The 72,089-nt window shown below is 43.2% G+C and overlaps 1 protein-coding gene across 1 annotated transcript; it reads right to left on the bottom strand.

The window, feature by feature from the left end:
- Window positions 1-6,935: 6,935 nt before the first annotated feature.
- LOC147426532 (uncharacterized) lies at window positions 6,936-48,520 on the bottom strand. The gene is made up of 2 exons (XM_086498361.1): window positions 47,564-48,520; window positions 6,936-7,625 (listed from the first exon to the last, which is right to left on the bottom strand). The coding sequence occupies exons 1-2, from the start codon at window positions 48,374-48,376 to the stop codon at window positions 7,260-7,262; spliced, it is 1,179 nt and encodes a 392-aa protein (XP_086354487.1). The 5' UTR covers window positions 48,377-48,520; the 3' UTR covers window positions 6,936-7,259.
- Between the last annotated feature and the right edge of the window lie 23,569 nt (window positions 48,521-72,089).

Consider the following 72,089-nt stretch of genomic DNA (forward strand, 5'->3'; position numbering starts at 1 on the left):
CCCAGTCATGGATAGTGGATTCTAGTGCTTCATTCCATGTGACTCCATCTTTGGAGTGTTTTGCTACATATATTGCAAGCAATTAAGGCAAGGTGTACCTTGGTGATAATTTTGCTTGCAATATTGAGAGAATGGGTACTATGTGTTTGGCTCTTAACAATGGTCAAGAGCTTGTGTTAAATGATCTCAGGTTAGTACCAGGCATTAAGAAAAGTTTTCTATCTGTTGGCCAGTTAGATGCACATGGTTATACTACCATTTTTTATGGGGGTTCATGGAAGTTGCTTAAGGGCTCTATGCTTGTTGTGCAAAAGGGTCTAAAAGAGGTACTTTGTACTATCTTCAATGCAAAGCTTTGCCTATAAAGTTTCTTGTTGTTGCTAAAGTTGCTTCACACACAGAATTGTGGCATAAGAGACTTGGCCATATGAGCCAAAAGGGTATTAATGTGCTTTCCTCTTTGAAGAGGGTTGATGTAAAAGGCAAAAACTTGGATTTTTGTAACAATTGTCTTTATGGAAAGCAAAATAAATCTTCTTGTTACTCTAGTGTCTCTCGCAAAGCTAATCCTCTTGATCTTATTCACTCCGATGTATGCACCATGCCCGTTAAGTCTTTTGGTAGTGCATTGTATTTTGTTACATTCGTTGCTGACTGTACTAGGAAAGGATGGGTGCATTTGTTGAAAAGTAAGAGTGAGACTTTTAATGCTTTTAAGAAATTTTCATGCTTCTGTCACTACGCAAAAGAGTATTAAGCTTAAATGTCTCAGATCTGATAATGGAGGAGAGTATGTATCTGTTGAATTTCAGCGTTTTTGTGATGAAAATGGGATTAAAAGGGAGTTGACAGCCCCTTATAATCCGTCTATTAATGGTGTGGCTGAGAGGTATAATCGTACTTCATGCGAGAGAGTGCGGTGCATGTTGTCCACCACTAATCTTTCCCAAGAGTTTTGGGGGGAGGCATTGAAAACTACAGTTCATATTTGCAATCTCTCTCCTAATAGTACACTGAAAAATGACATTCCAAAGGAGGTTTGGTCTGGCAAACCTGCCTCTTATGATCATTTGAAAGTATTTGGCTGCAAAGCTTTTGTTCATGTACGCAATGACTTAAGAACAAAGCTTGATATGAAGTCCATTAAAGGAGTCTTCCTAGGTTATGGGGAAGAAGATGAAATGGGCTATAGAGTGTGGTTACCACAGTTTAGAAAGGTAATGCGCAGCCGAGATGTAGTGTTCAATGAGGCAAAATTGCTTAAGAATGCTACAAAATCTGATGCTGACAAGAAAACAGTCAAACTTTAGCCTTCTGTGCCACTCATTGCTGTTGAGAAAGAGCCTCATGATGCATTACCGCAAGCTGAAATTGATAATCAACCGGTTAACCTTGAGCCGGAAGAGGTAGGACATGATTTTGATGCTCCTAATGAGGATGGACAACCACCTGAATTGGTTGAAAATCATTTTCAGCAGCATGACAGAGCTGAAAATGAGTTGCCTTATGATGTAGAACCGTTGGCCTGAGAATGTAGATCATTGGATACACAGGTCAACTCGTTTGAGAAGGCAACCGCCGCGCAGAGATTTAACCCCTCTTTGGATCATGTAATGTTGATAGATGAGGGTGAACCTCTTACATATAAAGAGGCCAAATCATGTGAGTCAAGCAGCAAGTGGGAGCTTGCAATGCAAGAGGAATGAAATCCTTGTATGCAAATGATACTTGGGATCTTATGCCATTGCCTAAAGGCAGAAAGGCTCTTCCTAACAAATGGGTGTACAAGATTAAAATTGTGGATAAAAAACCCAAGTACAAGGCAAGATTGGTTGCAAAAGGACATGCATAGAAAGAAGGAATTGATTTTCAAAAGATCTTTTCTCCTGTTGTAAAGCTTACAACTTTACGTGTCCTTTTTGCTCTCGTTGCGGTGCTTGATTTGGAATTGAATCAAATGGATGTAAAGACAACGTCTTTGCATGGTGACATTGAAGAGGACATATACGTGAAACAACCTAAAGGTTTTGTAGTTCCTACACGCGAGGAACTTGTATGCAAACTGAAAAGGGCTCTGTATGGTTTGAGAAAATCATCACGGTAGTGGTATAAGAAGTTTGACACTTTTATGCTGTCTCAAGACTTTAAACGCAGTCATGCATATCATTATTTGTATACGAAAAGGGATGAAGATGGTAGTCCCATCATACTTGTTCTCTATGTTGATGACATGTTGCTTGCCGGGAAACATAAGACTAGTCTTGATGCTCTGAAACGTAAGCTAAATTCAGCATTTTCTATGAAGGATTTGGGTGATGCAGGGCATATTTTGGGCATTCGTATTAAAAGAGATAGAAAGCTGAAATTGTTGTTTTTATCTCAAGAAAGGTACATTGCAAAAGTACTTGACAGGTTTAATATGGCTGATGTTAAGCCTCTTGGAGTACCTTTACCTCCATACACTAAGCTTAGCAAAGAAGATTGCCCAAAGGATGAGGTGGCATTGAAAGCAATGAAGGAATCCCATATGCATTAGCTTGTGGTTATCTTATGTATGCTATGGTTGCCACTCTTCCCAACATTGCTTATGATGTGGGAGTGGTTAGTCGATACATGTCGAATCCTGGCAAAGCGCATTGGGAAGCTGTCAAATGCATTTTGAGATATTTGAAAGGTACACAATCAAAGTGTATTTGTTATGGAAAAAGTGACTTAAAGTTGCGGGGATATTGTGATGCAGACATGGCAGGTGACATGGATACCAGGAAATCTACCCGTGGATATGTATTTGCCATTGCTGGTGGTGCAGTATCTTGGTGTTCTAGGTTACAAAAAATTGTGGCATTGAGTACCACTGAGGCTGAATATATTTCAGCCACAGAGGCTTCAAAGGAGGCCATTTGGTTGGGCAAAATTGCAAAAGAACTTGGCATACCTGCTCATACACCTATGTTAGGTTGTGATAGCCAGAGTGCTTTCTATTTAGCAAAAAATGCCATGTTTCATGCGCGTACCTGACACATAGATGTGCGGTACCACTTTATACGACAGGTATTGGAGGATGGTCTAGTCACCTTAACTAAGATCCATACACAGGATAATCCTACAGATGTTCTCACCAAGAGTCTTGCTAAGGCTCAACATGAGCATTGCATAAATCTGGTGGGAGTTGGTTAACTTAAAGGCGTCATTTATGCCTTTAAGTGGGAGGTTGTTGGGTTAAAGGCCTAAATATCCCCTTTTTGTACATTTTTATATTTTGTCTTAGTTCACATTGAACCTGGGCACATTTTTTTGAAGTCACTTATAATAAAAGTGGGAAAACCCAAAACTCACTTATTGAGTTCTCCCCAAAAACGTGAGCTCTCTCTCTCTTCCTACTTCAATCCCTAGTGCTTCCTCTTTGCTGCACTCCGCCTCTCGCTTCTTGCCCCAATCCTGCACTACATCACAACACGCACCTACCAGTACCTTTTGCTTCGCACTTTCAATGAATTCTCCACTACCTCTCTTAACCCAATCGATATTGGAAATCTACTTACAACAACATTTCAAGAACTTGGTTACAATCCTGGTAACAAAAAACTACCGGTACTCTTTCCCACTTACAAAGCACACAAACATAAATTCAGATGGATCTCAGATGCCTCAAATGGAATTTACATAGAAATTATAGACTCCACGACTAAATGTCTTAATTTAATCCTCACGGAACTAGAATATCATTGTGCAACTAAACAAAAAACAACTCACGAGTTTCTCAGGATCAACTACAATTCATTTTGGATAATTAAGAACAGTATCAAACTAATCTTAATCCTCTCAAAACAAACTAATCTTAATCCTCTCAAAACAAATTACGCAAGTCTATACAATAGACATTACATAATGCTACAAAAATATTCCCATTTTTGGACCTATTGGTCTACTCTCTATTTTGGAAGAGTTGATTTTCAAAAATAGAGCAAAAAAACATTATTTTGTTATTTCACTCATTAAAGGACCAACTTGGGTGAAAAAAAAAAACACACACACACATAGCCCTTTTTCGCTTTAACCAAATGGAATTAAAACTACACCTCCATTGGCTTTTTAACAATTGCATTATCCAACTGGGAGCGCAATGTTTTAAACAACAAAAAGGAATTCCTACGGGATTCTCTTTTTCACCAGTTGTGTCTAATTTTTACCTGGCTTACTTTGAATACAAATGGTATATCGGACAATTATGTAACTCAAACACACACACAAAAAACTCACACAATTCATGCATATTGCAAGATATATGGATGATCTTGTTAGCTTAAACAACATGTTTCTCAAAAGAACAACTTAGGGACATTTATCCCCTTGACGTGTTGAAAATTGAAGATATTGCTGACACAATTATTTCACTCAATGGAGAACCATTTACTACTCGTACACCTTATCTTGCATTAAAAATTACGTTATTAGAACCATATAAAGTGGACCTTAAAATAGGATATAGCTGGAAACGAGATAAATTTCAATTTACTATTATTGACCTTATTAAAAAAAAAAGTACTCGCCCTTATAAAAATATGATTCATACTTGCTTAGGAATTCTCTACCTCATAATGTACTCATCTAGTAACTCCTTTGTAGCATTCAAAAAAATCTCTAACTGATCAACAAATTTATGCACAATGGGTTTCTAAAACCTAAAATAATGAATACCATTATTCAATCTCTTTATAAAAATGAGTGGCGTGGAACTTAAGCCAACACAAATACCATCATCACTTTGATGAGACAGTAGACCCCACTCTATGGGTCTACTGCCTCATAGAGTGAGTGTGCCTGGGTTTGGGTGGGAACACACACACACACACACACACACACACACACACACACACATTGGTCATTGCCAAAAATATTGTTTTTAACTCCAATTTCCATACATCAATACAGACTTTATGCCTAGGAGTTAAAAAAACACAAACTTACCTACTTGATAACAGTTTTTACTACTCGAAATTCCTAACACACCTTGGATTGCTCCTTTTGTAAAAAAACCCGAGTCCAGTATAGCTTAATCGGCTAAATCTATAAATTCCCGCCCTACCTCCACTACACAAAGGATCACAGCGTGCCCCAAGGAACCCTACTCTCAGACCCCACAGTGCACGGTGCATGAAGTGTGAGACTAGCGTGCCCTAGGGAATCCTACTCTCAAACCCCACGGTGCACGGTGCATGATGTGTGAGACTAGCATGTCTAGGTGGGGGACTTCCCATTTGCTGGCTCTTTGGAATGGATCGCCACCCTTAATTCTACTCTCTCACATGCATATTACTCCGAGCTCGACCCCCCACCCCCTCCCCCCAAAAAAAAAAAAAACACCCAAAACAAGAGGTCAACCCCTAGCAAGCCATAGTTGTTACACCCTACCCAATATGTCATCCTCGGGAGTTCCTTTGTCTGTTGGGGTGTGGAGGATGATGATGTCCAAAGGCGGTGGTGAGATAGTCTCCCTTAGTTCCTTTGCTAGGGAAATGTGCCCCAACATGTCCCTAGGCTACCGAGATCATATCTCGGAGCCATGGAAAATGTAACTCCACTATCCACCTCTATGTCACAATGCAATGCCCTCACTTTTGAGTTCATGAGATAGACCCATAGGGATTAGTAGATCTCAAGCTCTTCATTGCATAGCGCTTACATGTATAGCCATTGTCACGTCTATGCCATCATTGAGAGGCAAAGAGCAGCTCTAACAAGGTTCTTTATAGAGGAGGAGATTGATGTCACAAAGTAGCACCCATGAGAAGCAACAATAGAAGCAAAAGAAAAGTTTTAACAGAACAATCCTACGATACCTCAAAGATTTATCAGACAAGTTTATGTGATATTACCTACAATGACAACTTACTGCATATATTGCACTCTGCAACTAGTGACCTAGACGTTCTCAAGTAGTCCCATAGGTTTTTCAACTCTTCCGTCTGATAGTTGGAGGACCACCATCTTTGTGTGTGTGTGTGTGTGTGTGTGTGTGTGTGTGTGTGTGTGTGTGTGTGTGTGTGTGTGTGTGAGAGAGAGAGAGAGAGAGAGAGAGAGAGAGAGAGAGAGAGAGAGAGAGTTAGAGTTAGAGTTAGAGTTAGAGTTTCCTCTGTTCCGGACTTCACTCGGGCAATCCTTACATTTTGCCCTTGATATTGGGGACATATCATTGGATATTCTACAGCTCTACTATGTGCGCTTTTAATGCCTTTCCCTTTTAGAGCACCTCTGTGTTCTTTGTATTTGACCTTTCCGATGGGTTTTCCTCACGTTGAGGTTTCCCGTCTGTAAATTAATCCAAGATTTGCACCAACAAAAATGTGTGTGTGTGTGACTGAGAGAGAGAGAAGAAGAAGATCGTTTTAGGAAACTATCCCAAGAGATCTTGAAGAACTATCAGAGGAAGATTGTTTTAACGTTGTAGGAAACTATCCCAAGAGACCTTAAAGAACTATCAAACAAGGAGAGTTGAACTCAAGACCTGTTATTCAAGAGGGAAATGGCATAACCAATCTAGCACACTTTGGTGATAGAAAAAGGGACATTACAGAATCATAAACTATTAGATGTGAACTAAGCAACTAACTAGAACTATGTAGGATATGAATAGAGGGGTTAAAGTAGTGACTAAGGGCTAATACAACAAAATGTGGGGGTGTGTGTGGGGATATAATGGGTAAGAGCTTATACAAAGGCTGGTACAAGATGAGCAAGGTGTACAATCCTCAAAAGAGCTAAATCATAGGAGATCCATCATCGATCGTTGGCAGATCTCATCAATTTCCTCCGAGAGAGAGAGAGAGAGAGAGAGAGAGAGAGAGAGAGAGAGAGAGGTTTTGAACAAGAAACAAGAAACTCAAAACTTCATGTGGCATGAACCAACCAATCAAAATTACCTACTGCTGCAACCTGAAGAACAAACAAATCCGCAAAACCTTCGAGTAATCAACATGTAAACCATGTGATGTGCCAAGGTCAAGAAGCTTTGCAGAGTAGCTTATTAAACAAAACAATTCTCCCAAAAAAAATTCCATTCAAAAATGGCAAAAATGTAAAATTGAAAATTTCCTTCGTTTATATAAATTGTCTACATTGAACACTTTGAAAGGTGGGAAATTCTTCCTTTTCTAGATTTCCTCACCATTGAGCCTTGGAAATATACTACAACTCTGCACTGTAAAAAAATGCCATCCAACAACTACCATTGACTAACCCTACTCCATGCATCCTCTCCCCTATGTAATGAGATTCCCCACCTCTTGCTGTAGATGAGATTGCGTCCCGTTCCCATTGCAAACACCATTGCATTGTACAAGTTTAGAAAGCACTGCCGGATAGCGTCGTTGACAAAGCGTCATCAAACGCTTTACAGACTGCAAAACCTTGTGTGTGATCTCATTTGCAGATGCTTGAGCACCAGCATTGGCAGAAATCCTTTCTCTTACCGCACGCTCATGACTGTCGAGGATAGTGATACCAATGGGACAAGGTGCATAGTAGATGGCAAGCTTGATAAACTGATCCATAGCTGCCACATAGTCCCTTTGTAAGCAGTTTGTCACAATACACACCAAAGCTTGCCTCATGTCAAGTGGCAACATCTGCAACAGTTCAAAATCAACCTGGTGTTAGCCTCTTGTATAACCTCAAATCCGGCATAGCAATTTTAGCAAAAATACTCTGAATAGGAAACAAACATAATAGCACAAGAAGAATCCTCTTGGAAATAAGAATAAAAGGATAGCAAGAACACTCAGTGTTTTCAAATGCAACTGGACAAAAGTATCAAGAATTCAACCAGTCAAAACAACCAAGAGGGTAACTCTCTCTCTCTTGCAGGGTCATGGATCCCTTTGTTGTTGTATGCAGATGATATTGTATTGATAGCAGAATCACCATATGGAATGCAGAGGCAGCTAGATGCATTACATAAATTCGCGGAGGATAGTGGACTGTCGGTAAACTTGGGTAAAACCAAAGTTATGGTGTTTAACACCAGTGGGTTAGGAGATCGGCACCTACATTTGCATATGGCCAGGATACAGTAGAGTACACAGATGCATACACATACCTTGGTGTGGTATTTGCAGGACCGAAGTTTACTCTTAAGAAAGCAGCAGATGCTAGATTATCCAGAGCCTCTGCGGCCTTGGGAGGGTCGGAGAGGATGTGTTCACAAGTGCAGTTTCAAGAACCACGAACAAACCTTTGGCTCTTTGATACTATGGTGGCTTCGGCTATGCTTTATGGGGTCCAAATTTGGGGACCATCTATGGATCAGGATAATTGGAAGTCAATGGAGAGACCTTTGGTATCTATGATTTCCCGAATGATTAGAGCCAAGGCCTCCGTACCACACGCGATTACCCGAGCGGCACTAGCGGCCCCTCTGATAGAAATTGAAGCACTTAACAGATCAATGTCCTTTATACATGGTTTGTGGGATACAAATAATTGCCGATATACTAGACTGGCCCTCGAATCCTCTCGACAATTAGCAATGAAAGGGGATACATCATACTGGTATGTGCAACTGTCCTCGTGGTTTCAGAGACACGGGTTCAGTATGGAAAGATTACCCCCCTTCCAATACTCTCTTGAGGCTCCATCACTGGCAATTACACGAACGGAGATTAATAAAATCATCCAATAGGATCTTATACAGTTGGATACTAAGAGGACATGGGTAGACCCTACACAAGAATTGGGCACGAAGATGGCCGACTACAAAGAAAACTTCCTACAACTATCTGAAGATGGATTTGTGATTCGCCCAAGTTACATGGATACCCACCTGTCTCATGGTTTGAGATGTGCTATTGGTCAGATTCATACATCCTCACACCAGTTGGAAATTGAATTTGGCAGATTTAGGGGAATCCCACCTGAGAGCAAAATTTGCAAGTTATGCGGAATGGAGCCGGAGACAGAATTACACTATATATGCCACTGCACAGTATACTATGAGATACGTGGGCGTTTTCATTGCCTCTTTAAAGAAGGCTTTGGACCTCTAGATAGAATCATGCAATACCAAGATCAAAGATGCTTAGGCTTGTACCTACTGGAACTACATCGGCACAGGGATAATCTAATGAGAAGACAAAGAGCACTACAGCCTCAGAGGCAGATCACAGATTTCTTCGGATAGAGAGAAGTAGGAGTGGAAGGAGAAGCAAGAGGCCAGCAGCCAGCACAAAGGAGTACCCACATTCATACCAAAGGCACCCTAATTGACAGAGCAATTGAGCTTAGGAAATCGAGACGACCACGACCAAGATGCAGAAGCACACTTCACCGGAGGAGACTACAACAAAGGATTAGAAGCATTCTAGCCAGACACCCAGAATGCTCCTAAGAAGTTTATTTAATACTTTGTATTTAGTTTTTCACATTTATTTTCACACTTTCACACTTAGTACTTTAGTACTAAGGTACCCAGACATTGTAACAGATTCACCACTTTGTATCAGTCTGGTCTCATAAGTTATTCTGGCCTTTTGAAGACGTTAATATAACATTTCATTTCATCTCTCTCTCTCTCTCTCTCTCTCTCTCTCTCTCTCTCTCTCTCTCAACTCTTCTCGTCGGATAGATCTTTAAGGTCTCTTGGGATAGTTTCCTATGATGCTAAAACTCTCTTCTTTTCGGGTGTGTGCGTGGGTGTGGGTGTGGGTGAGCTAATAAAAAGGGGAAAATGGTATAACCTTTCTATCACCTATGTGTGGTAGATTGGTTATGCCATTTCCCTCTTGAATAACAGGTCTTGAGTTCAACTCTCCTCGTCGATAGAGCTTTAAGGTCTCTTGGGATAGTTTCCTGCGCTGTTAAATCTCTCTCTCTCTCTCTCTCTCTCTCTCTCTCTCTCTCTCTCTCTCTCTACTGTCAGAGAGCTCACCCTTTGTATCAGCTTTCACCCCACCCCTACCCACTATTTTCTTTTCAGTTCTTTGTACTTTTTGTACCCAGACCTGGTATTAGATTCACCACATTTAACCTTTTGATCTCATAGGTCATTTTGGCCTTTTGAAGACGTTAATATTACATTTCATTTCATCATATCTCTCTCTCTCTCTCTCTCTCTCTCTCTCTCTCTCTCTCTCTGAGCACTGCATCTCCCCTGCACGTGGCTGAGCACTGCTGAGCGCGCCACTACCTGCTGCTTTCACCTGCGCGTGGCTGAGCTGCTGCTGCGCGCCACTACCTGCCTAAGGATTGCTGCCCGCCCCACAGAAGAACACACTCCCTCCCCCACCTCCCAGCAGGTGCAGGTCCCCCCCCCCCCCCCCCCCAAAACCCACCCCCCGCAAGTGCAAAAAACCACAACTAATCAGATTCTCTGATTTTCTGAATTCCTGCAAGGTGCAAGGAAGACTCAGAGAAAATTATTTTTCAGTTTTATTCAGTCTTCAGAATTGCTTCATAATTTCATATTTTCTGAGTTTTTGCAGAAAACAAAAAAAGACTCAGAGTTACATCAGAAAATTTTTCAAAAATTGCAGGATTCAAATCAGTTTTTCAGAGTTTCAAAAATTATTCAGAAAATCGCATACTGCATAATGTATGCAAGATGTATGGACATGTATGCCTTATGTGAGTTTGATTTGATGGAGGTCATGAGCACTTCGCCAGTGTGCAAGCCCCATACGAAGGCAACCTTTGTGCTTACAAACAAGCGGATAACACAAATGAAAAGGGAGATGAAAGAATGGAAAGCAGAAATGGAAGGATGGTGGAAAGAGAAGGCCAACCTTCTTCAAATGTTTCTCAACAAAGGCGCGCAATGGAAGAAGGAGAAAGAGGACTTGCACGCAGAGCTACAAGGACTTAAGGCGGATTCACAAGCACATAAAGAAGAGGTCTCAGCCCTCAAGCAAGAGCTTGCTGATAGAGCAAGCAGTGGAATAGAGGAAGGGGAATTCCAGCCCTCAGTGATAGAGGAAATCGAGGTCATCAGGGAGCAGGTACGGATGATCAAAGAGGAGGAGAAACAGAATGTGGTAAAGACGTCTTCGTGGTTGGATGTGATCACGAAGACACAAAAGAAGGCGGATGAGGCCGAGAAATGGATAGAAGTCGCTAAGAAAGGGAAAGGGAAAGAAACCACATCTGTCCCCACTCCTACAATCATCAACATGACTCTAGAAGAAGAGCAGCGAAGGAAAACTAGAGCTTTGCATATACGAGTAACCGGTCTAAAAGACCGAGATGATGTGGCAAGGGAAGTCGAAGAACTTCTCCGTATGATGGGGAGTGAGGCTACTCATACAAAGGCATGGAGGGTGGGGAAGAAGACGCAAGGAAGTGGGGAGACTTCCAAGGAGAGAGCTTTAATCATGTGTTTCCCATCCATGGAGGCAAAGGACTTCTTGAAGAGGCGTCCTACACTTAAGAAAACGGGCATATTCCTTGGAGATGACCTCACTCTCACACAACTTGCGCATATGAGAGAGGTAATGCCGGAGATTCAAGCGGCAAGTGAGAAGGGAAAGACGGTCTTCTACAGAGATGGTCGGGTGGTGATTGTCGGGTGGTGATTGTAGAGTGGCGCTCCACATGACTGTGCGAGACCTATGGGACCACACTCAAAGTTGCCACTTGGAATTGTAATGGATCTATGCGCCTTGATGTGGGTGCTTTTGAGGATAGTTTTATGGGAAGAGACATCGTCTTCTACTCTTAGATACATCAGACCCCTGGGCAGTCTATGCCTCACATTAGTGGATATAGATGGGAGACAGCCTGTAGACAGGAGACACGATCAGAGCACAGAGGGCGAGGCTCAGGAGGAGTGGCAGTGTTATTCAGGGAGGAGTTGCAACCATTGATACATATAGCTCGCAGGGATGAGCAAGCTAGGTACATGTGGGTGAGATTGAGAGCAGAGAGATGCAGATATCTTTACATTGCTATTTGCTACTTTCCCCCGAGCACGTCAGTTTATGCACCACCCAGACGACGGTCCCCCTTCTCTATTTTGGATGATGACATTTGAGAGCTCTCTAGAGATGGTGACATCATCATTCTAGGGGACTTCAATGCTAGGACTGCAGATCATCAGACAGTATTTTATGATACTTCAGAGGAGATGCTAAGAGACCTGGATGTTGCAGAGACGGGCCTATCCAGACTATCACAGGATGGGGAACACACTGAGTATGGACGACACTTGATAGACATGGGGACTACACATGGATTGGCCATTTTGAATGGCCTACAGAGATTTCCCGCTGCGGGGGGTTTTACATGCTTTTCACACAGACATGGAGCCAGCACAGTGGATTATATCATGGCACAGCCGAGCCTCATGTCTCATATCTAGAATCTCACGGTTGGACCCAAACCTGTGGGTGTGGCGGTAGATCATGCTCTTGTGTCGTTTACCATCTCTTTTCAGTTTAGTGTAGCACACAGGCCACGGGCAGCAGCCCCTACTCGCTACACCTTCACGCGGGAGACGGACTCTATATACATAGATGGGATCTACAGACGCCTATGCACAAAGGAGCCAAGGCGACCTCTGGAGGAGCTTACTACTATATTGACACAAACACTATATGATGAAGCAGCAGAGGCATACCCACATACCCAGCTTGAGCAGAGACGCCGTTCGGGGAGCATGCCCCAGAACAGCTGGTATGATGAGGAATGCCGGGACACCAGAGCCAAACTTCAGAGGAGGTACTTTTGGGGGACATCACTCACAGACAGTCACAGATTGACTTCCGACGCCTAGTGCGGCGGAAGAAGAGGGCATTTTTGGCTCGCCTAGAGCAGGATCTATACCAGCTATTCTTGAGTCAGGACTCGCGTGAGGCATGGCGGCTCTTTCATGAGCAGTCCCCCCCCCCCCCCTGCCATTACTTCTACACAGGCCTGGGGCCAATACGCATCATCTCTGTACACAGTTCCTGAGCAGCCCTCCCTTCCCGACCCCCCCGATCCATACCCACACACATGTGCTTTTTTCACCGTTGAGATGGTGAGGAAGGCCATTGACAGGATGAGGACTGGGAAAGCATATGATCATGATGGCTTAGTGGGTGAGCATTTCACGCATGCCTGAGATCTACTAGCACAGCTTCTAGCAGTTATGTTTAACCGTACCATGTGTGAGGGCTTGCCTGATACTTGGAGCCTATCTACTATTGTACCTATCTTCAAGTCGGGAGACCCTATGGAGCCTGGGTGTTAGGTGCAGCGGAATGATTGTTTGCGGTTTGCTCAAGATGAGTGCTCCGAATTGTGCTCAAGGTTCCTTTTAGTTCTTATGGAAGGGAGAGCCTTCCGTTCTTAATGGAAAGTGCTATGATCACGAACAAAGTGAATGGACACTGTGCGTGCAAGTGTATGAGACTGAGAGAGAAGAGAGATACGACACCAAAGACGTAAAACCCTCCTCCGAAGGCCCCACTCTCGTCGGCGCGAGTGGTCTACTTTTTGATTGCACAAAGTGGTACAATGCGTATGCAATGGACTGATGCAACTTGGACTATGCCGATGACGACGACGGTGATGACGACGACGACTTGATTGCTGAAATATGTGGTCTTCTATCTACTGAATTTCGGGACTGTTTCGGTGGCTGAAATTGACTGTTTAGGCTGCGTTTTAAGGGCTGAAAATGGGGGATCTTCTGCAACCAATGGGGGCTGACTCTGCTACTGATCAAGCATGCTGAAAACGCTGCATATTCTGCTGCGTTTGGCTGAAAATAAAAAACGCTGGACTGTGGGCTGAGCGTTAGTAAAAACGCTAGGGCAATTGGTACTTCTGCTGCAAACTGGATGGATCTGCAACCGCTAGAAGACTTGGGGGATGAGGACGATCAAGCAAGGGCTGAAAACGCCATGGAATCTGGTACTGACGAGGAAATGCACAAACGCTACCAAGCTGATGGTGATGGCGATGATGCAAGGGGGGAAACGCTGGGGATCTGAAGTTGCCGGCGGTGACTGCAAGAGAAAACGCTAGGCTGATATGTGTATCCAAAAACGCTAGGGGGTGCTGATGGTATGGCGAGGTTGGGAGCTCCAAAAACGCCAAGTGCTGGGGGTACTGCTGAGAAGGTGCCTGTTGAGCATGTGCTCCTGCTGCCTCTTCTACCAAATAGTGCTAGCTCTAGTTTGCTTATATACAAACTTAGCAAAATTGCCCCTACCTACTTTTGTTGGAAAGTAACTTAAAAATCATAAGTGAAAATAACCAAAAATAGCGAAAATAGGCTAAATGCACTGGAGAATTCCCCTGACTGAATCTGATGGATTCTGAAGGGAATACTGATGATCATGTTATGTGCAACCAGAGGATATGCATCTACACTAAGTGACTGGGCATGCACGGTCTACGAATAGACTCACAAAAGTGCCAGATCACTTCTAATCTAGACTTGACTGGACTAACTGAACCCTTGTCGTGTTGTAGCTTGTCCACGGACACATAGGGTTGGATGGGTCACGTGACACTGGGAATTATCACACTATCATGATTAAACACCCATTGGCACGATTGTACGCATCTATTCTTGAGCAACAGTTGAGTAGATGGGCAGAGAAGGAGGGGATACGCGCAGCTGCGCAAGCAGGGTTCAGGAGGGGTTTTTCTACTGTTGACCATATCTTGACACTCAGAGCCATCATTGAGGAGGGCAGATCACATGGGAGACGGATCTATTGTAGCTTTGTGGATTTCCGCAAAGCATTTGACACAGTACCCAGAGCTAGATTGATGCGCACATTACAGCAGATGGGAGTACCCACAGAGCTCATTTAGGGGGTCATGGCATTATACACGTCAGTAGTGGGGCATGTACGCACCTCAGAGGGTCTATCCACACCGGTTCACTCCACTATTGGGGTGAAGCAAGGTTGCCCGCTCTCTCCTACTCTACTGGGTATGTATGTGGATGAGGTTTCTGACTACATTGAGAGAAATGGTGATAGAGGTGCACAACTAGCGGGAACATGGATTCCACTATTGTTATATGCTGATGATATTGTGTTGATCTCCAACTCTCCGGAGGGGATGCAACGTCACTTGGATTCTTTGCATAGGTTTGCCCAAGAAAGTGGTTTGTCCGTCAACCTTGTAAAACCAAGGTCATAGTATTTAATACCACCCCACAGTGGATCAGGAGGTCAGCGCCCGCATTCACATACGGCCAGGAGACAATGGAGTATACAGATGTTTACACTTATCTTGAAGTGGTTTTTAGTGGGCCAGCATTTTCACTGAGGAGGGCAACAGAGACTAGATTGTTACCATATACATGTGGTAGTGATGTGTGTGAACGCACTAGGACCGCCGGGGCATTTTTTCCCTCTTTAGGAGTTTTTTTCCCCCGAGCATTGTATATACGCCCATCACTCTAGGGCTATCTATCTTTCCATTGCACACTAATACACTCTCTATTGTGTGCCTTGAGCTTCCTTCGTCTTCTCCAAGCTGTGTGCGTTTCTCTGCAACCCTAATTTCAACAATTGGTATCAGAGCAGGTTATGTCCTCCCAGGCTTAGTAGCTAGCTGCTCTAGCATACGCCTGCTCACTTTCTCCGATTTTAGTGAGCTTTGGCGAACGTGCGACTTTGGCGAGCGTTCGCACGTCGACAAATATTTCGGATAAGCTCTTGGTCTGCTCAGATTTTTGATTCGGGCTCATTTCGGCCTCCGTTTCCACTACAGGCAGCACGTGTTATTCTCGCTCCATTTCTCCTATTTTCGGGTAGTTTTCACATCATGTGCAGCATTTACCATGGCTGACAACAACAACACAAATGTGTTCAAGATGTTTGCTGCCGAGGACAGGTTGGATGGGGACAATTACCCTATGTGGGCTTATATGATGCAACACGTTCTTGTGTCAAAGGGCGTCTAGAATATTGTGCAGGGCATTGATGTACGTCCTTGTTCTGAGGATGCAAGCGATGTTGAGGATGTTGCAGGTCTTGCTGCAAGGATTGCTGCTATTAGAGTTGTTTTGCCTACGGCGGAACAATCTCGTTGGGATGTAAAGGATGTGCAGGCTCATGCATTGATTGCGTTGTTTGTGAAGCGCACCATTGTTTCTCACATCCGTTCAGCGAAATCTGCAAAACAGGCTTGGGATATTTTGGCTGGTCTTTATGCAAGCCGCAATGAGGCTAAAATTGCTTTGCTACGTAAAGAGCTGGAGTCGAAGATTATGCATGAGGAAGATGATATGGACACTTTGCTTGCTAGTGTCAAGGATATCAATGAGCAACTTATTTCTGCAGGCAGTTTCCTTGTGCAGACTGTTCTTGATGCCTTACTAGATTTCTACCAGACTTTTGCTAGTACTTGGAGACTTATGACCCAAGGAAATCCAAAAGTTTTCAAGTTTGATGCATTATGCACATTGCTGTTGCAAGAGTCACTTTCCAGAAAAAACAGGACTACGTGCAGTTGAACAGGCTTTTATTGCTTCTCAAAGAAAGGGTGGTAACAGCAATGCAGCCACTTCTTATGGTTCTGTTGCGAGTGGCAAAACTTCTGTTCATAATGCTTCTGTTGGCAGCACTTCGTCTGGCAATTCTGGTGATAAGGGCAAAAAGAAGATGCGTTGCCATTATTGTAAAGCTAACGATCACTTGATCAAGCAGTGTCCTAAGTTGAAGGCCAAAGAGACTAAGAAGAAAGAGGGTGGTTCCACTGCAAATGCTGGTTCCACTACAAATGCAGCCACTGTTGAGTCTTCTATGAAAGGAGACTGTGATGCTGATGTCGATGCAGAATGGGCTTTTAGCGCAGAGTGCACTTACAATCTTGCTGTCCATGATGCATGCTTGTCAGTTGCTGCAGATTCACATGTGTGGTATTTCGACAGTGACGCTACAAAGCACATTACCTCACATCGTGAATTGTTTACTTCTCTCGAGTCTATCCCTCATGGGAATTCGGTCACTTGTGCCAACAATGCCTCTTATCCGGTTTAGGGAGTTGGAAAGATTGTGCTGACTGCTGCAAATGGCAGTTCTTTCACACTTGTTGATGCACTTTATGTACCTGGGATCAAGAAGAATCTCTTGTCTGTATCCGCACTTGCTAGACTTGGACTTGTAGTCAAATTTGTGGATGACAGATGTACAGTTCATGATCTCAGTTTTGGTGATGAAATTGTTGCATCTGGCCTTTTGTGCCGGGCTATATAAGCTCACTTTGTATGACAAGTGTGGACAAAATTTTGCAAATGCTGTTGCAGATTCAAGAGCTATTTCAGATGCAAAACTTTGGCATGCACGTTTTGGTCATCTAAATTTTGCCAGTTTGTTGCGTTTGCAGAAATCTGATATGGTTGCTTCTTTGCCGCCTCTTGAAGCACCTGTCAAACATGTTTGTGAAGGCTGTATTTTGGGTAAGATGCAGCTTTCTAAGTTTCCAAAGGATGGTTCAATTCGGGCCACATGCAGGTTGCAGCTTGTCCATAGTGATGTTTGTGGGCCTATGCAAACTCCGTCCTTGGGCAATTACCTGTACTTCGTGACTTTCATTGATGATTACTCCAGGCATGCATGGGTATTTCCGCTTAAAGCGAAGTCCGAAGTTTTTATGTGCTTCAAACAATTTATGGCTATGGTTGAAAATGTCTCAAAATGTACTATGGGCACCCTCCGTTCCGATCGAGGGGGAGAGTATATGTCTCATGAATTTAATGCATTTCTGGCTAGTCGTGGGATAAAACACCAATGTACAGCGCCTTATACACCTCAGCAAAATGGTGTTGCTGAAAGAAAAAACAGGTCACTTACGGAAATGGCACGATGTATGGTCAAAAGTCAAGCTTTGCCGCATTCTTTTTGGCTTGAGGCCATCATGTGTGCCACTTATGTACTAAACAGGTGTCCTACGAAAGCTTTGCAGTCTATTACTTCATATGAAGCATGGCATGATAGAAAGCCTTCTATTGAGCACATGCGTGTTTTTGGTTGTTTGGCATATGCTTTGGTGCCACAAGTGCAGCGCAGAAAATTGGATGATAAGGCTGTCAAATGTATTTTTGTTGGTTATAGTGTTGAAAGCAAAGGTTACAGGTTGTATCATCCACAAACAAAACGTATTCTGGTTTCACGGGATGTAGTGTTTGTGGAAGATTCTGTTCAGCCCTTGCTGTCATGTACTAGAGACAGTAATGTAAGTTCACAGGACATTTATAACACTTTGTTGCCTCTTTTCAATGGTGGAAGTTCGAATGTAAGTTCCAATGAGGCAAATGTACAGCCTATGGGGGTTTCTGAAAATGTTACAGATCAGCCTATTACTGATGCAGATATACATGATGTACTTGATGAGGAAAGGGCTGAAAATGAGCAGGCTAGAGGTATGCCAAAATGGCTGGTGCACACTTTGCGTGACAGTAAATTGGATGCACCTTTGTCTAGTCGTACTCGTTTAGGCTCTTGCCATGCATCTTATGCATCAGATTGTTATGCTTTGGCTGTGTCTAGCTTACATGATGTTGAGGAGCCTCTGTCTTTTGATGAAGCACAGAATTCAGAAAATTGGATGGCTGTCATGCAATCAGAATATGATGCACTTATAGAAAATGACACATGGACTTTATGTAATTTGCCTCTTGGCAAAAAGGCCATTGGTACGAAGTGGGTTTACAAGTTGAAACGCATGCCGGATGGTGAGATCGATCGCCATAAGGCTCGACTTGTTGCAAAGGGTTATGCACAACAAAAAGGCATAGATTATGAAGAGACTTTTGCTCCCACTTGTCGTATGACTACTGTGCGTTTTCTATGTGCATTGGCAACTCATTTTGGTTGGGATGTACTTTAATCAGACATTGTTACTACTTTCTTGAATGGTGACATATTTGAGGAAGTTTATGTAACGCAGCCTCGCGGTTTTGTCATAAAAGGACAAGAGGACAAAGGTGTGCAGATGTAAGAAGGCTTTGTATGGGTTGAAGCAATCTCCTCGTGCTTGGTATGAGAAAGCTGACACTCATTTGGTTAAACGAGGCTTTCGTAACAGTCCAACAGAAAGCACATTGTATGTAAAGCGTGAGGGTGATGTACTTCTCATTGTGGTTCTTTATGTCGATGATTTGCTGATCACTAGACCAAATGAGAGACATATTGCTGAATTTAAGGCTGATTTGAATGCTACTTTCAAGATGAAAGATTTGGGGCTGTTGCATCATTACTTGGATATACAGTTTAAGCAGTGTGATGGTGGTATTGCCTTGTGTCAGAAAAGTTACATAAAGACATTGCTAAGTAAGTTTGGACTTGAGGATTGCAAACCTATTGCCACTCCCATGGAAACACATTTGAAGTTGAGTCTACATGATGATGGCGATCCTGCTGATGTCACTCTTTACCAAACTCCTGTTGGCTGCCTCATTTATGTATGTAACACCGGATATTCAGTTTGCAGTCTCATAGGTCAGCAGATTTATGCATAGCCCAGGGTCTAAGCATTGGCAGGCTGTCGAGAGGATTTTCCGCTACCCTAGTGACACTTCACATCTTAGCTTGTTTTATCCCAAGGGGAGATCATTGCCGCGAGACTTACATGCTTTTTCGGACTCAGATTGGGCTGGTTGTTTTGACACGAGAGTGTCCACAAGTGGTTTTTGTTTCATGCTTGGCAGTTCATGTATATCATGGTTGAGCAAGAAGTAACCTATTGTGGCCACTTCGAGTTGTGAGGCTGAGTACAGGGCAGTCTTCACAGTTACGGTTGAGTGTGTATGGCTCAGACGCCTTATGGCTGATTTGGGTGTTGGACAGGACACTGCCAACACTATCTACACTGACAGCCAGAGCGCATTGGCAGTTGCGAGGAACCCAGTTTTCATGCTCACATAAAGTACATTGAGGTGCATTACCACTATGTCAGGGAGAGGCTCTCAGCAGGAGAGATCAGCTTGGCTTATGTGCCAACACAAGACAACCTTGCAGATCTTTTCACAAAGGCATTGTCTCGTGAGAAGCTTGAAGCTTTCCGCAAAGCTTTGGGCTTACTCCCCTTTGTGGACTGATCATGTCCTCAGGGCATGGCACTTCCCTCTACTCATGTGCCAGCTCTCATTCACCGCATCACTCCAAGGGGGATTTGTTACCATATACATGTGGTAGTGATGTGTGTGAACACACTAGGACCGCCGGGGCATTTTTCCCTCTTTAGGAGGTTTTTTCCCCCGAGCATTGTATATACGCCCATCACTCTAGGGCTATCTATCTTTCCATTGCACACTAAGTAATACACTCTCTATTGTGTGCCTTGAGCTTCCTTCGTCTTCTCCAAGCTGTGCGCGTTTCTCTGCAACCCTAATTCCAACATAGATTGCCAGGCAGCATTGGGTAGATTGGAAAGGATGTGTTCACAGATTCAGTTTCAAGAGCCTCGGACGAAGCTTTGGCTCTTTAACACTTTGGTGGCTTCTACATTGCTTTATGGAGCTGAGATTTGGGGACCTTCATTGGATCATCACGGGAGGACAGGCCGCACTGATGGATGGGGGGACATGGAGAAGCCTCTGGTCTCTATGATCTCGCGGCTCATTAGAGCCAAGGCTTCAGTACACGTGCCATTGTCCGAGCAGAGCTAGCTGCCCCCCCACTAGTGGTTGAGGCGCTCACCAGATCTGTCTCCTTCATACACCGCATGTGGAAACTTCCCAGAGACAGATATGCCCGGCGCCCGCCCTGCATTTGAGTCCTCTCGACAGTTAGCCATGCAGGGAGATACAGCATGCTGGTATGGGGAGATGACATCATGGTTTCAGGCACATGGGTTCAGCATAGACAGATGGACCTAGATGTGATTACTAAAAACGTTGCCAATTAATCATGGTCTGAGATTTGGAATGAATTTGAAAGTGATTTGTCATGTGATGTCCTGTGATGTCCGGTGATGTGACTGTCAATCGGTACATGTGCTAGATGTGTTGTGCCTAGTGCGTCGGTACTGACAATCAATGTCTGCTAAGACAGTTTATGGCCTTTGTTTGTTTTGCAGGCGTAATCAAGGGCGATTACAATTCTTTCAAGAGGGGGGTATGTCACAAACTGGTGACGTGGCAGGCTTCCAATCACACACACACAGTGACCGCGGCAGAAATGCCAGGTGGGACCCCCGCGTAATGCGCTGGCAAGCTGACATGGCCAACTGTACGGAATTCCGAAAATTGCGGCACAGAATACGCTGATGTGCTGACGTGGCATTTCATACAGATTTTCATAAATTGTGCACGCTGATTTTTATGGCAGCTTTTGGGCGAATTGCATTTGAGATTAAAGCTTTTGAATTTAGAGATTTTGGGGCTCTGCTTTTGGGCTTCACTTCTCAGAGCATCTGAACACTGAGTCTGAGAGTGAGCACTTACCTGCTCTCCTGTACTTTGAACACAGATTAATATAAAAAGAAAAACTCAAAGGGGCGCCAGTCTTTGGGGCCAATACCTCTGGGCACAGAACTACGCCGGGCTGTGTCAATTTTGTGAACTGTTTTGAAGTGAATCTCTGTTGTGTCGCGGTAGAATCTTGACTTGGGGTGTCCAAGTTTGTTACAGAGCCAGATATACCAGTAGCTCCCCCCCCCCCGGGGAGCAAGTCAGACAAGTTCCTAAAGTGGTTATTGGAGACCTTGCGAGATGTAGCAAATTCAGATTTTCCACCCGACTGACATGAAGCTGGTACTACGCGACGATCTCAGCGACTTAGATGGGACTTTATTATAGGTGAACTATGCTTTGATGTCGACAATGATCAAGGACAGATATCCTTGAGGAGGCGCTTTCAGCCTTTCACAACCGAAGTGGAAGTTGGCCACGCAGAGAGAAGTTGATTCCATCAAGAAGAACAACACTTGGGAGTTGGTTCCACGGCCTGCCACGCGAAAGGTGATTGGTGTCAAATGGGTCTACAAGACCAAGTAAAAATCTAATGGTTCTTTGAACAAGCACAAGGCAAGGCTCGTTGCCAAGTGCTTTTTTCAGAGATAGGGTGTGGACTATGACGAGACCTTTGCACCGATTGCAAGGATGGCGACCATCCGAACAGTTTTGCCCTTGTTGCCTTTACCTGGTGGCTTGTTTTTCATATGGATGTAGTTTTGGCCCTCAATGGTGACTTAGAGAAGGAGGTGTATGTGGAGCCCAGAAGATAGACTCTTTCTTCCTACGACACTCCTTTCAACGATCTTTTGTAGACCTAGATTTATACACTTTCCGTGAGGATTGGTGACAATTGTTCTCCTCTATGTGGACGATCTTGTGATTACAAGTAGCCATGTTGAGCACATCCGCAATACTGTAGACCTAGATTTATACACTTACCGTGAAGGAGGATTGGTGACAACTGTTCTCCTCTATGTGGACAATCTTGTGATTACAGGTAGCCATGTTGAGCACATCGGTGACTCTAACAACTCACACTCTTCCATCCACTTTGCATCCATAGGTGGTTTTGCTCCTCTTTATTCTTTGAATAGACTATCATGTCATCAAAGAATGTGCCGACAAACTTTTGATGTGGAAAAAAAATCCGATCCATCATCCTATTGAAGGTAGCTAGAGCATTTGTAAGACCGAACGACATCACTAAGAACTCATACAAACCAAATGTCATCCTAAACGTAGTCTTGTGCACATCCTCTGGCCTGATACGTATCTGATGGTACCCACTCTTAAGGTCTATCCTGCTACAAATTGCAGCACCCTCTAGTCGGTCAAGAATATCATCAATCCGTGGACTAGGAAACCTGCTCTTGATGGTACTCTAATTTAATGCACGGTATTCAATACACATGCGCCAAGAGCCATCCTTCTTCTTCACTAGAAGTACTGGAAGGAAAAGGGTGAAGAACTAGGTTGCATCAGCCCTTTTTCTAAAATCTCGTCTACTTGGCCCATAATCTCTTTCTGTTGAGCTGCACTAACCCTGTAGGAAGCCCTATTTGGTGGGCTACAACCTCGCACCAAATCTATCGCATGATCCTCAAGAGATGGTAATGAGTCAGAAAAACAGTCATTAAAGTCTCGCAAAAATGCTGACCTTTCTTTATCTAACGCAGATAAATTTGGCTGACAATTATCTGAAACGTCCAAAAGTCAAGTGCGCGGAAAGATGATCCTTAATTATAGTGGAGATAGCCCAAGCAGATACAATAGGAACAGACTCCCCTTTAAGCTTTACATCCAAGATGTGAGTTTTGCCCCTATGCTAAAGGGTGATCTTCTTGTTGAAGACATCCAACACTCCATGTATACGGAACATCCATGGGATTCTCAACGGCGCACCCTTCCAGTGGCATGATGTTAAATTCTTCTGTGTCCACATATGATTGAATATGCAGACGCAGCTTTCCAATGATAGGCGTTGAGTGGCCGGGACATGCCAACCCTGCCTCTGTCGTGTACCCCATCTCTTCAGCTTTGATGCCCAACTTGATGGCCAATTCTGGTGAGATTAAGTTTACTTTAGCACCTGGATCAAAGAAGATAAGCTCTGATTTTACCCCACGCTCTGCATAACTCACTAGCATCTAAACTTGGCCTATCACCCACCGTATCTAGTCTAGCACTAGACCTACCGTGGGTTTGGGCTTCTTGCTTTTCCTGTCCTCTTTGTCATCCGAATCAAGTGGTCTTCTTCTTTGTGGACAATCTGTAGCAAAGTGACCAGGCTGCTTGCATATGAAACATTTGTTCTCATCCATTAAACCCTTCTTTTCCTCGAACAACTTGCGCACAAAAGGCTTCCTTTTCTTTTTCTTGGCCTATCCTTCAGACGTCTCGACTGAGTCCTTGCCTTTGTTTGCCTTTTCTGACCCCCAGGACGCTTTAGGATTCACTTTCACAACGGGCTTCTTTGCTGAATTTTTCTTTTGCTGACCCCCTTTTACGTTGCCTTGAAACCCACTATCCTCTCCCTTCAACAAGGCAAGACCAGTGTTGGCAACTTCCATAAGCTGAGTGAGGGTAGCCACTTTGTTCTTTGTACACTAATCTCGAAGCCCTTTAGGCAACCCACAACAATACTGCTCTGTCAGTGGCACAAACATGTAGGAGGTTACTGCGAGCAATGCTTTATAGAACCTGCAATTGTACTCCTGTAGGCTCTTGCAAGTAGCCGCAGTGAGTTGGTGCCAATCTGTCATGACATCGGCTTCAAATTCATTTGACAGCCATGCAGATGCAAACATTTGCATGAAGTATACCCATGTGGCGGGTGTCTCTCCTTGCATCAACAGTGTCGTTCACCATGTAAGCGCATTGCCTGTCAAGAAAGTGGCAGCTTTCCTAACCTTGGAGGCCTCTAGAAAATTCCCCCCCTGCATAAGCTATATCAAACTGCTGCATAAGCTATATCAAACTGCTGGAGGAAAGTAAGAGCCTTTGCCTTATCCTCAAAGCCGCTAAAAGTTTCAAACTTGACAGCTACACCACCTTCTTTGTAGGCTCTTGGTTTTTCCAGTGCTCCCAAACCCCATCCACGCCCTTTGGCCATTGACATTCTGCGTCACTCGTGCCATATCGTCTAGTTGCCCAGTCATATACCCTTGACCTTGTGGAGCATTCAAATCAACAAAAGGTACAGACAGGGGTGGCCGTGAACCCTCGCCATGCTCGAACGCTGGAGGAGGAACAGCCTGTCTGTCTTATGAAGAGGAACCCTCTTCCCTGGCATCGTTCGTACTGTCAGCCATAGTGTAATTCCGAGTTCCTATGCTCTCTGTATTCGCCACAAACCAACCAAGGCTCACTCTTTAAGGAAAAAGTGATTCTGTCTCGGTGATGAAACCATGAAACCGGCCCGTAGGGCGGTAGACTTTAGCTTTCACCTGAATCTTTACTCTTTTTAACTTTATGACACAAAGGAACTTCACGAATAAGCATGTGACTAGAATTCAACACTTCAAAACAAAACATGGCTTGGTAGCTAGAGCGCTCCCAAGCAGACACAGCGACACCCTGTAGGCCCCAAAGACTGGCGCCCCTTTCAGTGTTTCTTTAGTCTTATTGCAAATAGACGATCCGAACACTTTCACCTAAATCTCACCAAGCTGTCCATGGCTGTAATTGCAGGTTTTTGACCCAATTTCACCAGCATATCGACGCAAAAACCCCTGTAGGTCAAAAGTACACGTCAAGGACACTTTCCCTTGCAATTTGGAAGCCTTCCAGTGAGCTGCAGGTCAATTTCAGCGTGCTGTAAATCCCTGTTTTGTCACTGTCAGGTGCCCAAAGCCTTGTTTAAGCGTCCCGAGGCTTTCCCGAGGCTCTCCTGACGATGTGATGCAATTTAGGTGCAAAACCCTAAACCTGCAAAAAAACACAATAGGCTATAAGTTTCTGTTTTGGATTGTTTTGGGCAGAGCGAGCACGTCTACGCGTGTCTCAGGTGCTCCCACACGCAATGCACCAGTTCCCCTTTGAAGCGGACAAGTTTTCACGCGAGAAAACTCTCCGTTTCTTCAATCCTTCACGATGGAACTGTGCATACCTGTGGGGGATTAGCAATTAGCTAATCCGGTTCCTGTACAGATGGCTCTTGCCTTGGCAAACGCGCATAAAACCCCATATTTGTACATGGTCATCTGAGAAGCCCAACTAGTGGGACATTATTATATGTGCAAAGGGGGGGGAGAGATGCACGAGAGCAAACCATCGCGATACATGAGACAAGGTAGAAGGCAAGTGTAACAAACTTGGACACTCCAAGTCTAGATTCTGTCGCAACACAACGAAGATCCCTTAAAACAATTCACAAATTGAGAGAGAGGGAGTCGACACGCGTAGTTCCGTGCTAAGAGAGATTGGCCCCAACGATTGGCACCCCTTTCTGTATTTCGTCATCAGTTTGTGACATACCCCTCTCTTGAAAGAATTGTAATCACCCTCGATTATGCCTGCAAAACAAACAAAGGCCATAAACTGTCTCAGTAGACACTGACTCTAAGTACTGACGCACTAGACCCGACACATCTAGCACTTGTACAAAGACGACAGTCACATCATAGGACATCACACAACATCACAGGACATCACATAACAAATCACAGAAAAATTCATTCCAAATCTTAGACTATGACTACCAACAACGTATTTAGTCACCGCATCTAGATCCATCCCGGACCTCAGTGATGCCGGAATAACTAATCCTTATTGCGATCATGTCTATAGAGATTTATGAGACCGAAATGCTGCAATCTTCGTCTTTCAATTCCTGCACTTAAACAAGTCAAATGAGAGAGTACAAATCAATCATACTCAATTTCGGGAATTCCGTTTCATAAAGTCATACAACAAAATACTGTCAACCCATCAATATCCCTGAAACCCAAAGAGGACATCAGTAACCTTATTCAATCGAGGTAATCTGTTGACAAAGGAGCGGAGTGACTCCCCTCTTGTGCAAACCCGCTGTACCAAATTCAACCTTGCTGAGTTTGGGGTTGTATCGGAGTAGACTATGCTAAACCGAATGCTTCAAGGTAAGGTTGCAGAAGAGGTCGATTTATTCTTTTCGGAATCCATAGGTGTCACGAGAAAAAGGCTCGTATTCTCGGGTAGAAGAGAAATTGGTCGTGCTCTGATACCACTGTAACAAACTTGGACACCCTAAGTCTAGATTCTGTCGCGACACAACGGAGATCCCTTAAAACAATTCACAAATTTAGCGAGAGAGTCGACAAGGCCCGGCGTAGTTCCGTGCCAAGAGAGATTGGCCCCAAAGACTGGCGTCCCTCTCGGTATTTCTTTTATATTAATCTGTGAGCAAAGTACAACTTCCTGTAGGTGCTCTCTCTTAGACTCTACGTCCAGATGCTCTGAGAAATGAGCCCCCTTGGGTCACTTATAGAGATTACAAAGGATGCTAAAAGCAGAGCCCCAAAAGTCTGAAATTTAAAAGCAATTCAATCCCAAAAGCAATTGATCTTCCAAAAGCTGAAAAAGCACCAGCGCCAATTGCGAAGATCCGTACAGCCAGGCCACATCAGCAGCCAACGTAAAACGCAGAAGTCATTACAAAGCAAGTATTACAAGAGGTGGTTCAACACAGATCATCCGGCTTTTGGACACGAACAACACATCCAAAAAGCACGATAAAAAGCATAAGAAAGGAACTGACTTCCCGGGTTATTTGAGTCGTCAATCTTCTTTTTCATCGGCGAGAAAGCAGAAGAAGCGTGTACGATTTGAAGGACTACCCAGTTCTTCTTCTTCTTCTTCTGACAGTTCTTCTAGCTCTTCTGACTCGAGCGAAGAAGACAAAAAAGGCAAAAAGAAAAGTTGTGGAAAGGGCAAGAAAAAGGCGAAGAAGCCTAAATTTCGCCCATTTTTTGACAGTTCTACAAAGGACTCATCCTCAGAAAGTTCGGACTCCGACGATCACATGTTTTATGCAAAGAAGAAACATTTTTATAAAGCCAACCAATATGACTTCCTCGAAGATAAAAGCAAGAAAGTAAGAGAATTCAAAGAAGGTGGACAGTCTCTTTTTCTGGATTTCGAGATGCTCCAAGGGCTTCGGCCTTCATACAGCAATTTGACATAGCTTTCTATGGAGGGCATTACTCAGAGCACTCCAAGATTCGGAGGGCTATATCTTTCTTCAAGGGAAATGCTTGAAAATGGTGGTCCACGCTTCTACTGAGAAAGGTAGCTCCGGTTAATATGGTTGAAATTCAAAAGGCTTTTTATTTCTTCTTGGCTGACTCGAGAGTACGAACGAGATATACGAACTGCTTGGAATCATCTTCGGATGACCAAGGGAGATTCTCTGGACGCTTATTGCGAGAGATTTTGGAGCTCTTTTCTACCAACCTCTTCATTTAAGAAGGTCTCGTTTAAAGAACAGATTGAGTGGTTTTGCCGTGGACTTCCTACAAAGATCCGAGACTACTGGTTAGAACAAAAATCAAACTCTATTCAAAAATTGATGGGTCATGCAAAACGGGGTTTTGCCATACATTCGGGCAATTTGACTTACCCTACTGATGAGATCTTGACTCAAAGAACCCAAAAGACTTCTAATAATGAAAGTAGAAAGAGAAAGAGTTCGCAAGAAAAGAAAGACAAGGATTCACAACCCCGGTTCACTCTTTGAGAGAGGGCCAACTACATCAAAGAGGGAAAGTGTTTCGGATGCGGGGAACATGGGCACCTCTCCGTGAAGTGCCCTAAAAAGGCACAGCAAGAACAGAATGAAGACAGGCCAGAGAGTTTGAGAGCAGCTGAGGAACATGGCAGAAACGGCAAGATAAAAGCAGGACTGGTTCCAGATTGCATGGGTACTGACCCAAGCACGATTGATGAAAGTACAAAACTTTGCCGAGCTTGGGGCAAAGTGAAAGATCAAGAATCCCTGATTTTCTTTGATGGAGGAGCCAAGGCCAACTTCATTTCACCTGAATTGGCAGCGCGGCTCGAGATTGCACCCGACCGGATGGGACCACAAGAAGAGGCAGTTCTAGCGGCACTCTGACGGGACGTAGCCATTACACCTATCATTGGCAAACTTCGGTTACATTGTCAGGGGTATTTGAGGCACGAGGACTTCTACATAATGCCCTTGGAAGGTTGTGATGTCCTCCTTGGAGTTCCTTGGTACCATAAGAACAACGCCGTGGTCGATTATCAGGCGAAGAAAGCGACATTGACAAATGAAAAGACAGACTTCTAATAATGAAAGTAGAAAGAGAGAGTTCCCAAGAAAAGAAAGACAAGGATTTACGACCCCGGCTCACTCTTTGAGAGAGGGCCAACTACATCAAATAGGGGAAGTGTTTCGGATGCGGGGAACATGGGCACGTCTCCGCGAAGTGCCCTAAAAAGGCACAACAAGAACAGAATGAAGACAGGCCAGAGAGTTCGAGAGCAGCTGAGAAACGTGGCAAAAAAGGCAAGATGAAAGAAGGATTGGTTCCAAATTGCATGGGTACTAACCCAAGCACGATTGATGAAAGTACAGAACTTTGTCGAGCTTGGGGCAAAGTGAAAGATCAAGAAGCCCTGATTTTCTTTGATGGAGGAGCCAAGGCCAACTTCATTTCACCTGAATTGGCGGCGCGGCTCGAGATTACACAACGTTCCACCCTTCCTAAGCACAAAAGATAAGATTTTTGAAGCCGACCAATACACGAGGGACTTGGACACTGCTTTTGCCAAGGTCCGGGAGACTTTAGCGATATCTAAGGAAAGACACAATTTGGCAACAAATCAACACCGTCGCGATTTGAAATTAAAGGAAGACGATTGGGTGCTCTTACGTTTGAGAAGGCACGCCTGAGAAAGAAAAAGGGAAAGGAGCAGCTTTTTCCAAAGCTTATCATGAGATACTATGGACCTTTGCAAAAAAAAGAAAAGATAAATGATGTCTCCTATAGAGTGAAGTTGCCCGATACTTGGAGAATTTTCACAATGCTTTTCATGTGAATCCCTTGAAGCCTTTTAAAGGCGTTGTGCCCGATGATGGAGAGCCAGATGAGCAACCCGAAGAGGAGGAAAGTGAGGAGATACTCGTTCCGGAACAGATACTAGCACATAAAGATAGAAAGATTAAAGGAAAATTGATTGGGCGGTTCTTGGTTAAATTCAAGAGCTATCCTGCATTGGATGCAAAGTGGATGGAGGAGGAGGACCTAGCAGATACTCCTCAGATTGTGGAACTTTACCTTGAAGCATTCGGTTTAGCATAGTCTACTCCGATGGAACCCCAATTTCAGCATGGGTGAATCTAGTACAGTGGGCATGCACAAGACAGGAGTCACTCCGCTCCTTTGTCAACAGATTACCCCGATTTTTGATATAGAGTCACTGATGTCCCTTTGGGTTTCAGTGATACTGTTGGGCTGACAGTATTCTGCTGTATGACTTTATGAACAGGAATTCCCAAAAATGCATATGATATTGATTGATTTGTACTTGACTTGTTTGAGTGCAGGAAGTGATAGACAAAATAATTGCAGCATTTCGGTCTCATAAATCTCTATAGACATGATTGCAATATGGATTAGTTAATCGGGCATCTGTGAGGTCCCGACTGGATCTAGATGCGATTGCTAAATACGTTGCCGATTAATCATGGTCTGAAATTTGGAATGATTTTGAATGTGATTTGTCATGTGATGTCCTGTGATGTGAAGTGATGTCCTATGATGTCTGGTGATGTGACTGTCGATTGGTACATGTCCTAGATGTGTTGTGCCTAGTGCGTCGATACTAACAGTCAATGTCTGCTAAGACAGTTTATGGCCTCTGTCTATTTTGCAGGCGTAATCGAGGAGGGCGATTACAATGCTTTCAAGAGGGGGGTATGTCACAAGTGGGTGACGTGGCTAACCCCGGACACACCCGAAAAGGGCTGACACGTGGACAGTATGGCACCCCCACAATATACGCTGACAAGCTGACGTAGCCTACCGTACAGAATTCCGGATTTTGCGGCACTACGTAAATCTGTACGTAGTGCCAATACGTACAGATTTTGCTGAATTTACGCTAGTTGATTATAGCAGCTTTTTGGGCCCAGTTGCTTTTGAATATTAAAAGCTTTTGAGTTACTCCTTTTGGGGCTCTGCTCTAGGGCATCCCTTGTACTTATAAATTAGTGGGCAGACACTTCTCAGAGCATCTGGACGTGGAGTCTGAGAGTGAGCACCTACCCATTCTTGTACTTTGAACACAGATTAATACAAAAAGAAATACCGAAAGGGGCGCCGGTCTTTGGGGCCAATACCTCTTGGCACGGAACTACGCCGGGCCGTGTCGACCTAATCGTGAATTGTGAACTTTTTTGAAGTGAATCTCTACTGTTTCGCGGTAGAATCTTGACTTGGGGTGTCCAAGTTTGTTACATGCCCTTCCCGAGTGCGGTTGAAACTCTCGGTCATCGGCCATTTCACACTCGCCACACAATGTCCGGCCATTTGTGACTACAAAAAGAGGGTCCCAAAAATCAAATAAAAATCAAGAGAAAGACACCGACAACTAAGGTTAGTGGTTGCCACAGCCTCGTGACAGTCCGACTCTCACCAAGACTTTGCATCCAGATGCCCTCTAAAGAGTGTCCCTAGGGCACTAATAAACTTACAAGGGATGCCAAAAGCAAAGCTCCAAAAGCATCTAATCAAAGCATTGAAGTCCAAAAGAAATTACTCTCAAAAGCTAGCACCAAGGCTTGCCAAAATCTACCAGCGCAATTTGCAAAAATCCAAATAGGCTGCCACGTGGCCTGTCAGCGCAAAAAGCAAAAATCCCGTACAGTTGTTGCCACGTCATCAGTCGTCACAAATTGCTAGGGGATCCGTAGAGTGGCTGCCACATCATTAGTGCTATGCAATCCTTTTTTTAAGGCCCTTGGGATATTTTTGGCCACTCGAAGAGGGAACATGTAAGTTGGTAAACCATTTTCATTCCTCTTCTAGGTTTTAGGCCCCTCGGCCAGTTCCTGCAAAACTCAATCAAGTTAGTCCCAAACCCGAAGGTCACTCAGATGTCCTAGTATCATGCAGATGATCACAGATGTAGACACCACATAGCGAGAACTGTTTACAACGGAGGATTTTTACTTCGACCAAGAGATTGGCATGGGACCACGTTTCTAGGGAGAGTAAATCTATGTCTGACCAAACGAGCCCATGGATCAAAGGTGTCACGTGACACATCCAACCCTATGTGTCCGTGGACAAGCTACAGCATGACCAGGGTTCAGTTCAGTTCAGTCAAGTCAAATTTGATCTGGCACTTTTGTGAGTCTGTTCACAGACCGTGCATGTACAGACACTTAGAATAGATACATATCCTCTGGTTGCACATAGGATGATCATCAGATTTCCATCATAACCCATCAAGAGCATTTTTACAGTGCATAGACCTATTTTCCCTATTTTTGACATTTTTATTTTTAAGCGACTTTTGTTGGGAACTAGGTAGGACAATTTTGCTAATAAAATATATAATGAAACCAGAGCTAGCACTTTCTAGCAGAAGAGGCAGCAGGAGCATTGCTCAACAGGCAACTTCTCAAGCAAGACCAACCAAAGACCTGGCGTTTTCTCTCATGAGCCGATCCAGCGTTTTCAGCACTTAAATCTAGCGTTTTTCAGCCCATGACCTTGGCGATCTTCAACAAGCCTCATATGGCGCTTTTGCACCCTCTACACCAACGTTTCGACTCAGTCAGGCCAGCGTTTTCATCCCTGCTATTGCAGCAAACTCAGCCTATGATCAGCGTTTTTGTAGCAGCATGAATCAGCGTTTTGTAGCAGCATGCACCAGCGATTTTGCAGCAGCAATTTCAGCATGAGCCAGCGTTTTTCTCAGCAGTAAAGTCAGCGTTTTCTTCAGCAGTAAACCAGCGATTAAAGGAGCAGCAGATCCAGCGTTTGTAGACGGCAAGGACAGTGTGTTTGCAATAGCAAATCAGCCCCATCATCGTCGACAGTAGCAGATTCACCAAGCATTCCAAAGCCTTCAGTTTTCAGCCCTAGTCTCGTCATCGTCAGCACCACCGTCGGCCTCGACATAGCATCACTTAGATTTGCATCACCATCTTGTACCAGATCGTGCAATCAATAGTAGACCACTCTCGCCATCGAGAGTGGGGCCCTTGGGGGAGGGTTTGACAACTTCCAGGTGTCGTATTCTCTTCTCTCTTTATCTCTCAATCTCAGCACCTTCACGCACAATGTCTATTCCCTTCGTTTGTGATCACTTGCACTCTCTCATTAAAGAACGGAAGGCTCTCCCTTCCCTAAGTAGAAAGGAACCTTGAGCACAGTTCGGAGCACTCATCTTGAGCAAAGTTCAACATTCATTTCCCTACACCTTACATTGGTATCAGAGCTTTGGTAGTGTTCTGTATCACTCAAGGAAAGAACCACAAGAACCACAAGAACTTTTTTTTTTGCTTGTTGCCATCGCACGTAACCCAAGTCCTCTTGGGCATGTCAATTCCTAATCGTGTTTTTGAAGAGTGACTGGAAACCCAAGAAAGAAGGGCTTGTCCGGCCTCCCCTTGTGCCTTTTTTCACTCATTGAGAGCGGACCGTGCACTTAGCGGCCGGCCAAGCAACATGAGGTGGGAAAAAGCAACCTTGGTGTGAGCGCAAGGCCGCCAACGGGTGCGCCCACGGGAAAGAGTAGAACTCGGGTGAAGAGAAGATGCTTCTCTAACACAGATTGCAAGCTAAAGAAGAACCTCAAGACCCTCAAGAACCGCAAGACCCTCAAGACTCAAGAACCACAAGAACCCAAGTTCCTCATGAACTTAAGAACCCAAGACCACAAGAACCCACTAGAACCCACGAATTCAGTGGATTGTCATCACTCGAAGCGGAATGGATACTTCGCTTGGAGGTGGTGAGCATGGGAGTAGCCAAGAAGAGCTTTCCTCACCAGGAGGTTTTTCCGACCCTTCCCCATCTACGCCAAGGATTGTACTAACTCCTATGGAGGAGTTGGAGCAGATGTTTATGGATAGCAAGTTAGAACGCGAAGCAAGGAAGTTAGAACACGAACCAAGAAAAGCAGATATAGAGCGTAAATACGAAGACAGAATGGCAGCCATAGCGCGTGAGCGCGAAGAAAGAGAAGCAAAATTTGATCGCGAGAACAAAGCAAGAATGCAAGAGATGTTGCGACTCTTTTCTCAAGTTCAGACACAGATGCAAGAGATTCGGGAAAAGGAGACTCTCTCTGTATCATGGATGCTTGAGAGTCAGTCCGCTGCATGCATCATCACCTGTGTCATCGCCTACATCATCACTAGAAGGCTCTAGAAGAATCTAGAAGGATCTAGAAGATTCTAGAAGGTTCTAAAAATATACAGGAGATTCTAGAAGTTTCTAGAAGCTTGGAGAAGATTCCGGAAGAATCTAGAAGTTTTTGGAAAGCTCTAGAAAGTTGAAGAAGGATCTAGAAGGTTCTAGAAGAACTAGAAGGATCAAGAAGCTTGGAGAAGATTCCGGAAAAATCTAGAAGTTTTTGGAAAGCTCTAGAAGATTCTAACCTCCTCAAGAAGAACCTAGAAAGTTCTAACCTCCTCAAGCACTAGTATAAATAGGGGTCTTGGGCCACAAGCCCTCAGTCTTGCCAACACCAGTTGTGAGGCTCCTATGAGGAAATCCCTCTTCTAGTTCTTATGTTCAAGTCTTGTCCTTGCAATCAAGCCTTGTCTTGTACTCAAGTCATGTAATCCAAGTCTTGTATCTAGATCTCTTAATAAAGTATTAAGTCTTATAATCAATATTAAGCTTATCATCAAGTCCAAGTTCTTGTACATTGTGAACGCCTCCTCTTGCTCTCTTCTAGCTCTATACGCGCTCATAACACTCTGTCTCTTCTTCTCCAAAGCATGACACACAAGATTTGCATGATGATAAGCATGATGAATTGAATGATAATGATACGCATGATGATTTGAATGACAATGATAAGCACGATGATTTGCATGATGATCACGATGTGATTTCTCACAAGCATGATGATTTGTATGATCAAGACGTGATTGTTCACAAGGATGATGGTTTAGTTGATGCTTTTTCTAGCGAAGCTAACCTCGTTGCAGATTCGATCAATCACGAAGAATCAATCTTGGCTTTCGAGTCGAGGTCCACAACAGCCCCCCAGGCAGGTTTGATCAAACACGACGAACCGATCTTGGCGCTCGAGCCTAGGTCCAAAGAACCCTTATAGGAAGTATTATGTGTACAAATGATTAGTCAGCACGCATTGTTCGAGTGTTTTATTCGTGATCGTTTCCTGTATTTTAGTCAGCATCTTTATGTAATCCCTTTTCCTAAGCATGACATATTGTACATTGAGCACGATTCACTCATGGATAAGCACAAATGTATGCGGATTTCTCATGAAACGATGAAATGTTTGCATTCTAGGAAGTCACATTCAATTTCTCTTCGTTGGCAGAACACAGTCGTAGAAAGAGCACAAGAAGAATTGAGCATCAAGCATCGGCATGTCCATTGTGATTTGCCACAATTGATTGATTTAGATCAAAAAGACGAGTTTGGATTCCATGTTTTGCATGTGTTTGATGAACGGTTTGGCACTCCGTCTCTTGTTTCATCTACATTGCATGCACAATCTTTTAGAAAGATTATATTTTTTCCATTCACTTTACATGGAATGGGTATATTCATGTTTTTGTGTTGGAAGCGGTTTCAGGAATTTTCAGCCATGGAGATTCTTGAAGAAGGAAGCAGCATGACTCTCGACGAAGTTGAAGCATTGAAGGAGCCACCGCAGACTTTGTCGCTTTCGGCGCGGCCCAAAGAAGCAAGCGTTGTAGACCTTTATGAAGTTCAAGTATCGCATGACCCACGCATCAGAGTGGGCCGATGAAGAGTCCTTTCGAGGATCCCGGATGTTGGGCGATCTCCCTCGACGCCATACAGTTCGGTACCAGTACCTCACTTTCAAAAGGAGGGGATGTCACGTGACACATCCAACCCTATGTCTCCGTGGAAAAACTACAGCATCACCAAGGTTCAATTCAGTCAAGTCAGTCTAGAATAGGAATTGATCTGGCACTTTTGTGTGTGTTCGCAGACCGTGCATGTCCAGTCACATAGAATAGATACATATCCTCTGGTTGCACACAGCATGATCATCAGATTTCCATCAGAACCCATCAGGAGCATTTTTACAATGCATAAACCTATTTTCCCTATTTTTGACATTTTTCACTTACTATTTTTAAGTGACTTTTGTTGGGAACTAGGTAGGGCAATTTTGCTAATGAAATATATAAGGAAACCAAAGCTAGCACTTTCTGGCAGAAGAGGCAGCAGGAGCATTGCTCAACAAGCAACTTCTCAAGCAAGACCAACCAAAGGCCTGGCGTTTTCTCTCATGAGCAGATCCAGCGTTTTCAGCACTTAGATCTAGCATTTTTCAGCCGATGACCTTGGCGATCTTTAACAAGCCTCATACTGCGCTTTTGCACCCTCTGCACCAGCATTTTGACGCAGCCAGGCCAACGTTTTCAGCCCTGCTATCGCAGCAAATTCAGCCTATGATCAGCATTTTTGTAGCAGCATGAATCATCGTTTTGTAGCAGCATGAACCAGCGATTTTGCAACATCAATTTCAGCATGAGCCAACGTTTTTCTCAGCAGTAAAGTCAGCGTTTTCAGCAGTAAACCAGAGATTAAAGGAGAAACAGATCCAACGTTTGTAGACGGCAAGGATAGCGTTTTTGCAATAGCAGATCAGCCCCATCATCGTCGACAGTTGCAGATTCACCAAGCATTCCAAAGCATTCAGTTTTCAGCCCTAGTCTCGTCATCGTCGGCCTCAACATACCATCACTTAGATTTACATCAGCATCTTGTACCAGATCGTGCAATCAATAGTAGACCACTCTCGCCATCGAGAGTGGGGCACTTGGAGGAGGGTTTGACAACTTCCCGGTGTCGTATTCTCTTCTCTCTCTATCTGTCACGTGACACATCCCAACCCTATGTCTCCGTGGACAAGCTACATCACAGCAGGGTTCAGTCAGTCCGATCAAGTTAGATTAGCAGTGATCTGGCACTTTTGTGAGTCTATTCGTAGACCGTGCATGCCCAATCACTTAGCATAGATGCATATCCTCCGGTTGCACACAACATGATCATCGGAATTCCCATCAGAATCCATTAGCATCAGTTAGGGGAATTTTCCAGTGCATTTAGCCTATTTTCCTATTTATTGGTTTTTCACTTATTATTTTTAAGTGACTTTCCAACAAAAGTAGGTAGGGCAATTTTGCTAAGTTAATATATAAGCAAACCCAAGTTAGCACTTTCTGGAGAAGAGGCAGCACGAGCACCTTGCTCAACAGACAACTTCTCAGCAAGACCAATCCCCGTGACTACTCTGGCGTTTTCTCCACAGAAGACCTAGAGTTTTTGCATCAGATCAGCCTTGGCGATTTGTGCACAGCAGATCAGCCCCGGCGTCATCACGACACAGCAGATCAGCCTAGCGTTTTTGCATTTGCAGAACCCCGGCGACAGAAGGACCAATTTCAGCCCCTGGCGTTTTTGGATTTCAGCAGCAAATTAAGACCGGCATTATTCACCTAAAGTGTAGCAGATTCAGCCCGTAAAGACCATCAGTTTTCAGCCCTAAGAAACCTCATTTTTCAGCCAAGAAAACGCAGCCAAGACAGTCATTTTCAGCCACCGAAACAGTCCCGAAATTCAGCAATTAGAAGATCTCGGATTTCAGCCGTCATCGTCGTCGTCGTCGTCGTCGTCGTCGTCGTCATCACCGTCGTCATCGGCATATACCAAGTTGCATAGTCCGTTGCATACGCATTGTACACCTTTGTGCAATCAAAGAATAGACCACTCTCGCCGACGAGAGTGGGACCTTCGGAGGAGGGTTTTACAATCTCTTGGGTGTCATATCTCTTCTCTCTCCTTCTCTCAGTCTCATTCACTTGCACGCACAATCCACTCACTTTGTTCGTGACCACAGTACTCTACAAGACGGAAAGCTCTCTCTTTCCCTAAAGAACTAAAAGGAACCTTGAGCAATAAAGATCACTAATCTTGAGAAAATACAACATTCATTCCGCTGCACCTAACATTGGTATCAGAGCTTTGGAAGTGTTCTGCAATACTCAAGGAAAGAACCACAAGAATTTTTTTTGCTTGTTGCAATTGCACGAACCCAAGTTTACTTGGGCGTGGCGATTCCTAATCGTGTTTTGTTGAAGAGTGACAAGAATCCCAAGAAAGAAGGGCTTGTCCAACCTCCCCTTGTGTCCCTTTTCACTACTTTCTGCATTTCTTGCTTCTCGTCCTAACGTCTGTTTCAGAAAAAATTGCTACAAAGCCTCCATAGGAGTTAGTGCAATCTTTGTCGTAGATGGGAAAGGGGGAGGGTCGGAAAAACCTCCTGGTGGGGAAAATTCTTCTTCGCCTCTTTCATGCGCATCACCTCCGAGCGAAGTATCCATTCCGCTTCAAGTGATGACCATTCTGCAATCGTGGGTTCTTGTGGGTGCTTGGGGTCTTGGGTTCTTAAGTCCACGAGGGACTTGGGTTCTTGGGGGTCTTGGGTTCTGAAGTTCACGAGGAACTTGGGTTCTTGGGGGTCTTGAGGTTGGGAAAAAGCAACCTTGGTGTGAGCGCAAGGCCGCCAAGGGGTGCGCCCGCAGAAAAGGGTAGAACTCGGGTGAAGAGAAGATCCTTCTCCAACGCGATTTGCAAGCGAAAGAAAACCTCGAGTACAAAGAAAGGAAAGCCGCCTTGTTGCAACTCTTTTCTCAAGTGCCGGCACCGATGCACGAAATTCGGGAAAAGGAGACTCTCTCCGTTTCTTCTTCTCCAAAGCATGACACACAGGATTTGCATGATTGTGTGAAGCATGATGATGATGATTTGATTGATAATGATTTGCATGATGATGAGAAGCATGATGAATTGAATGATTATGAGAAGCATGATGAATTGAATGACAATGATTTGCATGATGATTTGAATGACAAGCATGATGATTTGGATGACAAAGATAAGCATGATGATTTGAAGCACAATGATAAGCAGGATAATTTGGATGCCAATGATTTGGATGACAATGACAAGCATGATGATTTGCAGGATCAAGATGTGATTTCTCACAAGCATGATGAATTGCATGAAGATGATGTGATTGTTCACAAGGATGATGTGTTAGTTGATGCTTTTCCTAGCGAAGCTAACCTCGTTGTAGATTCGATCAATCACGAAGATCCGATCTTGGCTTTCGAGTCGAGGTCCAAAGAACCCCCCCACGACGATTCGACCATTCAAGAAGAAGCGATCTTGGCTCTCGAGCCTTGGTCCAAAGAACCCTCACAGGAAGTATTATGTGTTCGCATGATTGATACGCACGCATTGTTCGAGTGTTTCATTCATGAAGGTTTCCTGTATTTTAGTCAGCATCGTTATGTGATCCCTTTTCCTAGGCATGACATATTGTATGTTGAGCACGTTTCTCTCATGAATGAGCACGGATATATGCGGACTGTTCATGAAAAGTTGAAAAGTTTGTATGTCAGGAAGTCACATTCCATGTCTCTTCCGTGGCATGACACAGTTTCCGAACGAGCACATGATAGTGTGAGCACCAAGCATGGGCATTTCCATTGTGATTTGCCACAGTTGATTGATTTTGATCAAAAAGAAAAGATTCGAGCGCATTGTTTGCATGTGTTTGATGAACGGGTTGTCACTCCGTCTCTATGTTCATCTACATTGCATACACAGTCTTTAGAGAAGACAATATTTTTTTCCTTCACTTTACATGGAATGGGTATGTTCATGGTTTTGTGTTGGAGATGGTTTCAGGAATTTCAGCCATGGAGATTCTTGAAGACGAAAGAAGCAGGACTCTAGACGAAGTTGAAGCAAGAAAGGAGATTCAGAAGACTTTGTGTCGCTTTCGGCGCGGCCCAAAGAAGCAAGCGTTGCAGACCTTTATGAAGCTCAAGTACCGCTCGACCCACACAGCAGAGTGGGCCGGCGAAGAGTCCCTTCCGGGATTCCGGATGTTGTTGGCGATCTCCCTCGACGCCATACAATTCGGTATCAGTACCTCACTTTGAAAAGGAGGGGATGTCATGTGACACATCCCAACCCTATGTGTCCGTGGACAAGCTACACCACAGCAGGGTTCAATCAGTCCGATCAAGTTAGATTAGCAGTGATCTAGCACTTTTGTGATTCTATTCGTAGACTGTGCATGCCCAGTCACTTAGCATAGATGCATATCCTCCGGTTGCACACAGCATGATCATCGGAATTCGCATCAGAATCCATTAGCATCAGTTAGGGGAATTTTCCAGTGCATTTAGCCTATTTTCCTATTTATTGGTTTTTCACTTATTATTTTTAAGTGACTTTCCAACATAAGTAGGTAGGGCAATTTTGCTAAGTTAATATATAAGCAAACCCAAGTTAGCACTTTCTGGAGAAGAGGCAGCACGAGCACCTTGCTCAACAGACAACTTCTCAGCAAGACCAATCCCCGTGACTACTCTGGCGTTTTCTCCACAGAAGACCTAGAGTTTTTGCATCAGATCAGCCTTGGCGATTTGTGCACAGCAGATCAGCCCCGGCGTCATCACGACACAGCAGATCAGCCTAGCGTTTTTGCATTTGCAGAACCCCGGTGACAGAAGGACCAATTTCAGCCCCTGGCGTTTTTGGATTTTAGCAGCAAATTAAGACCGGCATTATTCACCTAAAGTGTAGCAGATTCAGCCCGTAAAGACCATCAGTTTTCAGCCCTAAGAAACCTCATTTTTCAGCCAAGAAAACGCAGCCAAAACAGTCATTTTCAGCCACCGAAACAGTCCCGAAATTCAGCGATTAGAAGATCTCAGATTTCAGCCGTCGTCGTCGTCGTCGTCGTCATTGGCATAGACCAAGTTGCATAGTCCGTTGCATACACATTGTACACCTTTGTGCAATCAAAGAATAGACCACTCTCGCCGACGAGAGTGGGGCCTTCGGAGAAGGGTTTTACAACCTCTCGGGTGTCGTATCTCTTCTCTCTCCTTCTCTCAGTCTCATTCACTTGCACGCACAATCCACTCACTTTGTTCGTAACCACAGCACTCTACAAGACGGAAAGCTCTCTCTTTCCCTAAAGAACTAAAAGGAACCTTGAGCAATAAAGATCACTAATCTTGAGAAAATACAACATTCATTCCGCTGCACCTAACACTATCTCTCAGTCTCAGCACCTTCACGCACAGTGTCTATTCGCTTTGTTTGTGATCACTTGCACTCTCTCATTAAAGAACGGAAGGCTCTCCCTTCACTAAGTAGAAAGGAACCTCGAGCACAGTTCGGAGCACTTATCTTGAGCAAAGTTCAACATTCATTCTGTTGCACCTTACATTGGTATCAGAACTTTGGCAATGTTCTGTATCACTCAAGGAAAGAACCACAAGAACTTTTTTTTGCTTGATGCGGTCGCACGTAACCCAAGTCCTCCTGGGCGTGTCGATTCCTAATCGTGTTTTTGAAGAGTGACAAGAAACCCAAGAAAGAAGGGCTTGTCGAGCCTTCCCTTGTGCCTCTTTTCACTCATTGAGAGCGGACCGTGCACTTAGCGTCCAGCCAATCGACGTGAGGTGGGAAAAAGCAACCTTGGTGTGAGCGCAAGGCCGCCAACAAGTGCGCCCGCGGGAAAGAGCAGAACTCGGGTGAAGAGAAGATCCTTCTCTAACACAGATTGCAAGCTAAAGAAGAACCTCAAGACCCTCAAGAACCGCAAGACCCTCAAGACTCAAGACCCTCAAGAACCACAAGAACCCAAGTTCCTCGTGAACTTAAGAACCCAAGACCACAAGAACTTACAAGAACCCACGAGTTCAGTGGAAGGTCATCACTCAAAGCAGAATGGATACTTTGCTTGGAGGTGGTGAGCATGGGAGTGGCCAAGAAGAGTTTTCCTCACCAAGAGGTTTTTCCGACCCTTCCCCATCTACGCCAAGGATTACACTAACTCCTATGGAGGAGTTGGAGCAGATGTTTATGGACAACAAGTTAGAACGCGAAGCAAGGAAGTTAGAACACGAAGCAAGAAAACCAGAAATAGAGCGTAAATACGAAGACAGAATGGCAGCCATAGCGCGTGAGCGTGCAGAAAGAGAAGCAAAATTTGATTGCGAGAACAAAGAAAGACAAGCAAAATTTGATCGCGAGAACAAAGCAAGAATGCAAGAGATGTTGCGACTCTATTCTCAAGTTCAGACACAGATGCAAGAGATTCAGGAAATGGAGACTCTCTCAGTCTCTTCTTCTCCAAAGCATGACACACAAGATTTGCATGATGATAAGCATAATGAATTGAATGATAATGATACGCATGATGATTTGAATGACAATGACAAGCATGATGATTTGCTTGATGATCACGATGTGATTTCTAGCGAAGCTAACCTCGTTGCAGATTCGATCAATCACGAAGAATCAATCTTGGCTTTCGAATCGAGGTCCACAACACCCCCCCCCCCCCCCCCCCCCCGACAGATTTGATCAAACACGACGAACCGATTTTGGCTGTCGAGCCTAGGTCCAAAGAACCCTTACAGGAAGTATTATGTGTACGAATGATTAGTCAGCACGCATTGTTCGAGTGTTTTATTCATGATCATTTCTTGTATTTTAGTCAGCATCTTTATGTGATCCCTTTTCCTAGGCATGACATATTGTACGTTGAGCACGATTCACTCATGGATAAACACGGATGTATGCGGATTTCTCATGAAATGATGAAATGTTTGCATTCTAGGAAGTCACATTCAATGTCTCTTCCTTGGTACAACACAGTAGTAGATAGAGCACCAGAAGAATTGAGCATCAAGCATCAACATGTCCATTGTGATTTGCCACAATTGATTGATTTAGATCAGAAAGACGAGTTTGGATTCCATATAATGCATGTGTTTGATGAACGGTTTGGCACTCCGTCTCTTGTTTCATCTACATTGCATGCACAGTCTTTTACGAAGATTAGATTTTTTCCATTCACTTACATGGAATGGATATATTCATGTTTTTGTGTTGGAAGTGGTTTCAGGAATTTTCAACCATGGAGATTCTTGAAGAAGGAAGAAGCATGACTCGCAACGAAGTTGAAGCATTGAAGGATCCACCACAAACTTTGTGTCGCTTTCGGCGGAGCCCAAAGAAGCAAGCGTTGCAGACCTTTATGAAGTTCAAGTATCGCATGACCCACGCATCAACGTGGGCTGACGAAGAGTCCTTTCGAGGATTTTGAATGTTGTTGGCGATCTCCCTCGAGTCTCGACACCATACGGTTCGGTACCAGTACGGTGTACCTCCCTTTGAAAAGGAGGGGATGTCACGTGACACATCCGACCCTATGTGTCTGTGGAAAAGCATGACCACAGGGTTCAGTTCAGTTAAGTCAGTCTAGAATACGAAGTGATCTAGCATTGTTGTGAGTCTGTTCGCAGACCGTGCATGTCCACACACTTAGAATAGATGCATATCCTCTTGTTGCACACAACATGATCATCAGATTTCCATCAAAACCCATCAAGAGCATTTTTACAGTGCATAGACCTATTTTCCCTATTTTTGACATTTTTCACTTACTATTTTTAAGTGACTTTTGTTGGAAACTAGATAGGGCAATTTTGCTAATGAAATATATAATGAAACCAGAGCTAGCACTTTCTGGTAGAAGAGGCAGCAGGAGCATTGCTCAACAGGCAACTTCTCAAGCAAGACCAACCAAAGACCTGGCGTTTTCTCTCATGAGCAGATCCAGCGTTTTCAGCACTTAGATCTAGTGTTTTTCAGCCCATGACCTTGGCGATCTTCAACAAGCCTCATACGATGCTTTTGCACCCTCTGCACCAGCGTTTTGACTCAGCCAGGCCAACATTTTCAGCCCTGCTATCACAGCAAATTCAGCCTATGATTAGTGTTTTTGTAGCAGCATGAATCAGCGTTTTGTAGCATCATGAACCAGCGATTTTGCAGCAGCAATTTCAGCACGAGCCAGAGTTTTTCTCAGCAGTAAAGTCTGCGTTTTCTTCAGCAGTAAACCAACGATTAAAGGAGCAGCAGATCCAACGTTTGTAGATGGCAAGGACACCGTGTTTGCAAAAGTAGATCAGCCCCATCATCGTCGACAGTTGCAGATTCACCAAGCATTCCAAAGCATTAAGTTTTCAGCCCTAGTCTCGTCATCGTCGGCCTCGACATAGCATCACTTAGATTTGCATCAGCATCTTGTACCAAATTGTGCAATCAATAGTAGACCACTCTCACCATCGAGAGTGGGGCCCTTGGAGGAGGGTTTGACAACTTCCCGGTGTCGTATTCTCTTCTCTCTCTATCTCTCACTCTTAGCACCTTCACACAGTGTCTATTCCCTTTGTTTGTGATCACTTGCACTCTCTCATTAAAGAACGGAAGGCTCTCCCTTCGCTAAGTAGAAAGGAACCTTGAGCACAGTTCGGAGCACTCATCTTGAACAAAGTTCAACATTCATTCCGCTGCACCTTACATTGGTATCAGAGCTTTGGCAATGTTCTGTATCACTCAAGGAAAGAACCACAAGAACCACAAGAACTTTTTTTTTTGCTTGATGCGGTCGCACGTAACCCAAGTCCTCTTGGGCATGTCAATTCCTAATCGTGTTTTTGAAGAGTGACTTGAAACCCAAGAAAGAAGGGCTTGTCCAACCTCCCCTTGTGCCTCTTTTCACTCATTGAGAGCGGACCGTGCACTTAGCGGCCTGCCAATCGACGTGAGGTGGGAAAAAGCAACCTTGGTGTGAGCGCAAGGCCGCCAACGGGTGCACCCGCGGGAAAGAGTAGAACTCGGGTGAAGAGAAGATGCTTCTCTAACACAGATTGCAAGCTAAAGAAGAACCTCAAGACCCTCAAGAACCGCAAGACCCTCAAGAACCACAAGAACCCAAGTTCCTCGTGAGCTTAAGAACCCAAGACCACAAGAACCCACTAGAACCCACGACTTCAGTGGATGGTCATCACTCGAAGCGGAATGGATACTTCGCTTGGAGGTGGTGAGCATGGGAGTGGCCAAGAAGAGTTTTCCTCACCAGGAGGTTTTTCTGACCCTTCCCCATCTACGCCAAGGACTAACTCCAATGGAGGAGTTGGAGCAGATGTTTATGGACAACAAATTAGAACGCGAAGCAAGGAAGTTAGAACACGAAGCAAGAAAAGCAGAAATAGAGCGTAAATACGAAGACAGAATGGCAGCCATAGCGCGTGAGCGCGAATAAAGAGAAGCAAAATTTGATCGCAAGAACAAAGCAAGAATGGAAGAGATGTTGCGACTCTTTTCTCAAGTTCGGACACAGATGCAAGAGATTCGGAAGAAGGAGACTCGTAGTCTCTTCTTCTCCAAAGCATGACACACTGGATTTGCATGATGATAAGCATGATGAATTGAATGATAATGATACGCATGATGATTTGAATGACAATGACAAGCATGATGATCACGATGTGATTTCTCACAAGCATAATGATTTGTATGATCAAGACGTGATTGTTCACAAGGATGATGGTTTAGTTGATGCTTTTTCTAGCGAAGCTAACCTCGATGCAGATTCGATCAATCACAAAGAATCGATCTTGGCTTTCGAGTCGAGGTCCACAAACCCCCCCCCCCGACAGGTTTGATCAAACACGACGAACCGATCTTGGCTCTCGAGCTTAGGTCCAAAGAACCCTTACAAGAAGTATTATGTGTACGAATGATTAGTCAACACGCATTGTTCGAGTGTTTTATTCATGATCGTTTCCTGTATTTTAGTCAGCGTCTTTACGTGATCCCTTTTCCTAGGCATGACATATTGTACGTTGAGCACAATTGACTCATGGATAAGCACGGAAGTATGCGGATTTCTCATGAAACGATGAAATGTTTGTATTCTAGGAAATCAATTTCAATGTCTCTTCCTTGGCACAACACAGTCGTAGAAAGAGCACAAGAAGAATTGAGCATCAAGCATCGGCATGCCCATTGTGATTTGCCACAATTGATTGATTTAGATCAGAAAGACGAGTTTGAATTCCATGTTTTGCATGTATTTGATGAACGGTTTGGCACTCCGTCTCTTGTTTCATCTACATTGCATGCACAGTCTTTTAAGAAGATTAGATTTTTTCCATTCACTTTACATGGAATGGGTATGTTCATGTTTTTGTGTTGGAAGTGGTTTAAGGAATTTTCAGCCATGGAGATGTTTGAAGAAGGAAGAAGCATGACTCTCAATGAAGTTGAAGCATTGAAGGAGCACCGCAGACTTTGTGTCGTCATATCTCTCTACGTAGATCAAACTCATCAGCAATGACTTGTGCATCCAAACATCGATGTTGTGACCACTCAGAGAGGGATGTCATAAGCTCTCCATCCTAGCCAGCCAAATCAATCTGAGTTTGCTCCACTAATTGGTGCCTCTGAGAGTCCTGAACAGAATCAATGGCTGATGCTCAAACTATTCTAAGGTCAAGGGCATCTATCTAACAAGGCTTCACTTCATCTACACCTAGATTCGCCACAAACGACGAATACGGGGTGAACAATGAGAAAAACACCAGGGAGCATCTGTGGATAAACTATATCCACCAGAAATGACAAATAAGGGGTGAACAACAAGAAAAACACAAGGGAGCATCTGTGGAGATACAGCAGACAAGTATGGCACCAACTACCTGCATCCAACGCACCATATCTGGGGACCATGTGGAACACATTACAATGCAGAAAGACTTTCCAAGGCTCATTGCCCCGGAACAAACCAAGAACAATGAGCTTAGAAAGTAAGGCACAACTCTGCATCTCTGGATCAATAATCCCCAAGCCACCCTCAGCCTGCGGCAAAATGCATGTACGAAGCAACTCTGACCCCAGTATCTATAGTGCCATACGAACCTCCAAATAAGAAAATCTGGATGAGACATCACAATCTAGATTGTGCGTGCACAATCCAACAAGAAGGTGTGAGGCACTCCTCCTGCACTCCAATGGCAAGCCCGTGAGACTTGCTCCAATTAATAAGAGCACCACTAGCAACACAAAATCTATCCAGAGCTTGACGCAAAGAATACAGGACATGCAAGAAGTACTCAGAAAAAAACATTGTATTATCCGCATACTCTTGATCAAGCAAAGAAGTAAACCAAAGAAGTAAACCCTCTCTTTGGAAGGGGTAAACTGAGTCCTCGAAATTGTAGAATCCGGCATCACAAATAAGAGGACATTTGTCTGAGCAAAGAACAGAGAGAGGTATGGAACCAAAGGACAACCCTGTTGCACAGAGTGTGACAACTGGAAAGACTCAACAACAAAAGCCACAATTATAACCGCACTACTGTCAAAGCTCTATGAAACTGAAAGTCCAATAATGCATTGAGCAGGAAAGCCCATCGTATGCAAGGTGCCCTCCAAAAAGTCCCACTCCACTCCAACACGAGCCAATACTCAAGGCAAAACTGCCTAGTGAGGCGATCCTCCCCTGGACAAGAAGCAGCATCAATACAGACTAGAGCATCATGCATCTATCCAGGACTAAATGAGGCCAACCATACGTCATTAGCAAAGTGATTCAAAGTTCAGTGAACGCTACCAGGAGCTCACCCCCTAATATAAGTAAAAGAGTTCATCCCATCCGCTTTAGCAATCCATGTAGAGACTGAGGCCTAATTGAAAATCTAAGATCTCAATTGCTATACATGCAAAAGCTCTTGGCTGGCCTGTGTGTGCGTGTGTGTGTGTGTGTGTGTGTGTGTGTGACACCTGTAGGAACTACTGGACTATGTGATGGATAGAAGCCAAGGCTGTATGATACTCTAGCTCCTTATGCTGCAGAAGATCCCTGCGTGAAGTGACCACTGCCCTAAAAGCCATAGTGGACAAAGTAATGCAAGAAGCATATGATCAGCAAGACTGAGTGTTGGACTCTCTCTCTCTCTCTCTCTCTCTCTCTCTCTCTCTCACAATGTAATATTTCACATGCGACGTCAATGAGGAAAAAGTGGCATACCCTCTTTTTGCACCTCCTAACAAGTGGAGCCAAGTTCTGTGCACATTGTGCCAAAGTGGCAGCATTGGACCTTCCCTTGTCGGTCCGCTTCTCAGATTCTGGGCGCTTTTGAAGCTCTCTCTCCCATTCTATCAAGAGCTGTCTGAAGAAGACTAGGATCTTTTCTTCATCACAAAGGGCGTCGAAATGAGTCGTCATATATTTATGATCAGCATCGAGTTCAAGGTCTGGAAGCATGCCCTCTGCACCCTCACCAGGAACCGCATCACCTCCATTACATGTGCCAAAAGCATCATCAACGTCATCCACAACCTTCTTTTTATTCTTGACGTCACGATGCAGGAACGAAAACTTGTCACTTTTCTTGAAGTCTACAAGGTCCAAGGATAGATCATTGCGATACTCGTCAGTGTAGGGATCCTCATCCTTGTTCGAATCTACCGGATGGCAACCGGACTTCAACAAGTTTTTGTACCGTAGAAGGCGTGCATCATCATCTTCCCCAAACAAGGTAATAGGCTGCCGAAACCAATGGTGCAGCTGGTGCATCACGTCATCTCTGTGAATGATAAGCTCATCAATGCGCTTCTCATCTGCCGGGGACTTAGAGGGCTTTGGCTGAGGCACAAGAGAAGCAGGGTAAGGGTAGAGAGCACTGAGTGAAGTGATGATACCAGCAACATGGGGTAGAGATGGACACTTGACATGAGAGAGCTCTTGGGGACGATACAAAGTCTTCCTATCAGGCTGATCTATTCTGCGCCGTACGTACTTGCGCGGGCCAAGACCCTCCCCTACTTCGAGAGAGCGCATGCTGCAATCCACCTCAATCCATCTCCGCTCGCACCTGGTTCTTCTTGATTACCCGACGCCGTAGGCTGCAGCCTCCTGATGCTTTTTGCACGATCGTGCTTTTGCTTTGAGCGCTAGCCACTGTGCATGGGCACGCACTTGAAATTGCCGCCTAAAGCAGCCATAGAGTGGAGCAATGAGTCATAAGCCCACCATGACTAGGCATGTGCAATATAATTTTGTAGCTTGGACTTTTGGAAACGTATTACAACTACAGACTCGAAACAAACATCGGCAAAATCGTCTCGATGAATATACAAAGAGGAATGTTGTTGACTTGAGAGAAAACAACCAGCCAGTGCATGTTGTATCAACAACTGAAGAATTGCATGAGCATTGGACTTTTTTAATGCAACCATGATCGCAGATTACTTATCATCATTTACAACTCTCACCACAAGCATGGGAGCTCAAGGCCAAGCATCTCCTACACACTTCTCGCTACCTACTGAAATCTTTCTATGGTCTACTCCAAGCCTACTCTACGACCATAGCCAAGTTCTGCTTTTGGTTTATTTGGTCTTTAATGTCCAAAGCATTGCTATCTATCAGACAAGCCCCCATGGTGAAATGATAGCTCTTTTCAGCAATTGAAAGCATGACCTTTACAAAGGAAGCTGATTGAAAGCATGGCATTTGCAAAATAAGCTAAATGATCCATAAGTTTGCAGAGAACTCTAACTCAATCGATCATTGGCAGCAACCCCTCCATGACTACCTCAGTCTACGGTGTTCAATTGAGAGCATGCTTACTTGCTTTGACCATGTATTTCTAATTGGACATGAAAGAGCTATAGAAAATCTCAAACAACCCACTATACATGCATCATCAAGTTACTGAAATTGTCAATCTAAGCATTAATCAAAGCAAGTACTTTCAACATGACCTGCCCTAGCCTAGGTGCAGTTCCAAAAATCTAGCTTTTGAGCCATCACAAAGGTTGAAACTAGACAAGCAGGTGCAATTAGAAACAAGCTAGCATCCCTACAATGAGACAAATAAGTTGCTCTCACAAGCTGCATGCTAGTGCTTTGGGGGACATCAATGATCAAACAACAAGTTTTGTCTCCTGTCATTTAACAACAAGAGCAAGGAGATGACTTAAAAGTGCCGCTTTTCTTTGTTATTCTACTAAGGTAAACAAGAGCTTGATGCTACTGACGTTGATGCTGGCCGGCCATCAATGATTAGACAACAAGTTTTATCTCATGTCACTTGACAACAAGAGCAAGGAGATTACCTTAAAAGTGTTAATTTTCTTCCTGATTCTACTAAGGTAAACAGGATCTTGATGCAGCTGATGTTGATGCTTGCCGGGCACATTAAAGCTATAAGAGCTATCATTTCACCTTAGGGGCCAGTGAGATAGATAATAGTGATGTGGGACATTAAAGACCAGAAAAACCAAAAGCGTGCGTGCCTCACAACTTCCATGCTTGTGGTGAGAGTTGCAAATTACGATAAATACAAGTTTTCCAAAAGTCCAATAAGTTTTCCTTGTTAAATGTGGCTTTCACCTTTGAGCATTGGAGCCCTGCTAACAAACAAAATCCATTAACTCAAAGATGCCCTTTAAAGATTCAGTATTGTCATCTCCTCCTGCCCTCGTCACATTGGCCTTGCAGACACTGATTTGCCGCCAAACCTGCCCTTCAATTAGTATATGATGTGGTGGTAACTCACACTCTGGTTACTTGTTAATGAGAATTGTTTGGAACTTTCTTTCTAAGTGAGGAGGACTCCGATCACAAACTCTTATGATGCATGAGTCATCAAGGTGGAGGGAGGGGTAGCCCATCACGACCATTCATGTATTGCACTTTCTGCGGTAAAAACCTTGTTGTAGACCCTCATATAATCACCACGTCAGTAAAAGAAATGCACATACCAATAGCCAATCATTGGCATCCCAATCATTAGCCATAATGAACCTGTAGTTGACAACTTAGCAGTCGGACTTCCCGTAATCAGGCCACTACAATTATTGGCGTGGCTAAAGATCACTTTTGAATTTTCTCTCTCTATGTCTTCTTGTTCTTGTTTTGGTTTGCTTGTCGACATCTCACTTCTTGTCCCGCTTCATTGTTGTCTATGGCACCCCGCAAGCGTGGAAAGGATGAACTGATAGAGGCTAAAGAAGCAGTTCAAGAATCCATTGATTCAATTTCAATTAAGAGATGCACCCATCCTTCATGTGTTTTTGAGGGATTGTTTCAAAAAGCTTTGGCGGATAGCAGAAAGCTTGCATCTCCTCCATGGCTTAAAAACGCGGAGCTTCAGGAGCTCGTCACATTGAGTGAACAAGCCATCAAAGCCAATTTTAGCTTGGAGGTAAGCCTTCTATGTCTGTGTGTTAATGGTATTTGTGGGCTTGTGCATGTTTTTTGGTCGGGAGGTAAACCTTCTATGTCTGTGTGTTAATGGTATTTGTGGGCTTGTGCATGTTGATCTCTATGCTCACTCCTCTTCTTATGGGGAAAATTTTTGGAAAATTCTCATTGGATCATCAAGTAACGATTATGTATGAGGAGCAACTGTTGCAGGTCAATAATTCTTTACAAAGCTTTGTTCGAGGATTTTCGATTGGCCATTCTGGGGCATGCAAATACCTAAGTTCATGGAAATGAATCTCACAAACAAAGATCCCATTGTAGAGACGTTGGCCCATGAGGTCTCCACGAAGCTGAAAAAGACCACTGCCCAATCACAGTCAAGGTAAAGAAGTTGCTTCAACAAGAACCTGATGGAATGTTTTCAACCATCCATGGCAACCTTGGCCATTTATTGTTTGGGCTTACTGCCCTCAATACCTTCACTCTTCAAGCATTTTTTCCTTCACAAGGACATGAGAAGTATAGAAAATTTATCCCCTTCTAGCAAATGGTTCATTTTCATGCATCAAGAAGTTGAGGTAGGGAATACTGTTAACTTTTCTTCCAGTTACTGTTAATTTCCTCATGTAGGAGGAATATTGTTTGTCGTGCTCTGCAGCAAGGTTTTCCCTTATTTTATAATTAAATCTTGAGCATGTTTTCTTCACAATGTGTGTTTGCTTTGCTGCATGCTTTTCCTTTCTACTTGCTACATGCTATTCTCTATTCTTGAGTGTGAAATAGGTCTGTGTGTTTGTGTATGTTTGTTTCTCTGCATGTGTTTGGGTTCTCTCCGTTTTATGAGAATGGTGGGAGGGTGGGTGGTCTTGGGGGTTGTATTGGCATGTAATTATTCTCCTTTTTTGAAGACCTTTTTGCAAGCAGATGCTTTGATGTAGTTGTGAACTTCTGTGGACTCTACTCTTTGGTATCTTCCTAAAAAATTTTGGTAAGGTGTGATGTAGATGGTAGCCTAGCTTTATGTTGTTCTAGTAATCGTGTTAGGAAATAGGGCGTAGCTCAGTAGATATTAGAGCATTTTACTTAATGGAGAGAGATAATTTGAGGAGAGAGAGAGAGAGAGAGAGAGAGAGAGAGAGAGAGAGAGAGAGAGAGAGGAAGCACACACAATGTATGTGGTTCACCCAATGTGGGCTATGTCCACGAGAAAGCAACCACTCAATGTCTTTAGTACTTCAAACTAGAGGTAGGTTACAAAGGGATTATATGGAGCTCTTGCCTTGCTCCACTCTCACCACCTCTCACACACTTTATTTCATCAAATTCACTATGCCTTTTGTGTGTAGAAGAGGCCTCCTTTTATAAGCCAAAAGGGCTGCCCTCTCTCATGAGAGGCAGCCATGTGTAGCCGCCCTTGTGCAGGTTGAACTCTCCAGTGCGCCCATGTGTGACCGCCCTTGAGAAGACGAGCCCGCCTAAAAATATCCACTAGTCATGGAATTTTGCCACCGGCCAAAGAATTTCACTGACCGGCCATTGCCTTCTGACCACCGGCCAACTGGCCAATCTATTGGCCATTTTTTGATCACTTTTCGGTCGTTGTTTGACCATAACATTCTAACAAAAAAGAGAATATTTTGGCAAAATTATGCACGATGGCTTCTCCTCATAATGGGGGCTTTACAAGTGTACATTTTTAAGACTAAAAGCTACAAGGGGTAAATCAGACTCCATACTTAACAATCTCCCACTTGGAAACTGATCTCCACACCAAACATGTGACTGCTTTCCATCCTAGCTTCTTATCCTTGAATTCCAATTGATGATGATTAAAAGCTCAACTTCTCCTTGCTGACCACCTTTCTAAACATGTCTAAAGGATTCTCACTTGTGTGCACCTTTCCTAGATTTAGATGTCTCTCTTCCAAAAGAGTACGAATGAAGTGATATCTCATCTTGATGTGCTTTCTCCTTGAGTGAAAGGTTGAATTATTCACAAGATGAATGGCGCTTTGACTATCACTGTACAAGACACAATTGTCTTGCTTGTATCCAAACTCCTCCAAGAATTTCTGAAGCCACAGAGTCTCTTTGCTTGCCTTCATCATTACTACGTATTCTGCTTCCGTGGTAGAAAGTGAGACCACTTTCTACAGCTTTGAATCCCAACTTACTATTGTGCCTCCAATTGTGAAGATGTAGCCAGTGATGCTCCTTTGAGTGTCTTTATCACCTACAATATCTGCATCAGCATACCCTTGCAAGATAATATCAATGTCTCCAAAATACAAATCATTTGTTGTTGTCCCTTTTAGATACCTAAGTATCCACTTCATAGCTTGCCAATGCTATTTACTTGGATTATCCACCATGAACCTACTCACAACTCCCACTGCATGTGCAATATCTGGCCTTATCTAGACCATAGCATACATTAGAGAACCTACCACTATAGCATATGGAACTTTAGACATATAGGCTATCTCTTCTTGTGTCTTTAGACACATATCCTTGGTTAGTTTAAAGGTACTAGCCAAAGGCGTAGAAAACAATTTTGCATCTTGCATTGCAAAACTTTCTAGTACCTTCTTAATGTAATCCTCTTGAGATAGCTTTATTGTCTTCTTCGTCTGCTTTCATTGAAAAAGATTTAGACAACTCCTCTTTTAGGTCTTTGATATCCAGCATGTTAACACTTGTAATCAACCTTGTCATCAACATACAACATTAAGATGATGAACTTCCCATCTCCCAAATTCTTCATGTAGATGCAGTGATCTAAGTTGCATCTTTTGAATCCGTGATCCAACATCCATTGATCGAACTTCAAGTACCACTGTCTTGATGCTTGCTTTAGACCATACAAGCTCTTCTTTAATTTGCAAACCATTGTCTCCGTACACTTTACTTCATACCCCTTTGGTTGAAGCATGTAAATTTCCTCCTTAAGTCACCAGTGGGTGCCATTGCCATCACAATATTTTTCTTTTTAAAATAATGTTATGGTTTTATGTACGACACCCACATGGAACTTTCTGAAGAACCCTCTCTCCATTATATAAGTTAGATGACCATCTTGTTTCAAATATAGACAAGGCTTGCTCTTTAAATGCAGACACTTGGTTGGCTTATTGCCAACTAGTATGTCACCCGCGTGTTGTTGCGGTCAAAGAAACATTACCTCTATTCCCATAGGGATATGTCATAAAAACTAATATCTAACCAACCCAAATGATTTTCTCATATTAAACTGATCACTTAATGTGGGAGAATAAACGGAAACAAGGGTTAAGATATAGACATGTGCTTATAGATCTATCTCAACACGGGGCCAATGGTAAAGGCGCCCAAATGAGAGACGGTCTATCAAAGAGCAAGGCTAACCAATGGAGCATAAGACCTTAGGTTTATCTTCATTGAAGACCTCCAATAATATGTGTAAAAGTCCTTTGACCTTATGTGAGCTTGAGGCGCGGGAACCCGACCCAGCTCGAGGTGCTTGTCTTGCTTGTCATGCTTGATGACTAAGGTGCTTGAGGTGCTTGATGATTGAGGTGCTTGAGATGCTTGAGGGGCTTAATGATTGAGATGCTTGACATGCTTGAGATGTTAGGGTTGCACTTGAGGTGAGAACCCAGCCCAAGCTTAAAGTGCTTAAGGGCCAAGCTTGTGGTGGGAACTAGGCCTATGCATGAGGGTTTGAGGTGTCAAAAAGTCAAAGATTCAATCCCTACAAGGAGGGGGCGAGCCCTACATGAGGGGGGATGAGAGAGAACACCCACAGAAGGCATGCATGGTACAAAGAAAGCAAAAGGGACACTTGTCAAGTTCCTCCTCATGTTGCCCTCATGGTGTGCCTAAAGCCTATTGGTTGGCCACCCAAGGGGTCCAATGATAATTTAGGGGATATAATTAATTGATTTTGCATTTATCAAGTCCTCTCTCTCAAAAGGGAAAGGGGGACACTTGTCTCAAGGCTACCCTTGTTGCTTGTAATGCCTCCTGCTTATGATTGGGTAGGCCTGGAGGGGTCCAATGAGCTTCAAGCATGAGCTACAAGGGGGGGTCGACCCAAGCAAGCTAGGCGGTTATTTAGGGGGTATACTCACCCACACACACTCACAAACACTCTCATTGTGTGCTAGGCAAGGTGCAAGAGCTCCATCTCCTTCTCCAAGCTCCTTGAGAAGTTGAGAGCCTACACCAACACTCTTGGCTATGGAATGCAAATCCAACCAAGAGCTATGCTTCAATGCTTAAGCTTTCCATCTTCTCCATCTTCATTACTATGCTATTATGTATGCTAAGCAAGAAGAGTGATGATAAGTGAGGAATTATTTCTTTCTCCTATAGAATACTTCTTCTTCCTCTTCCCTACCCTCATTCCCTGCTAGCTCTCTCCACCTTCGAAGCTGTTTGAGGTCTTGGGACTGAGGCTTGGGATAGTTAATGCTTTCTACAAAGTCCATGTTATGCTTATTGCAAGAAGGCTAATGGTTTGTTGCAAGTAGATTGGTTACTTAATGCAAGTAGATTAATTGTATTGCAAGGTAGATTAATTGTTGCTTTAGGCACAAGTTGATGCATAAAAGTATACATCCTCATGCACTCAAATGATTTAGGGAACACAAAGACTAATGATGTTCACGAGTTCTTGATTGTTTTCAAGCTAAGATTGATTGTTGATATTATGCAAAAGCTTGGTGTATGAAGCTTCCATCTCCATACTGCCAAAGAGGTCTCAAGCAACACAAAGATTTTATTGTATCAAGTCTCTCTTAATGAGAGAATCTATAATACAAATGCCTTTTGGAGGGGGGACCGACTCCACATAAATCCGGTCCTCAATTGTTGTCATATTCTCTAAAATCTCTCTCTCTCTCTCTCTCTCTCTCTCTCTCTCTCTCTCTCTCTCTCGCTCTCTTTTGCAAAGGTATTGCTCATGCCTAGTTAATTAAGTGTTATGATTAAGTTGCTACTACCAATTAAGTTCACCATCTATGCTCTCAAAGTTGCTCACTCTAATTCTCTTAATTCCGCTATTCTCTAAGTTCATAGGCCATTTCCATTACAAGATAGGTAGAGAAAGAGAAAAGAGGTACGCTAGAGAGAAAGAGGGGGAAGAGAGAGGAGATGGAGGGAGAGGTAGAAAGAGAGATAGAGATAGAGAGAAAAAGGAGGTAGAGAGAGTGGTGAAGAGACAAGTGGAGAGAGAGTGGGGAAGAGAGAGAGAGAAGGGGGGCCAAATAGAGAGAAAGAGATAGAGAGATAAAGAGGGGGAGAAAATGAGAGAGAGATATAGAGAGATGCAGGGAGTTGAGAGAGATGGAAAGAGAGAGAGAGAGAGAGAGAGAGAGAGAGAGAGAGAGCGTGGGGAAGAGAGAGAAAGGGGCTAAATAGAGAGAAAGAGGGTGAGAAGGAGATATAGAGAGAAAGAGGGGGAAAGAGAGAGGGAGATGGAGGTCTAGGTAGAGATAACAGAGATGTCGCTATCGAAGAAACGACATTTTTTGGCCTTCCAATATTACTGAAGAAACAATGTCTGACAATTTGAGTTCAAATTAGCAGTGCAGAACTTTGAAACTGCTTGCCACTAAGTCACAAATCCCTCTTGAAAAACCTTTCTTCCATGTCCTTTGTATCCATTTGCACATCTTTCCTACAAGGCCTCTAGTAGTTGGGCATTCCGTGAAAAGATGGCCGAGGTCTTTGCTAGCCAATCTGCATGTTCCACATAAATATCTTCATACACTGAGGCCACTATGGATTCCATATGTTCTTCATGACCTCTACCCATCGAGCCTCCGACCGTTGCTTCTTCCACTACTTGTTTAAAGAGGCGAACCAATGAGCCACATGAATTAACATTTGGAAAATTCCCTTGGTATGGGGTTTGGAGAATCAACTACTCATGGGCCATCTCCAAGGTTCCTAGGCATTTTAAATTCATAGATCAACATGAGAACATGGTCTAGGCCTTCTACAACCCTATTGACAAATAGCTTCTTGGTGCCATTGAGTTGAAACTGGGCAACCACCTTGTCAGAGGTTTTCCAACACTTGCTATTTCTATCCCAAAAGTGGCTTAGTCATTGAAGTCCTTTATTGTTCATCCTTCTTGCAATTTCCCTCCGTGTTCAAGACAAACCTAGCATCATAAAACACTCAGGGGGACTAGTGTGAGATGGAGTTTTGGAAGTATCGCGTTACTTCACCCCATTACAATGCCCCTATTGCTCTATTTCACTTTTGCACCATCTCTCCGGTGATGCCACTTAGTCTTATGCTAGCCCACACCCCAGGGCTAGAAGTCTGTTGTGCATCTCAATCCCTTTCCACTAACACCTTCAGAGCAAAGTTTTGCCTTGTCAATTATATCCTTGGTCATGATAGTCCAAGACTAGTCTTGATTTTCAATTGAGACCAAAAAATTGGCACACAAGGCCTCCACATGAACAACAGGGTTAAGACTTCCCAGGCCACCTTGGACCAACGATCGAGCGATAAGTTCCCACTTTGCCCATTGCCATGGTGTTGAGGCTTTAGTGTTGTTCCTTTATAAGAGTCTTAAGTTTTAAAAACTCCTTCCAGTTACATTTGGGTATTTTGAGGAGTGGATTGGTGAAGGCAATATAAGGAAGCATAAATGAATTGATCACTCTGACCCGACTCTGGAAGGGAAGCAACACATACTCCCACCTTCTCATTTTCCCCTAAATCTTCTCAAGAACCCACTGGAACCTTTGCTTGTGAGTAAGGTCCACCCATAAGGGGGCTCCCAGATGCCTAAAAATCCTACCTTTAGACACAATATCCCCTTACCAGACCGATGGGTCAAATGAGTTGTTTTCTGTCAAGGAGATCAAGCTCAACTTCTCAATACTACACTTCGATCGAGAAGCCATAGCAAATGTCTACACAATCTCAAGGGCCTTCCTGAGCACCAAGGATAGGCTTTCAAGAAGAGGAGGGAGTCATCCGCAAACATCTTGGCCAAGAGGAGGTTGTTGCTGAGCAAAATTAACCCTTGTATTCCCCCTCGCTCAACAACAGTAGCTTTGAGCATCATTATCATAGGATGGGACCCAATTGCAAAGAGAAGTGGGGCAAGGGGGCATCCTTGCTTGATCGATCTTTTGGCTTCAAAAAATCCCAAAATTCTATCATTGAATAAGATCTTCAATTGAGCACCGACACCCATAGTGTGTATTAGCTGACAGAGGTGAGACCCAAAGCCCAGTGATTTCATGAAATCTTCAATGAAGGACCACACAATCCTATCATAAGGCTTGTCCAAATCTAGCTGAAGCAGAATGCACTCTTGCTTTGTGAAGGCTGCGTACTCAATGCTAACCATTGTTGTCATATATTGACCTTCCTTTGATAAACCCGTGCTGATGAGGGAAGATGACTCTGTCAAGGAGGGGTGCCATTCTAAGAGAAGAATTTACATTTTAAATCCTCCTTCACTTCTTCTTTTATATTGGATGTTTTGTAGATTCTCTTTGAAATGAACCAATGCGTGACACGTGAAGGCCCTCTCCTTCCTAAAAAAAATTAAGCTCCATTATATATAGTATAGATTTTGCTGACATTGGTTGGGACATAATTTTTACGCAAAGTTGGGTAACCCATATACCACAATAAGGCAATTTGTGGTGAACTAGGCCCAAAATCGTGTAAAATTGGTGGTGTCCATTGTAAGCAACTAGAAATGAAGGTGATGACTACTACACGGGAGTAACTTCTTGAAAAGTCCCAGGTCCTTTTAAAATTTTTTATGTCAGTTGTTAGCAGCATGCTCTATAATGTATTGAATTTTGAACTTTTCATCTGATTTTTATTTTTGTGTGTGTGTGTGTGTGTGTGTGTGTGTGTGTGTGTTTGTTGGGACTAGGCTTCATCCTATGATCCTAGAGCTCTGTGTGAACCTCTCTTTAAGAACAAAATAACCATCACCCATATGATACACCTCTATCCTACTGGAATGAAAAGGTGGCATATAAATATGTGTTCATAGGTGGCATAGAAACATGTGGGCACATGTGGAAAAGGAACCAAGGTATGCGGTAATCAATGATGCTATAAGCAACTTGTAGCATCTCTATATAGTGAGACTTTGTATACACACTTTATAAATATATGATCAAACTATCTACTTTTGCTATCTACACTCTACTCAATTCGTCTCCCTTGTGTAAACAACTTTGTCATTAGTATGCTAACACCACAATGGTTCTCTTCTTGATCCTCCCTAACCCAACCATTGGTATCAGAGCATGTGAGGGATTATCATCTCCTAATCCTTGATCCTTGCATTAAGCTTTTAATCTAAGTAGCATAATAATCCTATTATTAATCCATGTGAAATTAGCAAAGTGTGGGCAAGTTCATGGAAATCCATAAAGCCCCTACTACTACTGCTTTCTCCGCTGCTATTGCCTCCATTTGAGTAGCATCGTGAAGGAGGGTGTCCTTTCTTACCACATTTGTTGTTGCAAGGGTTGTTTGTGTATCAATCTTTTGCTACGTTTCCCATTCTTCCATATTCATAATACTTTCTTCCAATTGATGATGTCGATGGCGAAAATCTTTCCCTTGAGGATGACGTGACAAAAGCCCCTCCTCATGATGTTAATAAGTCTTTTTTATTAATTTTTTTGCTTGAATTGAGTTAATGACATCTTAGAAAGGTGGAGATGGTTCTTTTTCTTCAAGAATTGTGATTAAGTGGTCATAAGAGGGTGGAAGTTCACTTAAAAGTACAACAACTTTGTCATCTTCTAGTACTTTGCATTGGATATAAGTGATATGTGTGACAATGCTCTTAAGCCGATTTACTAGGCTAGCAATGTCCTCCCCTTCAACCATAGTGAGCTTGTAAAGTTGTCTTTTGAGACTAACCTTACTTTTTTTTTTCCCTGGCTCCAAAATTACTTTCTAGGACATGCCAAGTTTCATGTGCATGCTTACATTTGTCTATGAAATGCACATAGTTGTCACGCAGGGAATAATGATGATTCGTAACTCTTGTTCGTCTTTGGACAAATTTTGTGCACTTGCTATGAGTGTAGATGCCCTAGTGTGCACTCCATTGATTTTGGCTTGTTGTTCTAGGGCTCTGTTGATAACAGACCATAAACAATTTTTCATTAGATAACTTTGTTTTCCAAGTGTGAAATCCTTCCCCATTGTACCTTTCTATTCCCTCCTCTCTCATTGTGCTAATAGAGGGGTCTTAGCTTAGGAGACTCTCCTAACTAGTGTTTACCTTTGACACGAGCAAAAATTCCCTTAGGAGATGATAGAAAACTTATTTGCAAATTATTATGCCTGGATGCAAATTTTTAGGGTTCATTGCAAGATAGAGAGAGAGAAAGAGAGAGAAATCCCTTTTTGTGAAGCTCCTCTTTAGTGGAGTGAAGCCCCTTTTCACAATAGAGGAATAGTGTACTTTGGTTTGAAGCTTCGATGATGAATTTGGCTTTGAGTGACCTTGATGAAGCTTAGAGAAACTTGGAGTTTTGAGACCTTGGCAAGGTGCTCAAGGCTCCCTTTGTGTGCATAACTTTGTGGGACAACACCGCTACGAGGGTTTGAGTGCTTTGGAGCTTGAAGGCAAGGTTTTCTCTAGGTTTCCGTGGGAAGGGGGGTTTGGTTTTGGAGGTTGCTTGGTGACCCATGAGATCAAGGGCCAAATAGCGGGTAGCAAGGGATGAGAAAGGCCACGGGAGCACATGCTTACGGACCCGATGTTCTTTCAGAGCCGATTGAAGGCCATTTGGCATCCGAAAGTTGCTCAAGAAGAAGGTTGAGCATGTGAAAGTGTCCTACGGACCCGATCGAGAGAACAAACTACAGTTACTACCTTGGTCACATCCATCCACGTTGCTTTGTCAAAATTCGGGTGGCTTGAGTCCACGACCCCACACACACACTATTTCTAGTGTGTTGAGCTAGACCAAGGGATTCCCCAAGCTTCCACATGGGGAAAAGACAAAGAAAGACAATATATTCTCGACTCTGCAGTGCTTCACAAAAAACCAAAAATACACACACACACACACACACACACACACACATACACACACACACACTCACACACACACACACACAACCACCCCTATTTTAAGCAAGGTTTTATGACATGGGGATGAGGGAGCTCCCGAGCTTTGTTTACAAAGCTGAAAAGCTTGTCGAAAAGCTTATGTTGAGAGCTTCGAGATGATGTAAGTAATGCAAGGAAGGGATGGAAGTCGATGAAATTAAATAAAAGAAAAACTTAGCAAAAATCAACACAAAAGGGAAATCTAAAATGCAATCATTGATGCAAAAGTGCATGTTAGCAACTCCTAATGATGACTAATCCTCCTTCATGAGCTTAATGAACGTGGGTAGTGGCACATCCTTACAAGGGTGCATATCCCATCATTGATAAGCTTCAAAAGAGTGATTAGGACGTGATTAAACAAAAAAAAATTATGCAATGCAAAGGAATGCTAATCGTACCAAGTGCTAATCACACTAACACACAAATACATGGCAATAAAACCTACTTAGCATACCAATAAGCTCTGATACCACTTGATGGGAATGGGATCATGCTAGCTAGGGTGGATGAAAGAGAAACATAGTGCAAGTGTGTGGGTGTGTGTAACTTAATTCACTCAAGTGAATTAAGTTCCAAAATAGATTAGATTGGACTTATAAACACAATCTTGAGTATTGACTTAGCTTAGCACATGCTCACCATAGACAAGCATGTAGTGCAAACTTGAACTATGTTGTTTATTCCATGAAAATGAGCTTAAGTAGCTCTATAGCTTGACTCCATTACATGTGGGATAATTCCCCCTCTTCCCTCCTTCATTTAAACTTTAGGACAAAACCCATACTTTACATATTCAAGCTCCAAACCATCATATTGACAATGTGTGGCATTAGTGCTCTGTGAGCTCTTTCTGACAAGCTATCGAATTAATCGGACTCCCTTAGTGCAACTAGTTTCTCAATTGATTTTGTGAGAATAGTGTGATATTTTTCCTCTAATTTTTCCTATAGAAGCTCAAGAAAGTGTGTGTGTGTGTGTGTGTGTGTGTGTGTGTGAGAGAGAGAGAGAGTGAGAGAGAGAGAGAGAGAGAGAGAGAGAGAGAGAGCATTCAACGCTCAAGGCACTTTTTTGGTGGAAGTAAAAATCTTGAAAGTCTTGAAAGGCCCATTAATTGGAAAAAATCCATATTTTAAAGGTTTTGTTTACTTTTGAAAAGCCACATTCAATTGGGCTGTTAAAGCTTTTTAAGAATATGTCTTGAATTCTAGTATAACTTTTTCATCAAAATCACATGTGTGCATTGTTGGAAAACTATTACACTACTTAAGGTTTTAGCCTACGCTCTACGAGCACGGAGTTTCCAAAAGGGACCTTGCCTCCAAATCCCCTATAGGGGCACATTCCCACCGCTAGCATTCAAAGAGTTTTCAAGCATTTTAAACCTCGAACAAGTCAAAGCCTCCATCACGGAGGGCAATTCACTTTTATAGTGAAGAGCTACTTCACACAAGCAAAGCAAAGGATATCCGTCGGACTTCAAAGTTTCCAAAGGGATTTTGACTTCGAGATTCAAGCAAAGGCAAAGTCAGCACTACCTAGTGAAGTGTGCCTTCACGTCCGAGTGAAGATGCATTCCGCATAGGAAATCAAAAAAAATCTCTCTCCTCCTCACTTTGCACTATTTTATTAAAAAAAAAATTGCATCCTAAGACAACCAATTGCAACGCACCTTTCTATTGCTGCATAAATTGTGTACCAAATTGAGATGTGTGTCATAACTGAGTTTGTGTTCTTGTACGAAGTTTTAACACTAGCCTTGGAGAGTCTCCAAGTGCAAAGACCACTCCAAATCATAGTGCATGATGGGGAGACAAACAAGACGAGAGATTAACTTCAAAGGGAGGAGCATCAACATCAGTTTTTTGTCTTGCGTTAATGTTATTTAGCACTACAATTTCATTCAATAAAGCTCTTTATGCAAGCTGCAGTAGCAATGTCAACAAACAACAAGAGAAGGACCAACAACAAGCCACGAGGAAGAATCCATGTAGCAAAGGAATCAGTGTCGGAATAAGAAGAAGAAGAAGACCAAGGTGAGAACAACATGCACAGTGACTGCGAGCATGCAAGCGAAGGAATGGTGACTGTCCGTGGAAGTTGTGCGTGAGCGGGGCGGCGTGGGCAATCAGCACGTGGTAGCTGCTCTGCTTGTAAGCTAGGGTTGCACAATATTGACACCATTTAAGGTTTGATAGGGCACTACCTTGGGTTCGACAAGCAAAGTTAGCCTTCTCCAATGTTATTTTGCCAGTTGTCGGTTACAGCTGTCAACCTGCTCTTCACGCTCACACAGAAGGCTTGCGTGCTTGCATTTTCATTATAGGTATACTTTATACTCACAACCCTCTCTCTCTCTCTCTCTCTCTCTCTCTCTCTCTCTCTCTGTGGCATCGCAAGAGGCCTGCACATCTCTTACGATAGCACACGAATGACTGCTCTCCGTAGTACTGAAGCCCTCAAATGCACGACGAAGCAAGATTTGTGTGGACAGTGGAGTAACTTCGGATGTTTCGCTGCCAAAATACCCTTGGAGTAGCCATTCCAACCTTGCTCGTCAAACCTTTTAAACCCAAAATTAGCAGCCGCATCCAAGCCGACGATTGACCTTCCCAGACCTATTTCGCTGGCAAAATAGCATCGGATCTTTGGGTAGCCCCTCCAACCCAGCAGGATCTCACACCAATCGAAACCTTGCTTGTCAGACCTTATAGCACCCATATTCCAAGATTTGCTTCTCATCCCTATTTTGCTAGCAAAATAGTCTGTCCTTGCTTGCCAAACCCAAGGCACCCTATCAAACCCAAGGATTACTGTTGGGAAAAAATTATTTAACATTCTCTTTAGGGTGGTTTGAAAGAGAAAATCTTTCAAGATAATTGGCATTTTTACAATTTAATTTTGTTTTCGTAAAATGTTCAAGTGGATTTTCTCCCTTTTCCTTTCTCGGCTATTATGTTTTTTCAACCAGCTCAACGCTAAGGTGAGGCTTTTTTTTTTTTCCAAACACTACCAAGGCTGTATCTCATCTCATATTTTTCAAACCCATACGCATTTCGCTAGCAAAATAGTCAAGTATACCTACTTGTACATACCAACAACTGATCCTACAAGACCCGTTCCTACACACATCTACATGTCAAACAAGTACCTGCTACGTTCGTGCATTTGTGCAACCAACCTTTTGTTGTAGGAATGCTCATTTTTTTTTTTGCAATAATGAGTTAGTGTTTACATTGATACAATAAATCTACAAAGAGCGTACTGTATACATTGGTAAAAGGTAACAATGAGCTGATACATATGCCATGCGCCATGTGGAGTACCTAGCACATTGGCGTAAGATTTAAAGATAACAACCTAGGATTTAAAGATTCATAGATAATGAAATGATGACCAATCATTACAACACATCGCACAAAAATCGACGCAGATATCGACAAGACAAAGCTTCTTTTAAAAGTAAAATACGTTGGAATAAGCATCGGAATATACGCCGGTATCATGTCGTCGGTATATGCACCAGTACAAAACCCGTCGGAATACACATTGTTACATGCACCGGAACACACGTTGTTATATGCGTCGGTATTTTTTCAATATACCGATGGTTATTTCGAGGCTTATACCGGTTCGTGTACCGAATTTGATGACCAAACCTACAAATGTTTTTTTGTGCAGAGGGCTGGGAACTGATGCTACATGTACTGCAGCAACAGAAAACAACCCTCTTTGCCCAAAAGGAAGAGTACACAAGCAACCGTACTCCACCTACAAGTTGACGCTAAAGAGCGAGTGTATACAGATGATCAAAACTATAAAAAGAACAAAACCACAAAATCAAAAGCTTAATCATGACAAGTTCTCAAAAGCATAACCATAACGTCAACTCCCAAACAACGGCATAATGATTTTATAGCCATGATTAAAATATGATTCGAATATTGCAAAACCATAAACATAACCCACTTCCCATACCATAACCATTACTAACTTGCTTGCTATACCATAACCATAACAACCATACCATCATGGAAAAACCATAACCATAACCATAACCATAACCATAATTTGATTGCCAAACTATAACCATCACATGATTGCCATACCAAACTGCCAAATTTTCTATCGTATGGCCTTTTCGACCCTATCCGCCACAACAATCCCATCCCTGCTCTTGTACACTTGCTAGGATCCTGCTCGTGTGATCCCCAAGGTTTACGTGGTGCGCCATCGGTGGACTACTGAAGAGAGTGGTGGATGCTCTCTTGGTGGTGTGGACACATCAGTAGAATCGCTACCACAACAACCATTACCTCCAGAACGATGCCTACCTTGTCTCAAGGATGAACCACCCATCGGAGTAGGGGGCACACTAGTCATAGGCATAGGGGGCACACTCGACTGAGGTGTGAGGCTGGTCGGTATAGAGGCCACACTAGGCCTAGGTGTAGGGTCATGGTTGTCGTAGGTCTAGAGGACCTGCTACTCAAAGCTTCTCTACCATCTCGATTTGCTCTGGTATGAGCTGTGTGAAAAAGGAGCGCATCTGCTTGGGTGACATGTCGGTCGGAGTGACAGGAAAACTAAAACTAGGAGAGTATGTATCATCGTCATCGGCCATGGCTACATATACACAAATAACACCCACAAAATATGTTAGTTTAGAAACGCTTAATCAATACAAATAACAAATAAACAAATCGCCAATACAAATGAATGAATCTAAAGTGTATTTTAGACTAATAAAAAGAGTTTTACAAAAGAGTTCCTAGAAAAAATCCTTAGTTAATCTCTCATCTTCTATAAGATCTGATGCACCAAAGATGTCTATCTTAATCTGTGCTTATGCATCTTTGTCATCAAACTCTACTTCTTTGTCACTCTCCGCATTAGCTTCAGTATTTGACACCTCATCTCTAGGTTCAAGCATATGATCACCACTGGCCTCCAGCTCAAAATCCAAAATTATATCATCCATCGGCCCTGCACTTTGTTCATGAATCACCTCTTCGACATCAAGGTCCAATCCTTCACACACTTGCTTGCTCCGTGGAGCAACTTGAACAACATAGAGCCAGCGCAGTTTAGGCAGATCATTTTCATCATTTTATGTCCATAGTGGATCTAGTGTGAGCACAACTTATTTACAATGTTGCGGAAGTACAAAGTACAAATGTATCCCGTGCATCTGTCCACACTCGTTCACTTGAATCAATCCACTATTGTGCTTTGCGCACAGTTGCATTAGGGCCGCTGGTAATAACTTTGAACCACTCGACATCAAAGATAAAAATATCAAACTTTCTAAAGCTAATCTTCAATATGTCTTGGATGTAGCCAAAGTATTCAAGTTGGCTAGTCTCTGTGTTCTCATCCCTGGCACTACTCCTACTTTCTTGGACGAAGCTTGCCCTAACACCACTGTCAAAAGTGACCCTTTGTTTGTTGATCCATTGCACTCTGAAGTGTTTTCCATGTGACCACAAAGCTCCATATTTATGATATTGCAACCACAAAATTGAAACAGCCTTAAAGTTATTAAAGTAATGTGATCATGTGAAGCTCAAAAAGGAAGTTGTGAAAATATACATGCCAATCCCTTCACATCTCCTCCTCCTCTTCAGTAATCAACACTCCATTCCTCTTTGCCTCTGAGATTGTCACATCTAAGCACCGCCCAGTTGGAAAGTCAAGCAATTTCTGAAGATGATCTAGAAAAGAAAGATTTCTAGTGGCACGATTGCGCTTGAATTGTGGACGATTTGTCAAGCGTTGTTGCTTTTCCCCTTCGTACCTCTCTAGTCACTTTTGCATAATGTCTGAGTTGAGAAGGCAAAATCTCATAACCTTTTTTCGCATTGTGATATCCATCTTCCTAATGGTGCCTTGTCCCTATGGCTTGTCCCCTGTCACCTTGACGTTGACTCAGTAGTCCACATTCGGGGCATCTATGGATCAATTGAGCACAAAAATTCACTGATAAGGACAAGAGACTCTTGTACAAGCCATCCTTCGGCCATGCTACCCTTGGGGCAAGCCCTTTGACGAACGAACCCCTTCAAAGTCTTCATAAATCTCTCCAAGAAGAACATCCACCTGCTATGGACTACCCTAGCAATTGCAACTTCATCGACCACATGCACAAGTACATGCATTTAGATGGTAAGAATGTTTGTTGGAAAGTACTTCTCCACTATGCACACTGCTTCAATAGCATTTATTAAGCATGTTGCATTGATGTTGTCTTATCTTATCTCTTTTGAATTGATCCAGCATATCAACTCATTGATTTTGTAGATTGTTCTTCTAATATCATCTGTCAAACAATCCTTTATGGAAATTGGTAAGATAAACTGTAAAAACTTTGTGCAAATCGTGGGACTTAAGACCACTAAGATTGTCATCTCTCGTAAAAGACATTTTTAAACATCGCATGCACCCATTGGGAGTTTTGAATGAAGATATAGTCTTCTTCACTTGTTGCTTTTCTGCACGATCAAAATCCATGGACCTTTTGGTATAGAAAACTTTCCATTGTGTTTAAGTCGAGCCACATCTTTGGCATTCGACCCACATCCTGTAGGTCATCTCTTTGGGCTTGCTCTCCCTTTTTCCAGTGATGGTTTTCCATATGATCTCCCCCACATTCTTGAAGATGTGCATTGGGTCAAGCAGATGATTAATCAATAGGTCACTCCAGTATGAGAGTCCATGGAAAATAGAAAGTCTTTTCATTGCAGGTGGCATGAAATGTCTCCTCTCCAGCCACATATTTTTCCAATCGCTCGCTTTTCAGTGGATGCATGTCATGTTTGGTCCATGTATCTCATGTCCTTCAGGCAAAATCTACCATGCTCCTTGTAAGCTGTCTTGCTCAAATGCTCAGAATGGTGGAAGCCAAGTCGAGGAACACATTTTGGACATGCACGATTGCCCGAGTAACTCAAGCCTGAAAAATCACAAAATTAAAATATAAAAGCGTTGGCATAGCCAGGAATAACATGTGTGTGAGGGTTTCAAAGGCACTTACCTGAACACTCATTGAAGCCTGGCCAATCCACATGATAATGCCTTGCACATGTACATTCCGTCATCCGATTGGTTGGGACATATCAACCACATCGATTCCTATCCACAAGATTTGGAGCTCTTCTATAAGTAGCACCAGTTAGACGTCCATGTTCTTTGCTTTGTACTCTCTTGGGACGATCAATAACAACAATAGATGGCCCTTCTTGATAGCTAGCCATGCTGGAAGATTTAATTAACCAGACAAATAGGCCACGTGCTCCATGACAAACTCTGTAATCCGAATGGGTTTACTCCGTTCATTGCCAGACCAAAGCGGATACATCGAGGCTCATTCTTACTCTTTGTGCTTTCGTGCACGAGAGTCAGTAGGTACCCGCATCACATCATCTGTCGATCTAGTATTTGAGTTCCATGTCATCAAAGCGGCTATAGATTGCACCTAAACACGCTCTTTATTCTTGGAATGATAGGAAAGTGTCGAAGGACCTTTGTAGGGATAAATTTTTCTTGTGTGTCTTCTCTATACCTGTTTGATCCACAATTGGGACAGTGTTCCAAATTTGCATACCCATTGCAAAAAAGTATACAATCATTAGGACATGCATGTATTTTGTGATAATCCAAGCCCAAATTAGTAAGAAGCTTTTTAGCGACTGGACGGGTAGGGGCCATGTGATTCCCTTCTGGAAAGATTTTCCCATTGAGCAACTTGTCGTTACATGAACAAATCAGCCCCTTGATCACATTATTGAAATGTAATTTTCACTTTATTTTGCTTAGGATACAATATATTTACTTGAAAAGCTTTGTGACGGAGACATCAGACCGACTGCAAATTAAGCATTGCCAAAGCGCTATGGAGAACTGAGATTTTTTCACCATTGTAAAGCGGCATGCGTGCAAGAGTTTGCATCATCTCACCCTCTTTATCATTGCTATCATGCCGTCAATATGGACGGGATGGATGAGGTTGGTTGGCGGTATTGCCTTAAATGTTTTCGTCTTCTATGTTTTCAATGATGGGATCCATGTCAAAGAACGCGTCTAACATCTGCTCCATCTCTAATTCTTGAAATGCCACATCAGGTATTGGTTGGGAGGACTCAGTCGATCGCTGTTCGTTTAAACATTTTCTTCTCTGGGATGAAGTTGGAGCAATATCTACTTGCAGAGTTTGATCTATTGACTCTGGACCATGAGATCGATAATGCAGGTCTTGTAGTTGCTCTATCGAAAAGAGACTGTGATTGTGTATGTGCTGGTCGTAGATTTTTTGTTTCTTAAATATCTGATGCTTGCAATGCGCACAAGGACACACCATTCTATCATCCATACTTTATCTACCAATGATGAAACAAATAATTAAAACACTCTTGTTAGAACTACATAGTAATAACTACATGACAATACATGACAACCTCACATTCTCTAGCCATGCCCGATGCCCGCACACCTCAATTTAGAGGTGCAGGGAGATTAGGATCACATGGTAATAATCTCATCTTTTTTGGTCAATGACTATATATTAGAGTTTTTGAAGTCTATGTGCACTTTTGAAGTCCAATTGCGTTACTTTACTTCGTTTATCAATGTCCATTTGTTTTCTAAAGTACAAAAGTCATTTTCGAAGTCCGTTTGTGTTTTTTAAACTATCTGTCGCTAGCTCTACTAACCTCACATTATCTAGCCATGCTCGATCCTCGCACACCTCGGTCTAGAGATGCACAGAGATTAGGACCACAGGGTAATAATCTCGTCTTTATCGGTCAATGACCATTTTTGAAGTCTGTGTGCGCTTTTGAAGTCCAATTGTGCTTTTGAAACCTATAACTCATAACCTAACCTAACCTAACCTATAACCTATAACCTAACCTAACCTATAACATAGCCTAATTGAAGTCCGTTTGCATTTTTTGAAGTACACGAGTCATTTTCAAAATCCGTTTGAATTTTTTCCACTATTTGCCGCTAGCTCTAACCTAACCTATAATCTAACCTAACTTATAACCTAACATAACCTCTAACCTAACTTAACCTATAACCTAGCGTATAACCTATGACCTAAACCTAACCTATAACCTAACCTAACCAAAGCCGGTTTGCGTTTCTTGAAGTACATGAGTCATTTTTTAAGTCCGTTTGCATTTTTCTACTATTAATTTTTTGATAGATCTAACCTAGCCTATAATCTAACCTAACCTATAAGCTAAACCTAACCTATAACCTAAACCTAACCTAACATTACGTATAACCTAACCTAACCTATAAGCTAAACCTAACCTATAACCTAAACCTAACCTAACATTACGTATAACCTAACCTAACCTATAACCTATAACCTAACCTATAATCTAAACCTAACCTATAACTTAACCTAACTGAAGTTCGTTTGCGTTTTTTGAAGTACACGAGTCATTTTTGAAGTTCGTTTGCATTTTTCTACTATTTGTCGCTAGCTCTAACCTAACCTATAACCTAAATATTACTTAACATAACCTATAAACTAACCTAACCTAACCTTTTACGTACAACCTAAAGGAGTACGAGCGGAAGTGCGACGCGAGAGAGAGTGCGAGAAGAAGAGTACGACGATATAGTGAACTCGCTCTACTGTAATGTGTAGAGCATAGTGAGTTCTTATTAGGTTTTACAAAAGAATATGTGTACATACGTGGCGGCCCGCCCACTTACCTGGGCGACCACATTGGGCTTTATACCCCAACAACCTCCCACTTAAAGTCCAATGTGGTACTTTAAGTGTGAGAGAAGCTACTATACAAGCTAATGTACAAGAGATGTAGAGAAGTGATGTACTACTCTACACCTAACTGCTTGCGAAAATGCGCAAAGCTCTCTGAGGGAAGTCCTTTTGTAAGTAGATCACCAGGATTTTCTGTGGTGTGAACTTTGACAAGCTGAAGTTGCTTATCCTCGAGCATTTCCCTGATGAAATGATACTTCACATCCATATGCTTTGTCTTTGAGTGATAAACTGGATTGCGAGCCAATTGTATAGCACTTTGACTATCACAATATAACACAGGCATCTCTTCTTTGATTCCCAAATTTGTTACTAGTCGATTAAGCCAAATTGATTCTTTGCATGCAATGTCTAGGCGAGTAGCAATCATTGCATACATCAAACTACTCACTGCAGACGCATATGGAATCTTATCCATTTCAGCATGTTCTTCCTCAGACACAGGACAATCTTGTTTGCTAAGTTTTACAGATGGTGGCAGTGGAACACTCAATGTCTTTCCCTTCTCCATATTGAAACGTTGCAAAACCTTGTCAGTATACTTTTTTTGAGATAACCAAATCAACTTATTTGATCTGTCTCTCTCAATGCGCATACCAAGTATATGACTTGCCTCACCCATGTCTTTCATGTCAAACGATTTTGCCATCTTTGACTTCAAAGCTGAAATTTCTTCCAAGTGCTTGCCAGCAATCAACATGTCATCCACATACAAAATAAGGATCAGCCAACTGCCATCCTTAGCCTTCTTTGTATATAGACAATGATCGAACTCACTACGTTTGTAGCCTTGAGAAAGCATAAACTTGTGGAATTTATGGTACCATGCCCTCGGTGATTGTTTTAAGCCATAAAGACTCTTTAACAACTAGCATACCCAATCTTCCTTGCCTTTCTTAACAAACCCTTCTGGCTGCTGCATGTAAATTTCCACATCTAAATCACCATGCAAGAACGCTATCTTGACATCCATTTGGTGCAACACCAAATCTAATATGGCAACCAATGCAAGAAAGCATCTCAATGTAGTCATCTTGACCACCGGAGAGAAGACTTCATCAAAGTCAATGCTTTGTTCTTGCTTAAAGCCCTTGGCAACAAGCCTTGCTTTGTACTTTGGTTGACTATCATGAGTGGTGATCTTATACCTGTCAACCCATTTACAAGGTAGAGCCTTTTTGCCATGTGGTAATTTAACTAGCTTCCATGTCTGGTTTTTATGCAAAGTTGTCATCTCTCACTGCATGGCCAATTGCCAATTCCCGGAGTCCTTCATTTGCACTGCTTCCTTGTAACATGATGGCTCATCGCAATCAGTCAACATGACATAGTTCATAGATGGAACAAACCTATCAGGAGGTCGCGTGATACGTCCAGATCTACGCACAATAGGTGGCTCAGGCTAGCCACAACCTGTGGTTCCACTCTATCCTATC

This window comes from Adiantum capillus-veneris, chromosome 24 (assembly GCF_014529385.1).
Source record: "Adiantum capillus-veneris isolate H3 chromosome 24, ASM1452938v2, whole genome shotgun sequence".
NCBI lineage: Eukaryota > Viridiplantae > Streptophyta > Polypodiopsida > Polypodiales > Pteridaceae > Adiantum > Adiantum capillus-veneris.

What these genes read in the sequence shown, in the direction of transcription:
- LOC147426532 (XM_086498361.1), bottom strand. Translation starts at nt 48,376, where the DNA reads ATGCGCTCTCTCGAAGTAGGGGAGGGTCTTGGCCCGCGCAAGTACGTA. An exon ending in TTAGGAGGTGCAAAAAGAGG is followed by an intron (nt 7,626 to 47,563) that starts GTATGCCACTTT and finishes GAACTGTTGCAG; the next exon opens with ATGTTGCCACTTGACATGAG.